Raw genomic sequence first — 72,089 nt, 5'->3', positions numbered from 1 at the left:
ATAAAATTTTAAAGATTACACGAGACCTGTCTTTAAAAATACTCCATTGTTAAAGTCAATGAAAAAAATGAAGAGGAAAAAAGAATCTAAAAATTAAGAGATCATAAAAATGTGTTTCCCAGCCCAACAGTACTTCACATTCTATCCCACTGATTACATAGAAGCTGGCATTAAGTATTTATTATTTCAATTCTGCTAATAGTCATTTGCTATAGAGAACTCATAAAGAAGTTATAAGTTGATTCAAATTGTTGGGACCCATTTAGCATGTAACACCAGTCTGCTTTCAAACTGCCTTGATTCAATACAAAGGGCATGAATATTCTTTCCAGTGTAACTCAGAATCACATCCTGAAGATCAATATTAATTATTTATCAGTGTACTTACAAAGCAATAATGGTAGTAAACGGTCTGACAACAGTGTACTGCAAAACACCCAGTTTACATCTAAATAATAAAACTCTGAAAGAGAAACAGAGAGTTCATTGTACAAGGATTTAAATACAATTCAGTTATGGAAGATTCCTATTCTCAGCAGATTCACTAAGGTAAATTTTTATTTTATGGTAATTTCAACTTCTGCATCCAGGACTTCAGATGTTACAGTATACAGTGTGTATACATGAAATACACAGAAGAGCTGGACTTTTACTGACACATTACAGGAAATACTCAATGATTCACTTATTTTAGCCATGAAAATCTTCTGGCTGGGCTAAACAAAGAGAATGTAATTTTTGCTGTGTTTGAAGATGTTTAAGAAAAACTCTGAATTTAAGTGTAAGAGACTTAAAAATGAGAATTGGTTTAATCACTGTTAAGATCACCAAAGCACTTTGCCCATTATGGCAAACTGTATAAAGAAGCTGCGATCACTGAAGCCCACCTTCCCTTCCCCTCACCCCAGACAGCTTTATAAAAATCCCCTAAGACAGAGAGATTTTATCAGTTTAAGCATTCAGAAATTAACAGTTTAGGTGCATAAGGCCTTTCACCTTCTCTTCACCTGAAGTAAAAACAACAGGCTACCCAGTCTACTCCCAATTCCACATGAGGTTTTTGGCAAATATTTTATGATAATAAAAGAAGCAGATTCCAGGAGACCTTTCTAAAATATTTTTCAAAAATAAGAAAGTTTCATTTAGCACCCCCTGAGTCAATCAATGCATGTTGTTAGTAACTAAGTCCAATTCACACGACGTTTTACAGCTTGATGGTCACACACCCACAGCTGCTTTCAGCAAAGGTTTGCAGCTGATTAAACACAAACAAACCATAAACTGACTCTGTCAAGCAGCAAAAGTTATGCTGCTAAATATGAAAACAAAATGTTTGGATCTGCCTACACAGCCTAAAGCTTGAAGATGTCATCATATACTCACTCTCCCATAGCCCACGATGGACAGCAACAGAGAGGGGGCAGGTGTCTCTGCTGGTCTTTCGCTTCTATTATTAACACGAGGTTTGGGTACCGGTTGGTTAAGTAATTTGAAAGAAAAACCATAAAGTTATAGATGACATAAGCTTCATAGCACTCTCGACATGTATCCACATATATTGCAATCTTGGGGTATTTCAAAGCTATCCACTGCAAGAAGAGAGGTACACAAGAGGTTACGTGCAAGAAAGACAAAAGGGATTCCAGTGACAACACTGGTTCAGCAAGCTCATGAGCCAGCAGGCACTGATCAAACAGGGCTAGGAGCATTGGGCTAATGGGAGAACAATGCTACGGCTACAAAGTAACATTCTGTAAAAACACACACAGAACTTCAGATTCCACCTGTAGTACACAACTCTCTCAACCAGAGTTTCAGACCAAAAAGGTTTCTTCTTTTTTTTTAGTGAAACTGTGGTTATGGATCAGCTGTCACAGGTCTCAGTTTCTGAGTATCACACTGCTGTTGCACTCTGCAAAACATATTATCCTTTGCCCCCTGAAGCAAAGAGGAATAATTTTAGCACTAAGCATAACCTGGGAAAGAATTTTTGTAATAAGCCTAACTTGGGTAAGGAAGGTACGGCACTGAATTATTTCTGAATTTTGAGTCAGCTCCTGGATCAGCCTGGTTTCGGCTTCTGCTCTTAAGATGGAAGGACCAAAAGCAGGTTCCTGTCATAACCCCTTCCACATCTGTCATAAAGGATACTCAAGGACAGGGTTAAGAAAGGTTATCAAAAGCAACCCCAAATCTCCAGAAGAAGAACATAGTATGACTAGAACTATGCTTCTGACATACTCCATAAACAGGAATGGACAGAAGTTTCTAGGACTACCAGCCTACCCTCCATGCAGCACAGTTTCTGCTGTGATACTGTTTTCCCTCACTCCCACAACAAACAGAATTTGATTGGGCTGTTAACAGTAAGAGAACACTTACACTGTCTAAACTGTAAATCGGCACCATCCACAGAATCCTGTTACAATAACAAAAGAACATTCTATGTTACTAGAAGTATTTTTAGTTGGAATTAAATCCAATATTTGTAGCATAGATAAAAAGTGAAATATTACCTTATTATTGGTTTCTGTAATTCAGGTTGAGTATAATGGACTAAGTGTTGTAGTATCCCCCAGAGAGATATTGGTATAGTCATTAGTAGAAATATCCCAGCGATAAACCATGCCTTGGTATGAATTCCAACCTTGCAAGATCAAAGTTTCAGTTTTAATACTTTCAAGTATTTCAAGTACACAAAACATTCTACAAAAACAAAGAAATGCCCAGTACTTAATTGACTGAAACCCACAACAGATTCCTTGCTTTAGGTCTGGAACTTGTCTTGATTCAGTGCTGCATTATAAAGTTTCTAAAAACCTGTGGATTTAAAGACTTTTTAGCTTTAAAATCAAGTTCCAACTAATAATCAATTAGTTTCATTTAACAAACTGAAATACATATGAATGTATATACACAAAACCACAGTGTCTGCTAAAACACAGGGCTGAAATTTTAAACCAAAGCTCTCTGAAAAATAAATAATAATCCTAAATACCAAAACCTGAGAAACATAAGAGACTCTTCTCAGTTTCTTTTGATTCTCTTCGCTAATCCCCTACTTTACATCAACATCCCATGTTTTCTGTTGCTTTCCAGTTTTGCTTCTGATCAGTTTCTCTACAAGTCTCAGACTTAATGGTATAACTTCAATATAAACACCCATTATGCTGAACATGCATTATGCATCAGAAAATTCTAACACATTCAAGACAGATCTTACTGTCATTAAGTCCTGAAAATTATACCCTGAAAAAGCCTACCTCCAGGGGCACAGACCTGTATCATATTGAGCAATACGTGTATTTTAAGGTTAAAATTTTACTTCTTGTTAGAGAAGCAATGTGATCATATGTGTGTGCAATTCACACACCACTATTATGTACCACCAGCATGAAAAAGGAGCTTCTCTACCAGTAAAGATGTTCTACTAAATTCTCCCTGATCAGACAGAAACACCTTTATGAACACCAACATTACTATTAAGTTTCAAAACCTGAGTTCTTGGATGAACTTATGGAGAGAGCCAGGCTCTTCTTGGTGGTGCCAAGCAGTAGGACAAGAGGCAGTGGGCAGAAACCATGCACAGGAAATTCCACCTGAACACGAGGAAGAACATTTTCACTGTGCAGTGACCAAGCTGCAGAACAGATTACCCAGAGAAGGTGTGGAGTCTCCCTCACTGGAAGGGGAGACTGGAACAGGTTACCCAGAGAAGGTGTGGAGCCTCCCTCACTGGAGATACTCCAGAACCATCTGGACACAATCCAGTGCCAGGTGCTCTGGGATGACCCTGCTGGAGCAGTAAGGTTGGAGCAGATGACCCACTGTGGTCCCCTCCAACCTGACCCATTCTGTCACTCTGTGACTCTTGGCTGACTGGAATTTCTTCAGAATTGTACCTGGCAATTGTTGGTGTTCAAGCACCAACTATTATGGAAACAGAAGGCAAAACAAACACTGCCCTGTTCCTTTGTTCACTAGGTTCCTTCCCTGTTCCTAGTTCACTAGGGCTTTAGCAGCAGGACAAATGTATCCAGCAGCACCACGGCACTTCTCCAGCCTCTCCATTCACAGAATGGGTCGGGTTGGAGGGGACCACAGTGGGTCATCTGGTCCAAGCTCCCTGCTCAAGCAGGGTCATCCCAGAGCACTTGGCACAGGATTGCGCCCAGGTGGCTCTTGAATATCTCTGGCAGGGAAAACTCCACACCCCCTCTGGCCAATCTGTTCCAGTGTGTGGTCACTGCACAGTAAGGAAGTTCTTCCTCATGTTCAGGTGGAACTTCCTGTGCATCAGTTTCGGCCGTTGCCCCTTGTCCTATTGCTCAGCACCACGGAGCAGAGCCTAGATCCATCCTCTTGGCACCCCCGCTTTCGATACTGTTAGACGCTGATGAGGTAACACGTTTCCCCGCTGGATCCCGCCCGGAGCCGAGCCCGCTGCCAGCGGCCCCGGCGGAGCGTCCCGGCCGTGCCCCTCACCTCCAGCTTCTGCAGCTCCCACACGCAGAGCGGCACGACCACCAGCAGCCCCACGATGTAGAGCAGCACCACGAGCGGCCGGATCCATCGCCGCCAGTTCCCGCAGGTGCACGGCATGGCCGCGGCGCCGCCGCCAGCGCTCCTCGCACCGACCTCAGCGGGCCGGCAGCCCCTGCGGGGCGCGCATCACTAGGGGGGCGGCCGCCTCAGCTCCGTATCCCGCTCAGCTGCGTATCCCGGCTGCGCGCTGTATCCCCGGCTCGGCTCGGCTCGGCTCAGCTCGGCTCGGCCCCGTCCCGCCCCGGCGCTCCCAGCCCTGCCCTGCCCCGCTCACGGCCCCGCGGCGCTTCCGCCCGGCACTGCTTCCGGCCGCCCCGCCCCGGCGGCCTCGCTGATTGGCTCCTGGCCCTGCCCATCACCGCTGCCCCGCCCACAGGGGGACACCGGGGGGAAGCGGGCGGCCGTGCCACCCTCCGCTGAGCGAGGGTTGGTGTGTTCCGGGCGCCCCCCCCCCCCCCGCGGCCGGCAGTGGGCTGTACCGCGCGGGGCGAAGCGAAGCGTTCCCGGAGCCGCTGGAGAGGAGGAGGTGCGCGTCAGGGAATGTGCGGGAATGGCAGGAATGTCGGCTAAAGCAGAGGCACTGCTCTGACTGCACTGCTCAGCACAGCCTCTGCCCTCAAACGCCTCCCCCGGGAGCAGCCCGGGGTGAGCAGTCCCCTGGAGAGCCGCGCCTCACAGTGCCAGGCGTGGACTTCGACATAGCTGAGGCATGGAAACTCCAGCGGGCACACCAGTAATGCAAAATAATGCAAAATAGGTGTTAAACTTCGACTATTTGTTGAACGTCTATTTTTGTGTTTTGGAAGTGCCGTGTAAAAGCTGCTAAATTGCCAGCTAAGCCCGTATCAGTCAGGGCCAAATACATGCCCTCCGGTGAGGAACTAAGGACCGCAGGTGATAACACTGCCAAATGTCCAAGGAACTCCAGCTCCAAATTCTTGGAAGGAGGCAAATGCAGATTTGACTTTGAGACGTCACTAAGACGTGTGCTGGAAGAAACACGATGAATGAAGAGGTACTAAGGAGCTGGATCTCCTGTTTCTGTGTAATTGACATCTGAGAGAAGGGGTCCGTTTCCCAAGTGTTGCATGGGTTGTCAGTGAACGAGCAGCACTGTGTGGCGCTAATTCCATCTCCAGAACGCACATAATCTTCCTGGTTTTCAGCAGGAAGCTGCTTGTGAAGTACTGGTAAAAACCAAACCGACAGAGTTCACTTTCACTAACTATTAAGGCTTCTAATACTAGAGAAAGACTAACAAAGCTGCTTCCCAGAACTTGGAGATAACAGCTGTACTAGCATCATTCCCTGCTGCTGGAACGACTGACATGAATTATTGTGGATGTCAATCATTATGTACATTCTCTCATGAATTTCAAATTTAAGAGAGTTATGTCGAAACACAATAAACTGGGATTGTTCCTTAGCACATGGAATCCTATTAATAATTTACTAAATTAAAATGGCAAAGAAAATAGACTATCTTATAATTGTGGTTGGAAAACTATGCAATATTTATTATTCATGGATTTTTTTTTTTATTTGTATGCCATTTGTTTCATAGGTTTCATCATTTTTTGTTCTTACTTTGTGTTATGCAAGTGCAGATGCATGGTGATAACTGGACTGTCCCTCTTGCCTGATCATAATTTCCCTGTGAGGTGTACAGTAAGGATTGAATTCAAATTCTCATAGAGTGAAAAATCACAGATTTCCCCTCACTTATGGTGATCTTACTGTCAGCTCTTTGATGTCACATCCAACAGCACACACCTGATTAGTTCGCACTCCAGGGCTTACTCACACCACCAACCTTTCCAGAGTGTTTTTATTTCATTTTATTAAAACTTAATGAGCATTAAAATCTCGGTTTAATTTCTTTTTTTCCTTTCCATCATTAGTTCTCTGTCAGAAGGCTGTCATCAGTTTGAAGAAATTGATCTTTGTTACAGAAATGCTGCCACCGCATTCTGATTACTTCCTTGTTTCTTTGTGGGTGATCATGGAAGAGAGTGACTGGGTTTTGGATCAGGAAGCATCTGTAATCAGTACTTTGGCTGGTAGCTTTAGATGCAGCTTCTTTGTTTACTTGATCACTCAGCTTTGTGCATGTTCATTAGCTGGGGACTTTTTAGCTGCCTCCATAGGTCCCTTCAAACCTCAACCATTCTGATTATGGCATTCATGGGAGTAAAATTGCTGCCACAATAATCTGGTGACATAATATGGTGGAAAATTTGCTGTTCAACACCTCTACAGCAAAACTTTTCAACTCTGACAAAGATTATAGAAACAAATGCCTCCCATACCCCATCATCTGTGAAGAAGGAAAACTATCATATGGACCATGACCAGAGGTCCCTTCCAACTAAAAACTTTTTCATTAAGCATAAAAATATATTTATTTATAGCTAATAGCATTAGCTGAAGAACACCTTTTCTCTTTTACCTGCTACATGTTTTTCTGTTGAGAAGTTAATAGATTTTTACTGAGAATTCTTTATGTTAACTGTTTTATTTACAGCAAAGATTCCTGAACTCTGGTATGTAAATTATTCTGGAAAATAATCTGGCCATAGAGAAGTAGGCAGTACTGTTGCTTGGCTTGTACCTGCTGTAACAGCCACTGTCAATGCTCATTTGGAAAATGTTTGGGGACTGCCAAAACCCCCCTCTGTTATCTCTCACCTTGCAGCTACAGCTTTAAAACGCAGTAGATGTACCCAGCTGGGGTTGCTAACAAAGTTGAGTGCTGGAGCTTCTCCCTTCTTTTATTCCCCTTCTCAGGAGAGAATATGTGAGACCTGCACATGTTCCTCAGCGTTACAGGGAATGATGGATTCGCCTGTAGGTGGGGCACAGGGACTATTTCTGGGCAGGTTTTCCTCTCAGCCAAATTAAGACGTTAGCACTGCCAGTTACACATCGAACATGAGTCACGCAGCAGAAGACCGTGAACTAAAAAATGGGAATCCTTTTAACTGAGTTCTGATTTTTGAGCCTTTGGAAAAGCCACATATTAGTAGAAGAAAATCTGTTTCTCTCATATGTTTCTCTCATTTTAAACACTTCAACCATGAAAAAAATACCAAAAATTTATCAGGCGATAAAATTGCTCTGGAACAACTGAAACTGATTCAAGAAGGGGAAAAAAAATATGTGAACCCAAGTATGGAAGGGTCACTGCTTTTCTTCCTTCATGGCATCAGGTTCTGCTGCAAAAGTGTGCTTCCTTCTGATTATTACAGACGTTCAGCAGGCAAATGATAGAATTGATTAGAATGGAATAGAATAGAATAGAATAGAATAGAATAGAATAGAATAGATTATTTCAGGTGGAAGGGACCTACAACAATCATCTCCTTGACAACTTCAGGACTGACCAAAAGTTAAAGTGTGTTATTAAAGGCCTTGTCCAGACACCTCTGAAACACTGACAGGCCTGGGACATCGAACAACTCACCAGGAATCCTGTTCCAGTGTTTCACTCCTCTCTTGGTAAAGAAATGCTTCCTGATGTCCAGTCTAAACCTGTCCTGATGCACCTTTGAACCATTCCCAGCTATCCTACCACTGGATACCAGGGAGAATAAATCAGCACCTCCTTTTCTACTTCCCCTCCTCAGGAAGCTTTAGAGAGTAAGGGGATCAGCCTCTGTATCTCCAGACTACACAATCATGGTGTTCTTAGGTGCTCCTCTTAAGATGTTCCCCCAGCCCTCCTTTCACCCAAAATTCAGCTTATGGAGCCCGTAAAGGATACAGCATTCCATCCACAGGCCTGCTTCTTTAAGAGACACATCACCTCACCTTTCCTAAGGAAGCTATGAATGTGACAATACCAGAGAATGAGAAATACGTTGAACAGTTTTGCGGCTAAGCAAAATTGTGAACTTGCCTGGAAGAAAATACCTTGAAGATTTTCCATGTGGGTATCCCATACTTCACAACCCTCCTCAAATGAAGCCATTTAAAAATCTCTAAACTGGGCTATTATAAAATGTGGCAGAGTTAAACAGCATTTTCTTTCCATTTTCTCTTGATTCTTGTCTGCCTCAACAGACACCTCTGTGATTGTGCTGCATGCTTGGCTGGCAATCCTGCACATTAAAATGCTGTAATAGATGCATTTTTGATGAGTAAATATATAGTTTTATTGATTAGCTAAGTGCTTAGTAACATGCTCATATTACTAAGCTCGTATTTCCCAGGTAAAGCTGCCCAGATGAAACTGAAGTTGTTTTTTCCTATTGGCAAATGAAAACAAAAGAACAAACTTCACTACTGTTCATTGTATGTTCTGCCTAAAATTGGTTAAAATGACACATATTCAGAAGCACCTTTTTTCTTCAAAGATGTGTGGAACCAATTGTAAAGTCTCCTGTGTTCCTGAATTATCTCAGTTTTATTAATTGGCACGTACTTCCAAATTCCTAACTTCATTCTTTGTTTTTCCATGTAGGGAAAGAGGAAAAGTGCATGCACTGAAGGATGCCACAAGAGTATTTATGCAGCTGTGACTGAAATACAGCTTAAAAGCCATGGAATAGTGTAAGTACCCACTAGGATGTGCTGTTGGCCTAAAATTGAAGCCCCGGTATTTAAGAAACTGAAATTTCAAAATTCTTAGGTGTGATGTAAACATAATCCCCATACTATTCTCATTTGGAGATTTCAGAGAAGACGTACAATTTATAGGATTTTTTAAGAAAAAGAATGTGGTGGTTGAATGATAGGCAAATTTTCTTATCATGCAACTATCCTTAGCAGGCATACTTGAAGTGAGAGTTTCCTGAAGGAGCGTCACAGCCATGACCATATTCAATTTCAATAGCTAACATTAGAACTCCTACAGCTGGACATTTCTGTTGGAAGGTGTGGTCTCTGGGATAAGATCTCCTGTATACATCACATGGGCAATATATGTAACACCTTTACATACACAAAAAAATGAAATATATTCTATAATGAATTACTTGTATTTTTGGTCTTTTTGCCTGTTGTGAATGCAAACATATATCAAACAGTGTTCAACTAATATTTGTGGATTTAAACTGATACATTGCATTACTGGATGTAAAGCAACACTTGTTTATCAAGATGTGGAGTTCTGAAAATTGATGTGATGGAAATATTTGACGCATCGTTGCTAAAGCTTGTGGTTTGTCATTTCAGTAATATGGACATGTTTTATCAGTTTTGATACTTCAGCCTGGAAATGGTTTCCTATGTAGGAATTTTCCAGCACTTGCAACTTTATAGTGGCAAACATACTCTTAAGTTGTCTGTGTAGAAAGTAGATTGATAAGATGGGCAAGTGTTGCAGTGGGGATCCTGCAACACGCATATATCAAACCAGGAGTCCCGTGGAAAGGAAATATATATGGACAGACAGATTCTTGATAGCTGTTTCAGAGAGATGTTTATTTCTCCAGCCGCATGGCCGGAGCTCTGCTGAGGAACTGTTCCAGTCACGGGACCAAGGGTCCTTCTGCCCGCGCAGGGAACACAAACCAACCAATGGGAACGAGGCTGAGCAGGGGCAGGGAAACCCCGTGCCTGTGCCCTCAGGGCCCCTCTGCCAGGGCTACACGGCAGGGGAGGGACCCCAACACCTCACCCGTTTTATTTTAATAAAAGGAGAATGAAAACAACTGGATAAACATAACAAGAACAGTTTCAAAACAAAACAAGCCACCCTCCTGAGTCTTTAAATGTCCAAACAGATTCTGTGGAACATCTTAGGGCTGACAGAAGGGAGACAGAACTCTGAGCATGCTTTGTGGGGAAACTGAGGCAGGAGAGGGTTTAACTTCTTCCCTCCCTCTTTTCATCCCCCACTCGGCATTGGAAAGGGATTTTTGGGGAAACAATTGGCAAAAGCATGGTTTTGTGAGGGAAACCATGGATGAAAAAACGGATTGGGAATACACTGGGGGTAATAGGACATAGGGTAAAAGGGAAAGGTGGGATTAGGAAAGGGAAACTGTAGGGGGGGCTTACAATAGAGATATTGTCTAACATGACTACGATTTTTTGCATATATACTGCCTTTTACAGAAACACCATCAGGCCCAGTGACCTGCGATGCTTGTAACCCTTTTCTCCCTAGTACAATATTAAATTCCACCACCTCTCCATCTCCCAAGCTTGGGATGCATTTTTCAGGGTTATTCTTTTTAATAGCAGTTCTATGCACGAATATGTCTTGCTGGTTGTCACACCTTGTTATAAAACCATAATTTTGCTTAACATTATACCATTTTACTATCCCTAAGGTCTTAGTTGCTATGATCTTTTCCTTTTTCCGAGTGGCTGCTGTTTTCTGTCTCGCTGCGTCTTTGCTCTCTCCTTCGGTCGCTCCCGTGTTGGAATTGTCGGAGCTGCTCGTGCCTGCGCGCTCTTCCCGGGGTCGCGTTCGGGGCTGCGCGGGCCGGGCCGGGCCGTGCCGCTCAGTTCTCCGTGCGTCGCCTCCTCTGGTCGCAGCTTCGCTGCCGCTGCCGGGCGCTGCACCCACGTCTCGGCCGGGCCCCCGAGCGACGACTCCCCCGCGCCCTGCTCCAGCGCGCGTCTCGGCTGGGCGCGGCTCCGTTCCACCGCCATCGCCGCCAGCCGCCGCCCGCGTGCCGCCCCTCTCGGTCGGGCGTTCCCGGGGCTCGCTCCACCACGCGCTGCACAGGACCGGGCGGGCACCGCCGGGTCCCGCCGCTCCCGCCGCGCCTCGCTCCGCTGCCGACACTGCGGCTCGTGTGGCTCCGCCCGCGCGCGGGAACTGCCTCGCTGCTGCTCGCAGAGCGCTCGGTGCACGTGGCCTGGGCCGCACGGTCCCTGCGCCAGGCTTCCCTTCGCCAGGACACAGCTGACATTGCTCAACAGTCTCGGTAACTAAATAATATTCACGAAAATATTCTTCCATCGGCATATATTTTGACTCCAGTATTAACTGTGTCCAAACGGTTTTCCAAAAGCCCTTGGTAAGAATTAAATCCCAAGAAACATAGAAAAAGTTCTTAAACAACCATGACAGGAAGTGTTTCAGTTCTTTTTGAGCTTGAATCAAGCTAAAATTCACAAATCGTTGTTCAAGAATCATTTTAAGTTTAAGATAAATGTCCATATGCGGCTCTGAGAGCCAAGAGTCTTCCCACGGTTCCTCCATAGTTTAGATATGGAATAGCAAAGCAAAACCAAGAAGAGGAATCCAAAGTTTCCAGGGTTTACTCACACAAATCAGTCGCTTAGGGATCGGAGATCGTTCTGCTCACAAATCTCCACCATTTGTTGCAGTGGGGATCCTGCAACACGCATATATCAAACCAGGAGTCCCGTGGAAAGGAAATATATATGGACAGACAGATTCTTGATAGCTGTTTCAGAGAGATGTTTATTTCTCCAGCCGCATGGCCGGAGCTCTGCCCAGGAACTGTTCCAGTCACGGGACCAAGGGTCCTTCTGCCCGCGCAGGGAACACAAACCAACCAATGGGAACGAGGCTGAGCAGGGGCAGGGAAACCCCGTGTCTGTGCCCTCAGGGCCCCTCTCCCAGGGCTACACGGCGGGGGAGGGACCCCAACAGGCAAGAGAACTTAGGGAAGGGTCTATACAAACTGTTCTGTTAAACCCAGAATGTGGTATGAAGGCCTTGGTAGCTGGCAGTCCTTTCATGCCAGCAACAGCTCCTGCAGGCACCTAGAATTCTCAAATTCCTTCAGCAACAGAGGGAGAATGTTTTTTTTCTTCTGGATTTTCCATCTTAAAAAACATAGCAGGAGTGTAAAATCTTAAAGATTCCTAAAATACTTCAATGTCAGTGTAGTACAGACAGTGCTGCCAATGGTAATGATTAAGTGATCTAATAAGCCTTTTCTTCAATTTGACTGATTGTCTACCTGATGCATCAGGCTGGCATAATATTAAATACAGTCTTTCCAGTCATTCCTTTCTAACACCAGACAAAAGCTGAGTTTTACAGTTTTGGTAATGTTTTCTCAGTTCTTTACCCATCAGTGTTGCTAATACCAGTCTACCAGAACTGAAAGGTAGTGCTGCAAAGTTTTGTGTATACTTTGAAAAATCTCCAATCTACAACATAAACCACTTTAAAAGAAAAAGGCCTTCATCAATTAAAACATGTCAACATCACAACTCTTCCTTCTGAAGAGTAAGAATTTTTTTCTCGTTTCTTCTGAGAGCCATGAACTAAGTTCTAGTCTGAGAGCCAGGAATTCTTCCATTCTCATTCTGGTACTGAGTCCGTTGTAGCCTATGGCAATTTATCACTTTTTTTTTCTGTATGTAAAATGGAGATATTTGCTCAGGGGCAATATGAAGATTAATTACTCAATATTTATAAATCGTTCTGAAAATCAGCATTATGCAGATATTATGATTATTTCTGAGCTGTGGGTTCTAATCTGGGATGAGGCCCAGAAAAGGACATAAACAACTGATGCTCAAGTCAGGTGGAATTTAGATGCCCTGGGTCAAAATTGCCATCCTAAAAATGTTTACACATCTTCCATGAAACCCTGGAGGTTCATAAGGTTGAGTGGAAGCTCAGGCATTTTTTATTATGTGGTGCGTTATATACTCCAGCAGTGCTCATTCATGCTCTCAAAGGTACTTAAGTTCTAATAGGACTGAGTAGCCTTGTAATTAACTCAGGCTAATGCCTAGTAGGTGTCCAGAAATGAGGCGTTCCTCTGCATGTCTCCCTGTAGAGTTCAATCCAGTAGGTGAGCTCTGAAAATGCTGGCCCCACAGTGGAAAAATGTTTCCCTTCAGACTGAAGCTCAGTGCTTAGTACAGACAGAAATATGGATGAGGTCCAGGTTCAATTCCCTTGTCTGTCTCAAAGGATCCAACCCCTCCTTTGGATCATGCTTTAGTCAGCAGGCAGAAGATGTTTTAGAACATAGGAATGGTTCTCTTCTCCTCTTCAATTCCACTTTCCAAAGAAAATGCTCGCTATGCGCTGTCGGCATTTAAGTCTTGCAGTTATGGCACATTGGTGAAAAAGAGGAATTATTATGAAATTTTACAGAAACACTGTATTTTTTATACAGAAAATAGAGAAATATTCAGTTCTGGAGAAGTACAAAAATAGTTGTAGGAGCTGGGACTAGAACCTAGTGCTCTTCAGTGAGTGCCTGCTCTCTGTACCACATGATGACTTTGTGGGTGCACCAAATGCAAAAAATGTCCTCCATTTACTGTATAAATACCCTAAACTCTGGATTCAATTATGCAGGCCAGGAACATGAAAATCAGATGGTGTGGAACTTGGCTGTGCAGTGCTTTGTCTTCCTCCAGATCTGTCCCAGGTTCAGTCATAGGGATCTGTCAAATATATAAGGAACAGGCTCTTCCTCCCTTTCTCTCTTGCCTTGTTTCTCTGTTTCTCTCCAGGGTTGTGGTCGGTCGGGCCTTAAAATGAGCAGACAAGAAACATAGTCTGAGCCTGACCTTTTTCTCCAGAAGTCAAAGGCAAAAGTCCTTGTGATGTTCATTAAATTAGAATTGAGCTCCAAGTATTAATGGAAGAAGATTTTTGGAAAAGTTTCCTGTATAGTACCCATTACATAAAACTCCTGCATTTCTGCTCTGATTTCTCTAAACTGCTATTCCCACCAAGTCAATGCCTGCCTCAACACTTTAAAACAACTTAATTAGAAAGCAATTTTATAGTGATTTAAACTCAAATGCTCTGAGATGTGGTCTGTTAAGTGACTGAAAAGCCGGGTAAAAAGGAAGAAAAGAAAAATAAATAGGCTTTTCTTTCAAGAATACATGCACAGTTGTGCTTTTATCCTTGCAAGGATATGTTTAGCAAACATTTGTAACAGCTTGTGTCTGTGACTAGGCATTCATCGTGGCACAAAATTGTGAAGACAAAGTTTTCACTTGTTGAGAAATGTTGGTATAAAGAAATACAAAGAGTTGGAGATGAAAATGGACTTTAATCCCTGCCAACATATAAACAGTGATGTGACTGAAAGATAGACTTCACACTAAATACATTTCTACGTGTCTACAGATAGATAGATAACTATTAGGGGGAAAAACTCAGTTTTTCAATAATCAGGAAAAACCATAAGCCCGAATATTTTTGTTCTAAACCAGCATTTTTGTTTAAGCATGATAATATTAGAAGCTTTTTTTTCTGTGCTGCAGCCTAGAAAAATCCATGAAACAGACTGAAACCCCCTGAACTGGGCCCCAAGAAAAAAAAAAAGCAGCTTTTCCATATTTTAAAGTGGCTTTTTAGGCCTCCCGAGTCTTTCTGGCACATCATTCTCAGACCCTTATGGACTGGGATGCTGCCAAACAGCTTTTTTCCCACAAAACTTTAATAAACTTTGAGTGCTGGACAGAAGAGTAGTGCAATTCCCAAAGAGAGATTTCACTACAGGATTCCAAAATGTGTACAATATAGAAGCTAGCCTCTGAATGAACCCAGCAATACTTTTCCTTGGATTTCTTACAAGAAATGCAGCTCTATGTCTGACACTGGTTTAGCATTTTGCTTTTCTCTTACCACCAATATGATTCCTAATGCTGTTTTATAAATTAGATGTCCTTACTCTAATCCAAGTATACTTTGATTTTGCCAGACATTAAGCCATACTTAAATTTACCTACAACCACATGAAAATATTTCCAACTACAAAGTACTCAGACACAGAAGAAGAAGTGTACAGGAGGTGACAAAGAGAGAACTACAGCAAAAAGATTCCCATTAGTCACCTCAGACTCCTAGTCAGTGCTACAGCTGCTATTCCAGTTGTGGGCAGGAACACTGAACCTGATTGCTTCAGTTAATTTATAGTGTTTATACATCAATACACATCGATCATTTATGCAGCAGGGGATCATTATCATGAGCTTGGTCCTGTTTCCTGCGCCAGCGTTCCCAGGTGCATGTGAGCACTCCTGTGGATTTGGCTGGAAGTTGCTTTCACATAATTCAGAAAAAAAAAATTGAGTCAAATGGTTAATTCAGCTCTGAAAGACACTCTGACAATATCTGAAAAAGACATTGACTCACCTTTTAATTTTCTGGTCCTTACCCTGCTTACTCAGGCAAAGCTTCCACTGACTTCCAAGAACACAGTTTAGCATTCTAAACCAGCAGTTATTTCCAATTCAGTGTGAGCTTTGCTAGAATAAAGAGAACATAATTACATAGGCCCAAAAGATAAATTCATGGAGGAATACCCATCATTTACCCAAGATGTACTGACTCTCACCTCTGTTTGGTGAAGGCTCGGGCACTCTACCAGGGCAGTGTTGTTGTATCCTTATACTGTCCTTACACCCTTCCCTAGGTGCCTGCTATGGATCCTCATGGGTGACAGGAAGATCTGACTCAGGATAGCTGCTTTGGTTTTTAGATCCTTTGGATCACTAGCACAAAGAGAGACTGCTCATACATGCACAAAACAGAGCTGCTCAGGAATGTGTTAATTTTACATGGAGACTTTTAAACTACTCTATTTTTATAGCATTAATTTTTTCCTGTACAATTTCTTAAACAATTATTTTTACTGTTGAAGGACCTCTCAAGAAATGGGCTTGTTCACTCCCTAAACTATGCTACCAAAACCGAATGTTTTAAATCACAGGTGTGCAGTCTAAATGCAATTATTTCACATATAATCACACTGCAGTCACATATTACATCCTTACCTTGTGACTTAATATCTCCATGTATGAATCCCAAACTGTACTTTCCTTTCTTGATGCCATATTTCAATAGCAAACACATCATTTACTTGGTGATCACAGTCACCTGGAGATCTGTTTCCATGATTCCATCCTCCCATTAGAGAGTAGCTTCTGATCATCTTCTTTAGATGTATTCTTTTCCTTTTTCACAAATTGATGCCATTTATCTTCTGTCTATATTTATCTTTTTAGGCTTTAATCTGTTCCATGATGTTATTATAAAATTAAATTGATTTACTTACCTGTTTATAGCGAATCCTTCATCTTCTAAATCCCTTTGGGTTTTTTTAAAGCAATACTTCTGAAAGGTGTCACACTGATTGTCCTAAAACATAAATTCTCTATCTATTATGGATCATGAGCAATACAGAAAGAACTGTAAAATCCCAGATTGTGAAATTCCATGCATTGCTTTGTTAATACACTTCAAGTTTGACTTGAAAGGACTTTTTCTAAGCCGTGTTTATATTAGTGACATTTCTAATGCAGCACTCCTGCAACTCCACAGATAAAAACTAATGGTTTAGGTTTGGGTTTTCTTTCTTTTTCTTGTCAGAATGCAGTTTTGGGGCAGGAAGCTAGTTCATGTTAGATTCTTCTTAAAGGATACATTTTTTAATTGGAGTCCAGAAGAGGCTTTGTGTTCTGGACGTTTGTTCCTTTCTTAAAATTCGTAACAGAAATAATGACTGCCAAAGTTACACTCGATCTAGTTCTGAATTAATTCATTTGGGTACCTGTAACCATGAATTGCAGTTGCATGTCATAATGTTTGCTGTGCTGCTGAGCAAAGTTTGAGCTCTCTAGGCTGAGCTTTTTGTCTGTGTAGCAGGATTACAAATATTGAATCTAAATAAAATTACTTTGGCTGTTATCTCTTTATATCTGTAGTTTGACAGCTCTGAAATGAATCCATTGCAAATTAGACATCAAAATCTTCTATACTATGTATATCTGAAAGTTTAAAATGTTGCTTATTCTTAGAGTAAAAGCTGCATAAAACCTTTTGCTTCCTTGATGTGAAACAGAAGCATTGATCTTTTTATTGATTATGATTCTGAAGAGGCTTTGAGAGAAAAGTTGTGGAAAATTGATGGAAAACCTTTCCTAAAAATGGAAAACTCATTTCAATACAATTTTGAATTGGTTTTCCCATGTTAATTTTTTGCTGTTTTCTATGATCACATGCCCTGAAACTGTCACATTTTGATCACTTTATCATCAGGAACTACCTGAACAATTCAAAGTATGTTCACATTGGAACTTTTGTTATAGAGCAGTAATACTTAAGGCCACTTTTAGGCCTGGATAACATTAAAATATGAAAGAGTGGAAGCAGTCGAGTTCAGCGTAAGTTAATTCATCCTGCTTATTAGTAACAATAAGTCAACAATAAGAAAGGATCTTAAAGAGAAGGACAAGATAATATAATTTTTTTCAGGGGCAAGCTGAAAGCACCAAGTGATAGAAATTGGAATTTTAAACTTCCAATTTCTTGAACTTGTACATTACACTATTTAGAGAAGGTTTCTCTTCACTTTGAATTTGCAGGGTTCTCAGGGTTCTGTAGTGTTTGGATATTGAAAAATGGTTAACACTGAAAATTTCTTGCAGGTCACTGCTCATCATCCATCTTGTAGGACTAAACATTACAAAATTGCATTTTTAGTGTTCCATAAAATTGTTATGCAGCCTATGTTGCCATGGGCTTGCAGAGCATAGTTTTGGAAAAGAAATTATTAAAGTGTTTATACAACAGGCAGTTAAGGCAGCATTTGGAATAGATTTTCAGCTCCCTGGTGAGCTCAAAGTTGTTCTTGAATTGTATTGTTTATTTGGGTTGGTCACTCCTTTCCATTTTCCATCCTGGCACCCACTGTAACAAATTGTTGCTAACACGTCTGGAACTGTTAACCAGTTCTGTGGGTAGCATGGCAAGTCAAAGTAACCTCACTTGAACTAAGACATAAGCAGTATATTAAATTAGTTAGCTGTATTCAGTTTTGAGACTCAACATGGAAAAAAGTAATCTACTATTACCAAGTGGATCTTTATAAGAAATATGTCAGGTTGGCTTAGAGAGTGCTCGTTTTCTTGTGACGTCTAATTATTTTTCATGTAATACATTTTCCATATTATTTTACTTGATTGTTTTATTTGCATACAGAGCAATGTTTATGAAATCTCATCCCTGTGGCAAAAAAACTGCAAAGTGGGAATGGCTGTACATGAGAGTTCTCATGCAGTGTTTAGTTAGTGCAAACTGTGTTTTCCCAAAGCCTAGAAAATACATCCCTAGAACAGCTAAATATGTAATCAGCTGCAGAAGATGAAATTTTCTGAAAGGAGGCAGATCCCAAAGGCCTGCATATCGAGAGAATTGTAAGGGTTTTCAGTTTGGCTTGGCAGGGTAAGCTCCCACAGAGATAGTTTTGTATATATCAAGTTCTTCAGGCATGCAGCATGCTACATCCCCTGCAGTAAGAAATATCGATCCCATGATTCCTCTGACGTAGGATCACTACATTTTTGAGACATATGTGCTCATGCTGTAATATGTCCACATTGATTTCAGTATAGGCCGGAATTGTTTCAGTAAAACTGATCTGCATAATTGCAGCAGGCGTATCAGGGATACGTAGTGTGAGGATATTCCAGCCAATGGTACTTTTCCAATACCTGCCTGAACAGTGAGGAGGACACAGCAATTAGGACATTGACATAGAATATTCCATTGATATCTGTGCAATAACTGGCTTAAGTAAGAGTCACATCTTGGAAGAAGGACAGGATTCTATCGGTATTCTACACTGTGGATTGCTCCTTGCAAGTAGACAATATTCCTTTCCTTCTATTCTGTCTCTGTTGGTGGAGTGGTGTGAGGGGAGAACCCTCTTACCTCTGACTTCTTTTATTAAACTGATTTTATGGGAAACAAAGTGTGCCAAGGCTTCTTCCCCCACCTGAGCACATGAGATGATAATTTCATAATTATTCATCCAAGCCCCACAGAATCTTTTACTTCTCTCCTGCTTAGCTGCAGTGGGCTTAATCACATTGTCACAGTTACCATTCCAATGGGCTCCCATCACACATTCTGACTGAAATCCCAGTCCTGCTGAAGTCAGTAGGTTCAGCATTTTATCCCAAGTGACTACTTGAAACTTGAGACTACTTTATTGTCTAGTTTTAACTTTGATTGAGGTCTTACACTGCTAAAGTAAATGGAAGAGAAGATCTATTTGGAGGGGGGGGTTATATTAATAAGGCACTTTGTATGGAAGAACAACCACTGTTTAAAGTTCTGCCAAGCAAATTCTTATATACAAATGATCATAAAAAGGAACTAATTCAACACTGGATTCCTTGATTTGGAGTAATCCTTGGTATTGCCAGTGTTGCAGTTCATTTGTGGTACAGAAAGCCAGAACATGCTGGATATTATGAAAAACGTTTGTCAAAGATTTTTTGGAGTGCAAGAAGGCAAACTCAGTAAGCATCTTCCTTTCTTCAAAATTATCTCTGAGTTTGAGATGTGTCTTGAAACTAATACTTTAGAGAAACATTGCAGGGAAATCAAAGAATCTTGAAATAGAGAGTTATGTCTTCCTAATGCCCAGAATTCACACGTATTTTGTGTAATGGAATATGAAGTTTTATAGCCCTTGCAGTGTTTTATTCCAGCTCATGAAATCTGGACTTTCCAATTACTCATGTAAACACTCTTACCTGAATTAGCAGAAGTGGTATGGTTTCCTCTTTATCTATTAAAAAATCAAGGTATTTCCTACTAGTAGTACTGAACTGTAGTATTCATTTGTCCCAAGACTACACTCTTAATTTTCTGTTTAAAACTTGACTGTAAAACTTTGTGACTTTTCTGGTAATGTGGTTTAATTGTGCTTCTGTATTGGAATATACTGTGTTATCTGGAGATGAATGCTTTATTAACACTATGTAGGTACTGGAAAGAAAGCTAATCCAAATGTATACTTTATTCAGAGGCAATACCAAAGAGACCACTGTACAACAATTTTAGAGGGGAAAAGACAAAAAAACTTTAGACACAGACATTTCAATAAATATGAAGTGTGACTACAGAATGACACAGTGATGTAATGATGGATTTCTAATCTTCCCCTCTGTTTAAAACATGTAGCAGGAAGTATGTTCTCTTGGATGGCTTGAAAGTGCTTGGAAGTGTTTTGGATGTTTGATTCAGTAACTTGTATTCTCAATCTTTCTACTCCCAAGGACTGACACTGAAGTAAAGGCCTTATTCTGAGATGCACCAAATCATTGATTTCAGAGCAGTTTGCACTCAGTTACTCTGAGAAATGTGGGCAGAGTGCTGCTGAAGTTCAGATTGTTTTGGGTTTTTTTGTTAGCACTTTGTAACACTTACTCTGTTGAGCTTTATTGTAATAATAAGCTACTGTAACTAACAGGACTGCAAAGGTGTGACTCAAGTGACAGCTCAGTTCAGAAGCAGTGATGTTTGTACAGGGGAAAAACTGATTCTAGATGAGATAGTAGAGGTCAATTCATTTCATCTTCCTTTGGAGAAACTAGAGATGACCTACATTTTTTTATTTAGTTCATATCTTCCTTTCCCACACTTGGACTAATGATAAGCTGTGTTTCTTTTAGAACCACATTTTAAACATGCCTGGTTTTGGTGTCTTTTTTTTTTTTTTCTATGTAACTTGAGAGCTGTTTCTGGTCTGTAAACTTTTTATGTGTCTTCTTTTACTCTGATTTTGGAGATAATTGCCATTATTTAGCCTTTGAAAGAGTGAGGAGTGTAAATTAGGAATACTTTGCTGAGCCAAGCTTTGCACCACCGATTGTGTGGAAGAAACTTTGCAAGGCAATGTTAGCATGCAGTCCCGGTGTTTCTTCTAATGAAAATGCGTGCTTTGCCTCAGGGGCATTTGAGCAGGAATCTGTTCATACAAATGCGGCAGAATTTGAATTTGTACCATGTCTTCTCCCACACTGAAACCCATAAGGCGTCACAGAATCAAATTATATCGTAACAAGATTGCAGTAAATATGTAAATGATGAAAGAGAGGCAGGAAAAAAATTAAAAAAGCAGCAAGTAATTCCACAAGCAAGGGAACTTATAAATACTGGCTTCCAAGAATTTGTGGGTTGTGGTTTGATTCTCAGATGTCTTACAAGCTGCATGCTCTGATCAAGGCTTTTTCTGCATCTGTAATGTTTATAACATCTTTCTATCAAGTGAATTTATTGAGTATGCACAAACTACATTTCAGAAATTTCCTGCATAGAGTGTGAGTAGAATTTTGTTCTTCCTGCCATCCTGCAGTTCTGGTGAAATTCTCTGTAGCTTCATAATGATGATAACTCTGTTCTGTAAAATTCATTGAAATTGGACAGGGGGTTGATAGTTGGTTTGGAAGGATGGAGAGACAGACAGGTAAACACCTGAAACTGACTGTATTAAAAGCAAAAATAAACATATTCAGATCTGAGGGTCGCATAAGTATCTTTTCTCAGAACCAAGCTAATGGTTTTGTCAGGTGAGATTTATGATGAAGTGTATAAGCAGGTTTTTTTAATGCACAGGAGCTGGCTAGGTCAGGTCTGAAGCACAGAGTTTCATATGTAAATAAATAAATACAGACACAGATATAACTGAAAACCCATGTATGCTGTCTCCTTGAAGTAAATAAGTATAAAATATACCAAAGAGGAAATATTTAGTGAGGTAGTTTGAAAAAATGCATGTTGAAAACAAGGAGAACAGCTGCATTCTAAAACTAAAGAAAACTCTGCAAAGTGTTTGAAGTTAAGATGTGAGACTGTCAATGAAATTTTACACTGAGTGGACTGACAAGAGTTGGGAATTCTGAAGTCCACAAAAAAAGATGAATGTGACAGTTAAATGGATTTTGATTACAATGAGCAACAAAACTACAAAAAGTTTATGAAGTTAATCTGAAACTTGTGGAATAGAGATCCTGTTGGCTGCAGAGAAAATCTATGTTTGGTTCAGTTGAGAGGAATGCAAACAGCAGGCATAAAACAATCTATAACATAAGAGTGGGATGGAAGGATACTTGTTATGGAAAGTTGTTCTAATGCAAAAGAGAAAGCAGCTTCTGTGTGACACCAGAATTGTGGAATACTTTTGCTGGTTCTTTTTGAAAGACAGCTTTTTCAGAATTGACAACAGATACTATACCCGGAGGAATATTTACCATTCTCAATGGGAAGAAGAGGAGAGAATTTAAAAAGTACCTTAGTAAGTTTTTCAGAAACATTTTCCCCCCTCACTGTAGCTGCCACATCACAACACCCTTTGTCCTTACAATTGATTTGTGAGTGGGAGCAGCAGCCACCAGTAAAAATACAAAAAAGCAAACGTGCCAAAAAAGAGTATGAGACCTCCCAGGACCTAACTTGTCACTGTTATTTAGACTCTCTCTGTCCTTCCACAGGCTGGAGAAATGGCATGAGGATCACCAATTCATTTTGGCAGGCTCTGATCCCTAAGTAAGCTCACAAAAATAATTCTAAAGGATTCTAAAAAGTACCTCTCACTTCTGTTAGATAATTTACCCTCTTCTTTTCATTAGTTAAAATGTTTTGTATTTTTTAATGCTGCTAAGGTCAGTCAGCATTATGAGGAGTAGGAGGATAGTTTTTCCATCTAAGCTGAAGTGGTTTAAAGGATGCTTTGTGTGTGCAGGTTCATGTATGTCTGCCACATAACAGCCAGCTCTTGGGTTGAAAGCAATAGATGTTGGAAATGTCAGTGCTGGAAGGAAAACTTTCAAATTTTCATGATTCATGGTTTGCATCAGTGCTTGTAAAGCATAAAAGTGACCTATTTCACAGTCTGAAACTTTTGCAGATAGATGGCACATTTTTGGTAGAAGTTAAGAACCCTAAACTGACCTAGATTGTCTCTATTGCTCACTGTCTTTTGTAGACAGGTAGAAATATTGTCTCTGAGCAATCACATTACTGGTTTGCAGGTGTATGACATTTTTTGGTTCATCTAACTGCCAGATAAATAACAGAAAAGAGGAATGCACACAAAGCTTTCTCCCGTCTTGAAATAAAGAAGGAGCAATTTTCAAATCCATTATAAATCCATTCCTCATGTCTGTTTTTTGTTTGCCTTTACCATCTCCTCAATGCGTTCTGTGAAAGCAGCAGGGAAGGTTTCAGGATGTAAAGAGACTCAGTAACTCAATCTTCTCGAAGGAGAGCATTGTCACTCATTTACTGTGATTTCTGATACAGTTTGAGGGTGAAATGTTTTAAGTAAAATTCAGCCAAGTCTCATTCCTTACCATGCTCTTAGGCACTACCACAGAGCACTGTCAGAAGACTGTATTTAGGTTTATAACATATGAACATAAATTTATATGTACTTATACACGCATATATGTCACAGAGACAAAAGCACACAAAAAATACGCAAATCAATTTAAAGAACCTTTTTTAAAATATACTTCACAAGATCTGTGTGAATGTAAACATTGGTGAAACTTGTGCAGCAGAAGTCACTGTAGGCACTAGCATTTTGACCTCTTAAATAAAACTATGCAGGATTACATCTTTCACTGAAAATGAAACGGATGTTTAAAAATTTGTGGAATTTTGATTACTGCTTCTTAGCCTAGCACAAAAGATGCTATAAATTGCCTAACAGATTTGTGCATGAGACATATTATATATGACACCACATTATTGAGTTCCACTATTTAATGAAAGACTACCTATTAAAAATTTTTTTAGGTAAACAGGGAATCTCTTGGATGTAGCCTTAATGGATGGAAATAATAAGGAAATCATCAGTTTACATATATGCAAGCAATAGTTTATATATATGTTGTTAATAGCATTTGTATGGTTAACAGTGTTGATAACCTACTGAACCCCATTAAAATCTTTGAATGTTGTGTAAGACAGAGAGCTCTGTAAGGAATAAGGCACAAAATATCCTTCTGCACATCCAGCTGTTACGGACTTCCACATTTCTATGCTCACTCTGACTATAACCTCATGTTCACAATGTGAAAATAAGAGTTGTGCATAGCTGCTCTGACAATAACCATATTCTCAGAATGCTGTGGATGGCTTTAATAATGTTTCACTATGTTCCACTCACCCTCATTTCACCTTAGATTTAATGCAACTACAGACTAAATAGATGAAAAGGTTCATATAGTTCAAGAATTAACATGTCAGGTTAATAAAAACACATTGTAAGGTGCCCATCTGTGAGCATCTTCCATTCTTTTCGCTGATACAGTTTATGTTTATTTTGTACAGAACATTAGAATAAATAACACAGTATAGTACTGTATTATTAATACCTCTTTTTTTGGTATTAATCTGTGCTTAAGTGCCAACTGTTGATGCTTTTTAAATGGTCTCTTCCTATACCTGAATACTGAAGTGCTACAAATGTGAACTGCCCAGCTAATGTCCCGATCCATTGTAACTAAGTAAGTAAAATGCTGGTGTGGACTAAAACATTTTCCAACATAAACCTGAAAAACAGCAACAACAACAACATGCAAAACAAACTGGTATGTGGACTATATCCACCAGAGAAATAGAACTTAAAAGACAAATGGGGAGAGAGAAAATATAGTCACAGATATCTTCTCAAAAGTTCCAGAGTGATTAATTCTCGGTGACAATCAGGCAAAAAGATTGCATTGTACCAGTCACAGACACTGGACAGTTCCTGCCTGCTTCAGAAGAGCAAAACCACCTGTGTAGTTCAAGCCAGTTTTTTGGTGTCATAATCACATCAATATCCTTTTCAGAGGCAGAATTACCATCCAGTGGATTTCAGTTCACAGAACATCACAGTTACACTCACTCCACCTACTCAGTCACCTCTAGAATTAGGTACAATGTGTGCACACGTCTGAATTCGTTATGGAAGAGTCACTGGGCTTCCTGTTGTCATAGCTTGGTAGTGACTTTTCCTCTTTCATTCTGAAATGGTGTGAGAGTCTTTAATTTTCAGTTTATGCTGTCTTTATGGCTGCTTCGATCTGTATTGTGATTGTTTAGTTCTTGATTTTTCCACTGAATGCTTGTTCCATTCATGGGCACCGAAGTCACCAGACTCTTAGACTGGGAGCAGCAACAGCAAAGACATGACTGGAAATAAATAAAAAATAATAAATAAATAAATAAATAAAAAGTTAACACAAATCTCTCAGTTCTGTGCAGACTGCCAGCCATATTTTTCATTCAGAAATGACAGATAATTCTAGCTGAATAGAGTGGTAGCTATACTCAGGGAAATTTTTATCCTAGGACATAAATGGTTGTTGTGATTGAGCACCACAAATGCAGCAAATTAGGCCCAGCCTGTGCCTCTTATTGAAGAAAAACTTTCACAGTATGAAAAGGGAAAATTGTTTGACTAAGGTAAATAGATTGAGAACTGACAAAATTCAATACATGTTGTTAGGTGCTCGGTTGATTGTTTTTTCACCCTCTTTATCACTGTTCACAAACTTAGGGATCAGCATGCTGCTTAGCATGGAAGAGAAAAGAAGAAAAATTCCCCAGCCTGTGACTTAGCTCTCTTCTCAAATCTTAGAAGAAGACAAAACTTTTTTGAAAAAGGTTCAGTGAACATACTGAGGTGTAACATTTTGCACAGTTAGGAATAGAAGCTGACTTCTTATTTACCATGTGAAAATGCTCCCTTAAAATAGTTAGTAAATCTGAGCAGGCTACAGACAAACGGGTATTCCCTAGTCTAATAATTCTTTACATTTTTTTCAGTAGCTTGTATTCTGCCTATTATCAGACTTAAAGTTTAGTGGTACAGTCCTGTTAGCTTTTGTTTTTCATTGTGGATAAAGCTATTTCAGTCTTCCCTTTCTATTTCATTACTTTCCTTACTCATTTTTTCTTCCCATGTTGCCTTTAATAGGTGGACAGGAACTTGCAGAGGCACATTGTCACAAGGAAATTATTTTAGCATTTAAATATGTTTGTATGTGTAGGAACTGGAAAATGCAGGTAGAAGCCATAATGCATATTTAATTGCCAAAGTCAACTCAGGCGCCTGATTTGGTATTCAAGCCTGAAAATTTTCGTCATTAATGAGATTGTTTAATGCAGGCAGCTTGGTGTCATCAAGAGTGGAAAATGGTTATCAACCAAATTCTATTTCATGTGCATGTCACATGCAGATAAATAGTATTTACAAGAGCATGTCTATCTCAGTTTACACATACGAGGACTGTGTCAAACTTATTTATTGGTTTAGTATTTCAGATAAAGTGGATAGTTTCACTTTCAGCTTGGTATGTGTGCTATGTGAGCTGCTAGCTGCTAAACCAGACAATTTATAATCTTTCATTCCTTTGCATGCCTCTTCTCCCAGCTGTTAAAAATAGATAAGAGCCAAGTGGTTCAATACAGTTAGTTAACTGGACATAAAATCTTATCAGGAGAAGCTTACCTGGAAACAGTTTTTAAACTTCTTGCTCACAAAATATAGAGCTATGGGGTTTATACAAGAGTTCATGGTTGCCAGGTTGATGCTGATGTAATCCAAGGGCAGCAAGAAACTAGGTAAGAGGAAGAAAAACATTTAAGCAGTTCATATGCTACAGAAGCATTCATGTTCCTTGTGGTTACAGCCTCTTCCGTAACACAAACTAATTCTCTCTCACCTAGCTCCCTCAATGTAATCTTGTACCATGCCATGTCTATAATAATCTGTCTCACAGATGTTCAAAAAATCCAGAGCAAAGTGATTGAAGTGGTGACAGACAACATTTATTGAGAATATGCTACCCCATTAAAACTGAAACTGCTGAAAATGGATGCAGCTTAAAATTAATAAACACCACAGTTGCATTGCACAGTGACATTCCTCATATAAATTCTAAGCATGCAGCATTATATTTTTTCAGTACAAACTATTGGCATAGAAAATGAAGTACCTGAGCAGCTCACATCTGCTGGGGTCTTTTTCATTGTATACCATTTTCTTCAAAATCCGGCTCAGATGGAGAGGGAACCAGCAAAGAGCAAAAATCACGACTAAACAGAAAACTGTCTTGGCAACTTCTCGGCGCTAGAAAAAGGAGATAAGAGTATATACTGAGTGCCTAATTCATGCTAGCAGGTGACTGTACTTAGTAATGTTGGCAGCAAAGTCAGTAATATAGATAAATTATGAAAGGATTCCTAAAGTGAAGCTTCCAGGCTACCCAATGTACTACTCTTTTTTATGGGGTTTGTCACGTTCTTGATCCTGGCCATCCTCAACAGAACCTACTCATCACTGAGTCTGGAGCAGCTGGAGCACACAGGTCATTGCTAGAATATTGTAGGATTCTCTTTGATATATTGTTATATAGAGAGATACTGCACAGTGTATTGATTTTGCTATGTGATCCTTACTATGAAATCCTGATGTTCTCAAATAAATAGCTCCTCTACAAACATTTTAGAAATGTCGGTATTACAGCTTAATCTTGTAATACTCAGGAAATAATTTCAATTTAATGGGTCTTTTATGTGGCTCTAGAGAGTTACAGATGTTTTAGTGGATTTTTGACAATGCATACCAGCAGTGTTTGGTAGGCATGGGTTTGATAAAGAGAAGCATATGAAGGGATAAGGATACCACTGTAATGTAACAGTGACAAGCACTTCAAAGTTCTGTCAGTAAAGAACTTGAAGTCAGATGAGTGATTACAGTCTTGTTAGGCTTTGAATATGACTATTATAGTTTCCTCTTTTTTATAATAGCAACTTTTTTCAAAATATGAAAAGAATTGTGAATTCGACGTTAATGTGGACAAGGAGATAGGGAATTCAGAAGGAAGGAAGGAAGGAAGGAAGGAAGGAAGGAAGGAAGGAAGGAAGGAAGGAAGGAACGAAGGGAGATAGTTAAAAAGGCAAGCATTTGTAAATTGTAAAGTCATCCTGCAGCAGCCAGTCTGAGAAGCTTGGTGGTCACTGCACTTCAGGATGGGAAAGGGTGGATTCCTCCATCTCCTAGTACATACCATTCTAGTTCTAATGGGTGGAGTAGCTTGTGTGTGGCCCTAGGACACACTGTGTTGCACTCCCAGGATCTGATGAGGGGAAAAAGTGGAGAATATGCACAACGGGAGGATTCTCCAGTCGACCCTGATCTGGAATGAACCAGCAGAGGAGAAATCTCTGACAGAACTGACTCTGATGCAGAGAGGACTGCTTTAGGGATTCACATCTGTGAATATGGAAGTTAAGAGAGTGGAATTTGAAGGGCTGATGTTAACACAGGGGAAAAGCTCCAGATTGTTTTTAAAATTTCAGTTAAGCGTTGAACATCAGACAGAGCTGCCAAACCAGCAAAGTGAGACCTGACGGTTCTGTGAGCGACTTTGTTCTGTGATCATTTGTTTGTTCTGTTCTCCTGTTGCTCTTTTCAAAGCAGCTACAGCAGTGGTACTGCAACAGTGCAATAACACTGAGAAACAAAATCCACTCTTTTCTAAACTAGGTTATTCTACAATTGCATTTTATATGAAACTACAGTTATATATCAAAGAGCGCCAAAAGGAGGGAGGATCCATGGAGTCATATCTTTATACAGAAAAAGAAACATTTTTTTGGCAAATCTTTGTAGTTTAATTTCAAAGCACTTAGCCAGTAGAGATTTGAGGTTAAAGAGCAGGAGAGCACAACTGTCAAACATAAGAAAGAAAAGGGTTCACTTCCTGAGCACAGTCTTCAATGCCTCCTTATACTATGATTTAGTCTTTTGTTCCAGGTTTAAATGAATGCCTTAACATCATAAATAACCCACATCCTCACTTTCTACTTCTGTAGCTTACTGTATTTAAGTACACTTTGAAATATTTCTCATGTAACCCACAGGGAGAAGAACAATATTTTCACACATTGGTGTTTCTAATATATTTACCTGCTTCAGGTGTTCACTGAGAGCAATTCTCAAGTTGCTGTTCCTTCTGTTCAACATTTCACAAGTCATTAGCGTATAAAAGATGGCAGTACATGCCAGTGGCATGCAGAAATAGAAACCAAACAGCCACCAATCCTTTGCATCTTTGTAAAACTGTAGATAAGGGAAAGAAAAGAGCAGATATGTTCTTATGATTCGATGCAAAATACCACAGAAAGATCTTGGATAAGCATGATGGTACACTGGTATCTGTCTGTTTGCTTATTGTTGGTCTCTTTTTGACTAACATCAAAATAGGGATTGTGGCAGTGTAAACATTTACTTCACCTTACAGATAGCCTGCCTGTATGTACCTTTGTTGCAATCTGCCTTGGGTTGGAATTAATTTTTTTTGGTAGTACTTTCTGAAAATTTATACTCATTCATGAAAACTGGAATACAGTTGCATGAAAAAGACATGCCAAAATGTAGACAGTGTCAGTCTGAGATAACAAATCTTACTAAAAGCCTGTCTCAGGAAATGCCATTTACCTCTACAGCTTCTGTCCTGATTCCAAAAAAGGAAAATTCAAAATGTCTTGTAAGTTTAATCACCTTTTGTTATCAGTGAAAAGGTTGGCAGTTGGTTTGCTTATGCACTGGGCAGATAGGAGCCACTTCATAAGTGTTTGTCTGATATGTGCAAAGCTTAGGGATGGCTTCCAGTGGTACAGTTACTTTTAACCCTTTGACTGCCATTCACACCATTTGCTTTTTGTGACAGGATGCTGAGATATTGATAAAATAGCAGTACTTTGCTCTGTGTAATTTGAAGTATTAGCTGTGATGTAAGCAGTGCTGTAAGCATTTATGTATTGTGGGAAATACTACATTTGACCAAATATTTAAAATTGTTCTTCTCTGTAGAGGATCGTGTTTTCAGACTTCAGAAAATACTGTATCTTGTTTTTTAATTTTTATGCTCAGCCAAAAGTATGCACTGAAATATGGCATTTTAAATACTTCCTGTGTCTAGGTTATTAGTATAAAAGGGATGTGTCACTCTTTCCCCCAGCTTGTTTGTTCCTAGCAGATGTGCTCTTGTAACATCACAGTTCCCACACCAAATGTCAAAATTCTTATGCCTGAGGATTTTATGAATCCTCTTTGAAAAAGTCAAACTTTTGACATCATATTTACATTTAAAACCAAACAGCTCTAAACTTTCGAAAGATGAAAAAAAGTTGATACAATTCATATAGTGATGTTTAATAATGTTACTTTAAAAATCTACTTCAGTTACATTAGAAAGTTGATTTACTAAGAAAAAAGTTTTGGTTTTTTCCCTCTGCCCCAATACAGCTGCATATAGAATTTTCTAGTTTAGATTATGCTGCTGATTTCTAGGCCACAATCCCACCTCACTCTGGGACACTGTGTTGTGTTGATTAACTTGTTTCCTCCTCCTCATTAGCCTTCTCCCTGAGGAGGGGCTACAGTCTCCTGCATAGTTGCACTTTCCTTGGGGGCAGAATTTCCCCGCTGGGAGCAGAGCTTTTGCCAGCAGAAAACCGGAAAACAATATGCCTCGTATTTGAGGAGTTTGTACTGAGGGCAAATGTAATTGCTGCTCCTTCTGCAGAGAAAAGGATTACAAATACATGGAGACAATTATCTTTTGCATGGCAAATTCCTCCAAGTCAGGCTAGAATCATGTTGGCTGGACAGTTCAAAATGTGTACTGCTGAATCCATGCCATGTTTACAAGGAATAACTTTGTGTCCTATCAGTGTTCCAGCTTTCATGAGCATTGCCTGTTGGTCAAGAAAACACACGAAAGGTCTGTGTCACAGCCCTGACCAATGCATCACTTCTGGAGGAGGACCTGGCCTCGCGGAGTTATAAAACCTACTCAAAAATGTCTGTAAATGATTAATTGAGGAATCTGAGTTTCACAAAGCTTACATCAAAGACAAAAATGGGTTGATTGAAGAGAAGTAGACATTCTTTTGTTTTTCTTGAAAGCGCACATGGAACTGGTTTTCTACAGGAAATGTGCATTTTAAACAAATTTCCTAGTGCACTCGGCCTCTTGGGAATCATGGTCTAGCATGAATCTTTTAAATCTTTCAAAGATAGTTTTAAACATGAATAAAGCTTCTATTAAAAACAGAAGTTAATAATAAATCCTTCCTGAAGTTTAGAAATTGTTTATTGTGGTGTTTGTGGTAGTAAATACTATAGCTAAGGTTAAAATGGTCTTTCCACTTTAATCTCATGTTTGTACATGCTTGCAACACATTGAAATGCAAAGCTCTCCATTTTGACTGACACATCCAACATTTACTCTCAGCTTGGACATAATTGCTGGTTTGTTTCCTTAAAAATCAGACTGCTGTGGGACTGGGGAGATTGGCACTTTTGAATTATACTGAGCAAGTAAGAGATACTAAGGAAATGCTAGGAAAACAAACCAAGCTATTCTACTTGGCACATTAAGAACAGAACAATAATCATTAAAGTTAGCATGCCTGTGGAAGACCTGAACTATAGTGTTTTTGAGAAGAGGGAAGAGAAGACTATTCTTTTTCTTAGGGAGAGAGGAAGTGAAGAGTGTCCAGGCAATTTGTGGAGAAAAACAGCCATTAGAGAAGGGAAATTTGCTGCAGTGTGTAATTCATAAATCACAGTCTTCTAACTACAGTATGTACAGTCATATAGACTGTGGAGTTTAGAAATAAAAATATAATAAGCTCTGGGAAATTCCACTCCATCTTTACCTGCATTAATTCTTTCCATTAGGGAATTCCTTTTGTCTTCTCTTTCAATAATCTCTTGCTCTTTCTACCATCCCTACAGTCTGTGTAACCATACCAAAGTCAGGGACATTGCTCTGAAAAACTAAGCATGCACACCTTTTATTTTCTAAAATTCCTAGCTCCACTTTACCCTATCCTTCCCAATTCTAGGCCAAGGCATGCTCTGGTCCAATAAAAGCAGAAGCGCCAGACATTCAAAAAAGAGAAACTTACTCTATTATGAAAAAATCTAGTCCAGAAAAAAATGCTGAGCTTTGTCAAGACTTATGATCTGGTGCTATCTGCCTTCTCTGCAACAAATCAGAATATTACTCTTCCTTTTTCATTACTGGATGAATGGTCCCTGGCCTTCACAAATTAAAAAATTAAGGCATTTCCTCATTGTAAGGCCAGGTGGAAAACCACTATGCCCCTATGCAGTAATTTATTGATTCTGTAGTGACTTCTCACCTGAGCTGCTTTGCAGAAGCTGATGTGGGTATTGGCACCTCTTAATCTGCTGGAGCACAGAGGGTGAGGGGTAGGAAATGTGCCAAAGCAGCCTCGTGTGTCTCAGGCACTCCTCTTGCTCTTGAGCTGCTGTATCTAATGACAGCTAACACTGCACGAGCACCTAGCTGGAGGTGTGTGTCTGTCAGCTTTGTAGTCATGATTTCTTGTAAACTACAGGATTATTTTTTATTTGACTTTAATGCATGTAGCATGGCCCCACCCTTTTCTTTGTGTGCCAAGAGAGCTCACTACTGCATGGAAAAGGATGACTAATCATGGTAAAACGTGTTTTGACATTTACAAGCTCCAAGGTGTTGCACCTTGAAACACAAAACCTTTCAAGGCTCTGGCTACCCTGATACATCTCTTGTTTGTACTTTAAGCAGGCCTGAATTGCAGATGTCTGTAGTAAGACTCCTCAGTAGCAAAGAAATGAAAATGCTGTAAAGCCCCATTTAATCTCTCTGGCTGAAAGCAGAGACAAGTCACTGTGAACATAAGATCCTCTTTGCACCAATACACATCAGAATACATTTTGCAGTTTAATGCATGAATAAATCCTATTTTCATCCAGTATCTTAATTGTCTAACCCATATACTGTGGGTTCCAAAAAGAGGAGACAGGATGTTACTTACCAACATGAAATCGTTTGTAGGTTTGAGCATGCAGGTAACATAACTTGCATCCTTGTATCTGAAAGGTACCACAGCAAAGCCAATTGCTTCTGGGATGGCCAGTATGAAGGACAGAAGCCAGATGGAGAAAATTTCAATAGCAGTGATCATCGGGATTCCAATTCCCTGAACACGGCTCCAGGACGCAACTGCTCTGTACCTGAAAGAGACAGGCATTCGTTTCCAGCCCTCAGTTTCCTTCTTAGAAGGTCACGGTTCAATGTCATATGGCAAGTAAGATCCTAAAGCTGACATCTGAGACTCGTATTACTTGTTTTTTCTGCCTATTCCAAGGCCTCTGCCTGCTGTCAAGTCACCTAGGACATAACAGGGCACATCAAGGGGTGGAGAGCAGAGAGCCGGCTGCTCCTGTTCTGCTTGGGTGTGGGATTGTGTGGAATTCTGCTAGGTGGACTGCACTAATGATTTCTAATTAAAGTAGGCAAGGTTTGTGAGGACAGACTGTATCTTTCACTAGATAACTGATATAACAGAGGAAAAAAAGCTTACAGGCACACAACCATTCTAACAGATACAAAGCATCCATCTCAGCAGTGCTATCCAAAGTGAAGCTATCAGCTTCCAGGCAATGAAAGACTGGGAAAATACTCTCGATGAAGTGAAAATGCATTTGTTCTGTTTACACTGTTCAATGAACTGTGAGGTTCTTTCTACTCTACTTGTCTCTCAGTTTTCAAGGAGCTTGTAGAAATTTATTAGCTTTGAGACCTCAATCTTTCCATCAGCTCTGGTCAGAAGGTTGTAAAATTATTCAGAGAAGACTGATAGGCATAGAATACAGAGTGCAATCCAGTCCATAAATTAAAATTTCAGTAGCAGATGTAACTGTTGTCCTGCAATAACTGCAGTAAACGACTTAGCATTTCCAACAATTTAGTAAAGACAGAATCAATGGAAAGAACCAATATTATTTTTTGATCTTGTAATAATCTGAAATTCATGCTGGAGAGCTCTTTGTCATTAATGATGTAACAGCTTCTGAACTGCTTATTTTACTTCCCTAAAATAATAGGACCTTCCCATTTGGAATTACAGTGCTACAGGTATACATCATGGCATCCACTGATGAAATAGTCTTCTTTAGTTGAGCAGAAAAAAAGTCAAGAAAGTTCATCTGCTTTAAAAAATGTCAGATTAAGAAGTGAAATACTGGATTTTGAATATTTGAGATGGAAGGAATAAAGAGCTTCTGACGGGAAAAACATTTGTTGAGGGCTACAGGACCTAGGCTACAGAGATCAGGAAAATTTAGTTATTAAAAGGTTTCTCAGTCGTCCTTTAATGAATACAATAATATAGGATTCACACACAAAGTATTTCTTCTGATTTCTTGTATCACACCCTGTTTTTAGTTTGGAAGTGTGCTTATTAACTGGATGGAAGACTTGGGAGTTCCATCCCCTGTAGCCTCAGTGTTAGAGGAAGGACAATGCCTGAGTGCAAATCCAGGCTTAAGCCCCTCACAAAAACTTCAGCAAGCATTGTTACCCAATATCACTGGAAGGTGTCAGAGCCTGGTGTGCCATCATTCCTGCAGAAACCAGACTGGAAACCTTTGCCTTGATATCTACAGCAGTGTCATGCACAGCAGAGTCACAGCTGTACTACAGACAGGCTCTCAGGGCATCATTTCTACAGAAATGTGTGTATAAATACTTCGAGCATAATAAAGTAAACTACAACTTGGACTTGCAAATTAAAAATAAAAATGTCTTCTAAAAGCATCCTTATCTTCAAAAAATGTGAAAAAGGAGGGAGGCAATGGTTTGCTCATGGGGAGAAGGTCTCTGAGATCAGAATTCTGAGACCATCAAAACAAATAAAACTATTCTGAGAGAATTAAGAAAGAAATATCCAGTATCATATCTTCTCACAAATATTCATATTAAAATCTAAAATTAATTTTAAATGATTTGTCACCCTGTCATATTTCATTTTGCCAAATATCAAATTTTGGCTTTCATCACAAAGTTGAATATTCATAGAAACTTAACCTTTCACGCAAATGGTCACGTATTTGTGAACTTTGGAAATTTAACAATCAGTGCAAAGTTTACTTTCTACAGACTGGCAATTTTACAGTCATTTCTGTCAGCTGCACAGGTTCCTAACCCCTCCTAGACTGACTGATGCTCTTAGCAAACAGGTGCTTGTACACTGTATATATTTTTCAAGTAGCAAATGTAAAGCTTGTTTCGTGTTACATCTGTAACTATATAAGTGACAACCAATGTGTTGCAAATTGTGAATCCAATTATTTCCTTTGTTGCATTTTTGTACCTGTTCTTTTGAGTTACATCTGTTTTGCACATGAGAGGATCACTATGCACAGCAGTAAGGATTTGGGTCCTGTATGTATTTTACTGATTTTTTTTCCAGTTTACAGTTCAGATAACTCTCAAATAAGGAATTATTGGCTGAATAATTTTATGAATATTTTCAGCTAAAACATAGGAAGTTCAGTAATTGGATCAGAATTTGCTGAATGCCTATTAACCTGCAATTACTTGGTCTCTTTACTCACTGCTGTAAGAGTGGTTTGAAAAACAGTGGTAGTAATAATAATTTTAGTAGTAATAATTTTTCAAGTGGGTGTTCTGTGAGTTATGTAATATAGAGGATCTTTGTCTAGCCACAAAACTCCCAAAATTAAGAGTGAGAAAGTACTGAAGGGTTTATTTCCCTCATACTTGGAAAACACAGGATGTCTGCCAGGGAGCTGACATAAAATACATACATAATACATGGCATTTAATTCCTCACTCTAAAATATGTTGAGATTTGTCTAACTTTCCTTTTTTTCAGTTTATTTCCCTCTTGTCTCCAATCTTGTCTAAACTATTCACTTTTTTTTCCAGGTCACTTCCTGTTCTCTGTTTAATGGTGTGGCTCCTCTTCTCTCTCCCCTTTTCCTTATTGACTGCTCATGTATGTGCTGGCAACTTGTATACATACATACGATGAACTATTTTGCACTCTTACCTAGTTATAACATGTTTAAAGCATTTATTTCAGAAGGACATCTTGTCTGGATCTGAGAACATCAGTAGGTGCTTTTGTTTTCCTATTCCTTTTAGCTGCATTGGAAAATTAGATGTTCAAATGGCCCCATAATATAACATGTTTCTGTTGTGCAAGTATCATCAGCCCTTTGTAAGAGTGAAAAGCAATGCAGGAAACATAAGAGACAAGATCAAGCACATAAGCACACTGTCAAGATGAGTGCCAGTATAGTTTCTAACTGTTCCTGCTGTTGATGATACCGAACTGTTCTGCTTTGTTAATAGAGACCACAGCTGTTCTTCATTTTATGCAAATGTCTTAATACAATGAAGCTCTTAGGGTTTTATTTTAGTGGCAAAATCTCAACTTGTCTCATAAACTTACTGGAAGTTGGTCCACATAAAAATATCTACCTTAGAATTAGTGTTCTATGCATTATGCTATGCAGAGGGGGCAAGAAGAGGGTGTGTACACATGAAATGAGATCCATATCTTCACTTTTCTTCTTCAACCCTTTTCTTAATCAATATCATTATGGCCAAGACGTAAGCGAGAGTAAAAACTCAGGCAGGGCAATATCTTTCCTCTTAGTCACACTCAGGGACTGTTTTGCAAAAGAGTCACACTATCGTCACCATCGTGACCTAGAGTTTAAAAATGCCTGAGGGGCATCTGAGGCAAATGTGAGCTTCCTCGGAAGGGTGAATGGCTGGGTTTCTGTCAGCCTCTTAAAACCCTCTCCACATGTGAGTGGCCATTGTTCTCCTTGGGCACGCACAGTTAAACCTTAGTACACTGTCAGGGCAAGTCACTCGAGGGCAGTAGTAATGAGGGGAGTTTCACAATAGAATGTAGTTAGCACAGGGAACCATCCTGATAGCAAAAAAAAAAAAAAAAAATCCTGCTCTAAATTAAGGCTGTAGTCTGCAACAGGGACAGAGAGTCTACAGTGACCAAAACTATGGGTAAAGTTTCTGGGTTCACTGTAACAATTGACTCCCTCTTTTTCTGTGTCATAGAATGCAATATATAGACACCCAAAATAGTCATAAACAAGATAGTTTTCAGGAGCTTTTTTAAGCAAGAGTTAACTCGCCTATAGACCAGAAACAGTCCAGCTGTGACAGCACACTATTTCATATTTACTCATTTTCCATTCTAAAAAGCAACCATTAGCTGATGTGGAATTTTGTATTAATGTGAAAATGCAGCTTCCAGTGCCCAGCCTGGAGCTTTCATGGTGATTGAACCTAGATTCGGTTCTTGTTAGCCAATATCAGAATCTGGCTCTATACATCAGTTTTCTAACACTCATCCTCTGCAGCCACTTACTAGAGTAGCACCAGATGATGAAGAGTATGTCCTCAGCAAAGTGTCCAAGCTAGGGGAGGAAATTAAATAGTCTGAGTCTGATCCCATACAAGATTTTATACTCAAATGGAAACAACATTTGGTTGTTGTGAGGATTAGCAAATCAGTCCTTGTAAAAATGTGCATGCATCTGCAAAAAGGTAGCTTCAGCTGAGTTACTTCCAATTTATAAAAATGTATATAACAGTGGAACTTCATCTAGTGAAACTGCAGTTGTCAGGAGTTATCTAACAAACTGTCTGTTTCATGTGCTTGATCTATGATTTATTCCTTAGAGTAGTTCATGGGATTTTATTTAGTGGTGGGCAGATATTGTTTGAGAAATGGAATTCTTTTTGTAGTTCTCAGACTCAAAACATGGAAGTAGAACAGTTGCCTGTATTACATTTTTTTGTTTGTTTCTGGCATTGGCTAATGAGGTAAGGAACTAATGCAGTAAGAAGCTGTATTTCAGGTATGGATACTACTAAGTGACTTATCCACTGCAAAGCTTGTACATTAGCTTCTTCAGTAAAGCCAAACCAAGATTAATTTTAAAGCTTCTTTGCATCCCTGTACTAATACACATAGTGCATTTTATTTAGTAGTATTTTCTGTATATCAGAGGTACTCATATTTTGGAGTAGAACACGATCAAGTAACTCAAGACATAAAACCAACTTTTACAGAATTCAAGTGTTCATCTGCTATTGCATTTTATGTATGAAGGAAAAATAGCAGAGGCATTAATTTTCAAACTATCAAAGCAAGTTTCCAACTTCCAGTGTTTTTCAGTAAAGCTCTGTTAGTTTTAAAAGTTATCAAAATAAAACCTTGTTTATTGTCCATAGGCAGTGAGTTAAAAAACGAATTTTTAAGGCTAAAGATTACGATCTTGTTCAAATACAAAACAAACACGAGTTCGTATGAAAGAAGGAAGTTTGAATACTAAGTCAAATCCCAATAAATTTTTGTCTGGTAAAGGAAGTTGAAATAATGCTTTACTAGAGCTTTTAAATACCTTTAAAAAATATGTAAAGTTCGTTAGTCCAAGGACTTAATATTATACTTTGAGCCACAAATGTGGTGCTTGGTGATAGCCAGAATATAAAAGAACAGAATTTAATTATATCTATATTGTAATCTGCCTGTTAAGAAGACCATGCTGAGTGCTCACAGATTTAGGAAAACTGCACGTGCAAGAACAATGTCAAAAGACTAAAACATACTATACCTGTCCACACTAAGGGCACACAGGTTAAGGACTGTGATTCCCACTGATGCCTTCTGGATGAAGGGAAGGAATTTGCAAAGAAACTGTCCAAATTCTGTATTTCCAAAAGGCCAGTTCTGAGCAAGGAGCTAAAGAGAAGATACAAAATAATCAGAATATTTAAACAGTAACCCAACAAGTACATCACAATGTCTTAGACACAGCCACTGTAACCTTGAATTCTCCATACCTAAAGTGTATGCTTAACATTACGTGAATCTGGGAAGTAACTGCTACCATGGAAGCACAGAAGTTGAAAGTTTGCACTTAAATGTTGACCATGTGCTGTTGCAATAGTAATTTGCATTGTTAAGAGGTTTTTTTTTTAATTACTGTGAATCTGACAGCAGTACTGAATAATGAAAATCTAACTCAAGCCTGTCATAAATGGTTGCCATTGCCATGTCCCAGAACCAGGCAGTCAAAACATAACTCAGGGTTCACAATGAAATACCTCAGAGCCAAGTTCTGATGTGGCACGCAAGTAGATTCTTGTCATCGTAAATGTACCATTGTGTAACTCATGGCAATATTCAGTGCCAGACTCTGAGGAGTGTGAAGAAAACACTGTGCATACATAATTTGTTCCATATTACATTTTAAAGGACAAGCATGCAAACGTGGGCTGTGCTTCAAGGCAGCAGAAAGGCATCCATTGGAAAGATGTGAGTGACTGAGGTTTTGAGTAGCATTTCCAAGGAGGCATTTCCATAACAAATATTAGTACAGTGATTCATGTGCACAGTTGTGAAGAATTAGCATATAAATAGTAATATTTCTAGCTATACTGTTAAAGCTTTGTCTTTGAACTGAGCTTTGATAGCAAGTACACATACAAAATGCAGGACACAAAATTATTCAGAATACTCAAATCTACAACTGGCTGCAGAGTCACAGATCTCCCTTTACTTGGGCTGACAGTAAAATGATAGATTATATTCAATGTAAGTAAGTGTAAAAAATGAAAAATTACTGAGTCCATACAAAGTACTGAGCCCTAACTTAGCTATTTTAACTCAAGTAAGGGATATTTCAGCCATCATGAACAGTTCTGTTGAAAAACAAAGTCACTAAACCTTCTCACTCTTGCACTACCATTTTGTTCATCTTCTTCTCTAAGTCTGCTGCTGAGACTTTCTCAGAGGTAGGATGTTCATGTTTTGAGAGGTAGCCTTGCAACCACAAGGACTAGAAATATTCTTCAGTAGAAGCTTAGGTCCTGGAACACACTTAACTGGTAAAAGTGGGTGTATTCTAGCTGTCGAATTAGAAAAACAAATTCTGGTTGTATCTCACGACTGCAGTATTCAAAGTAAACATTTTATTTCTATTTAAATTAGTGTTAAAATGAAGCATGCTAGTAATCACTACCTTTAGCAATACAAGTATGAACTGTGGGAAGTTCAAATTCACATCTGTCTTTATCTCAATTAAGGTAGGTGTTGCCTTTCTGGTTTTTCATAGCATGAGTTTTTCAGAGAACTTTGCTGTAGATTATGGACATTTATCACAAAATTCTAGATGAGTAGGAATTCATCATCTCCTCATAGTCCTGCTGGGGATTTTTTGCACCCCCTCTGTTTTATAGCCACTCATCACAATGCTGAATTACTTGTGATTTTGTCCCCCACATGATACCTCAAAAATGCTGAAAGCAGCTACACACTCCACATTGCCTGTGTCTCTCTAGGACTATATTAATATTGTCATTTGATTACTTGTATTTTAGGACAGATTTTAGCAACTCACAGCTTTCAGCCAGCTGGGTGTTAAAATTATGGGTCTAACTTATGTGTGCAAGTACCTTTGCTATGGTGTCCCAGTTTAGGGCAGTCACATTTGATGAAGGCAAATCCCCCTTTTGCCAGAAGGCTAGGGATTGGATTGCTTGGATTGGTGATTTAACTCTAGCCAGTACCTTCAGTAGCAAAGGTGATAAGTTTGTATCTGCAAGCTCTTGATTAACTCCTCTGATTTTATCTGTATTTATAGACTGAATGAAATACATTGAAATTCTCCAGCAGAATTGTTTTCCAGATAGGTTTGCAGTAGTGTAACAAATGTTTGCAGAACATCTTTCTACCTTTTGCCTAGAACTCTCATATGAGGTTTTAATTTTTATCAGAAAAAAAGTGTTGAAAAAAGAAGGGATGATCAGAATCCATAGTAATTCAACCATGTGTGGTCACATGGAATTTCAGCTCCGAACTCTTGGCTGGGTTTGGGTAAAATCAGAGTTGTTCTCAGGCTGGGAAGGCTAAATTATAAATGGCACTGCCACGGAAAAGCAGCTCTAGCAGGCTTCTGTCAATCCCCTGTGCCAACTAGAGCCCCAAAACCCATTTATCATTACAGATCACACTTTAAAAGGCAACTGAAAGCCACCTATTCATTTCAGGGCCCTGACTGTGGCTGTAGCTACACCCAGCAACAGAAACGAACGAGCACTTTGTAGTGGCTGTGAAACTCTGTTACTACAAGGCAAATATTAGCTTCAAAAAGAAAAGTGTTGTACTTGAAAAAGGTTCACTAACTCATTATGCCTCACGAGGAAGCTTTATCATGCTTCCAGCATGTACGCTTCAACCTCACACCCCAGGAAGCTCTCCTTTTTTGAGATTAAAAGTATTTTATTCCTTTTGTTTCTTACACTTTCCAATAATTGAAGTAATATGAGTACCAAATCATTAGACATTCTTTTCAAGTGAGTTTTAATCAGAATCCCTGGGACCAGAATTAAGGTTTTTTGATTTCAAGATTCACTTTGCAATCATTTCTGTGGGTGTACTCCATTATCACTCCACATCAGCCATGCATTCATTACTTCCCCTTGGATCAGGTGCCATGTTTTCTCTTCTGTAGATATTTTTAGTCAGCAAATCTCATCCTGTCTTTGTTTTTAGTAATTTTTGCATCAAAACAAGTCCATTTCCCTCTGTTCTGCCCTAGCATGGTATGGAAATTTCAGAGGGAAATAACACATTTATTTTGTATTAAAAAATGAGCCCAGGAGTTTAATTTAATTAATCGTGATTTACTTACGTGCAATACAAGAACTGGAACTACTGGCTTTGCTCTTTGAGTGCTTTTGCATATTTTAATGTCCAAACAAAATGATTATAAAATTCTAGCAAATTGCACTTTCTCTCAAGGCTCTAGGATAGAAGAAATCAGACTGATTACTCCTACTTGTGTTCCAGTGCTCCATGAGCTGTTGAAGTGGATTGTGCTTTTGCAAACCCACTTACAAAACCTCTGAGGTTTCAAAATAAGACATGTGGCAAAAGTAACACAGTTTTCCCCTTGTTCTGTTTGCAACTTGGGAGTATTTCATACTGTGGCGCAATTCCTGAGAAAAGAGTGTAGTCAACATGTACTTTTGCACTGAAATCAGAAATCAAGATTGGTCTTTAAAAACTCCGCAAAGTGACCAGACAACCACAGCTTCCTTGAGCATCCTCCCTTCTGTGCTGCTTTATATGGCCTCTCTGCCCTGAGCTGCAGCTGGAGACAAACAAGACATCAGCACTGAGAACATTCCTTTGCAGTGATTTTTAAATGTCACTTCGTTGATTTTATTCTGCTGCTGCTGCTATTTTCTAACCCCCCTCAGTATGGTAGCTGATGTACAAAACATCAAGTCCCACTGTGCATCCCAGGCAATTTATATATAGTCTGGAAGAGAGACTGTTGTAACCCTACCACATGAGTGTTTGCCAGAGTATGCTCATGTGTACCCACAGTGTTTATCTCGTGCCAGGCTGATACTGTGTGTTTGCAGGCAGATGATGGCCCTGGAGCTCAGCCCAGAAGAGATGGACTTGGTTGGGCGCTGGATATGAACTGGCTCTGAGCTGCTCTATTAAAACTCCTTTGGCTCATCGAGTGCATGTCAGGAGGTCCCCTCTCTCTGCCATGTGGCATTGAGGATGGAAGAAAAAGCTTCATACCTGCCCTTTCCTGCTCTGATGTCATTCTAGTGCTCTGGAGACTTCTCTTCCTATATCCACTTGGGACCATTGTTGGACACTCAAGGTCTGCTTCCCAGAAACTGAACTATGTTCCATACACATAGTGCTTGCCCCTCATGCTGCCCTCATACAGGATACTCTCCTGGGTTTCATGTTCCATGATACTCCTGGAACAACTCTGGCACAACCCTGGAAGTCAGCTTCATCCCTGGAAGTTCCATCGTCAGGAACAATAGAAATACTTCCTTTGTTCTGTGACTTAAGTTACACTTGTGCAGTAATGGCAGAAGGGACCAAGCCAGCAGATTTCATCCGTATAGATAAGATCCAGTTGTACAAGTGACCATCATCTCCTAACAGGGGAGCAGGAGTTACAAAACCAGTGTAGTCTGGGATGATTTTCTTTCCTTGCCACATGGCCCAGAATGAAAGACAAGGGAAATTCTTCTGGTTTTGTTAGAGCAGCACATCTGTTTTTGCTGGGGTTTTTATATACATACATATATATATATATATATATATATATATATATATATATTTTTTTTTTTTTTTTTTTTTTTTTTTTTTTTTTTTTAAGGCTAGCTTCCTCTAGAAGATACTGAGCTGTCTTGATAAAGCTCTGTCTTAAGTTGTGTTCTACAATTATATATGCCCTTGTCTGCTTCAAGGCATGGGCCAGACATGTACCTGGTGATTTGGGTGGAATCCAGGTGATATCTGTCTGAGCACAGAAGTGTCTAAATTCTATACCACCGAGTTGAGTGCATTAAGTGACAAAAGATGATGATTCTGACTGAAGTGTCTCACCTACCTCTGATCTGTAAGACTGCTTAGTTAGAAATAAGGATGTATTGAGTCCTCTGCAGTGTTTTTTGGTTGTGGTGACTCAAACAGGACCCTTCTGTCCCCATGAAGTGTCACAGGATAAGAATTCACCTTTCCCTTCTTCCTGCAACCCATATATCCAGGAGAGATTTGCATTACTGGACAAAGCTCATCCATTTCTTGCTTCACAACTCAGCTGTGCTCCACCACTTAGCAAGAAAGAGGGAAAGCTGTAAGGGTGGAGATGGAACACAGCCTGTCTCTAAATATTCCTTCCCACTGCTGACGTGAAAAACCTCAGATTTTGAAAGGAATGGTGACTAGAGGAAAGCAAAGAGTAGAGGAAAACAAAGAATGAGGGTAGCCTTTATAATGCAGGGCATAAGACCAGTACATTATGGTGAGATGATAGTTCAAGCTTCTGCCAGCTTTGGGATCATTTGTTTATTTCCTTACACTTAGGTTCACAACCCTGGCATGGTAGAGAAAACACGCTATATCTCTTCAGCTTTTCTTTGCAGGAAATACATTCCTGATTTTGCTACAACCAAGAACTGTCTTTTTTCCACTTTGGGTGGGTAAAAAAAGACTGACTGGTTTTCTTCCTAGAAGGAAGAAAGGTTGTGTGGGAATGCATGAGAACCATCAAAGGCATTTTTTTCTCTGAATTGCCCTACCAAAGCCTTTTCTGCTATTTTGCTCATCTTAGCCCAGCTGAGTAAAGGTGAAGGTAGCAGAGGGTCTCATGCCATTCACTGAATGTTTTTCTCCTGCTTAGGCAGCTGTGGAAGAGAATGTATGGTTTTTACACAAGGGAAAATAAATTCTACTTCAAGAGATCCTGAAAAGTAAGGAAACAAATGCCCTGGTTTTGCAGCAGAACATTCTGTCTCAACTAACTGGAAAAACATCCTACGTTTTAGGTTCTTGTTAAAATGCTTATATTTATTACAAAAATCTGCTTAGCAGTAAGGCATTCCTAAAGACTCTAGGCATCTCCCCTGTGGTATTTTTGCTGTTTACAAAGCAGGATTACTTTCCGTGGTGTTGGATATCTTCCCATCCTTCTAGGTAAACTGTTTCTCAAGCTGGGCTGCCCTTCTTCAGGGAAATGAGCTGCAAGGTGTGCTTATGTGCATGGTGATTTGCTGAAAGGAATTTTTTTCAATCCCTCGGCATAATATTGCCTTTGTTATTCTTCCAGCTGTGTTTTCTTTTGTGTGTTGCTAAAAAGAGTGACAGGATTTCTAAGAAGTTACTGCAGAACTGGTAAACCCTGGATATGCGCAATCAAAACAATTCCTGGTTATCTGTAGAGTTCAGATGGTTGAGAAATAAAGACAGCAAACATACTAAAATATTCTCTCAAGCCTAGAATCTCTAAGTACTGTATACTGTTTAAAATCCACAGAGCAGAGAGGCAGGCATGAGATGAGGAGCTGAAGATGAGGGAGGAGCTGTGCATTGGTAAGAACATACGTCCCACCCCCAAAACACAGCCATGAGTTAAAGGCAGAGTGCATCTTGAACTAAGACCTAGAATATAAAATCTCTTCCTTGACTGCTGCCCTGGTGTGCACATTAAACACACTGTACTAGGAAGCTACAGTTTGTAAATAGAACAGATTCCTGATGGATTTCTTTTCCCTGCTCCATTTTGGGAAGCTTCTGCCTTCAGGACTCAGTGATCAATTCCTGTGCTACCTCTGGATTTCCGCTATGTTTGGTCACTACATAGAGACATACACCCAAATAATAGGTCCTGCTTGAAGCAGGTTCTATGGATTTCTGCATCACACTGGGCTGCCCATTCATTGCTTCTTTGAAACCCTGATAAGAATTCAATGAAAGCCAGAATGCAGTTGTTGAGGCCTCAGAATTTCCTACTTATGTTGGTACTTCATTGAGAAATACGTACTATACATATGAAAAATTCTGCTTTTAAAGAAAGGTTTCTTTTCTGAGTGCCCTTAACTTTTTGTGTGCTCTTGGCTTGGCTTTATACTTCTTTGTCACAAAACTATAACTGCTACAGATGCCACTTGCTCTATCAGCTACAAGATCAGTGCCAATGTGGTTGATTATCATTCCTGTGTAGCTATAATATTAATCCTGTTGGTGAAGGTGTTCAGATATGCCAAATAATTTTTGATTCAGAAGGGATTGCTCTGACACTTATGCACATGCTCTGATGTTAGAAAATGTCCATGACTAGAAATGCCTTAGCTGAGTCTTCCTTTACTGAAGACAAAACGGATGAACATGTTTGCTTGCTGTTAGCTACTTTCCATATTTAGATTTTTAATGTTCTAGGTGGACTACTCAGATTTAGATGCTGTTGCAACTAAAGTAAGAATGAATACCAATTAACTAACCAAAAATCCCCCTGTTTCACTCAAGGAAACATCTTGAGCTGTCTGAGCAGTGAACACTTGCTTTTTTCCTGGGTAGATGTCTTCCACTTTGTACTAGTAAAATAATTAGGAAAATGTTATTAAAGAAACAGGTGAAAAGCTGCCTAATTTGCTTCATCTACTTTATAAACTAATGGTTTAAGGAGTTAAGCATACTCTGATCTAAGGCAATGTAGTTTATGTCAGTCTTATGTAGGCCAGTTCCCAAGAAATTTATATGTTCTTCTCTAAAGTGCATGAAACTGGAAGCAGAGACAGCTTGGGACTTCCCAGTAACAGTTAAAACTGAATTTTGCCATTGTAAAGGTGAGAGCCTTGGTCTAGAGTGCTCCAAGCTCCACAAGCTCAGGAAAGAGCAGTGGACAGCAATGTCTGTGGTTGAGTACCTGTTGTTGTTCCTGTTGCTCTGCTAAACTTTAGCCATGAGAGCAGCAGCGGGAACAGCCATGAGGGTTTGCCAGAGCTCAGAGCAGCCAAGGCAGCAGTGGTGCTATGAATATTCTGCTGCTGCCTTTGCACAGCCTTAGGAAACAGTGTAGTGCCTTTATGGAAAGCAGCCCTCTAAAGAAGTTTTCTTGCATTGCATCTGAATGTATTTGCTAAAAAATGCACATGGTGGTGATGAGTAATGCAGGTGATCAGCAGCTTTCAGTAAGGTGCTAATACCACCTGATACAAGAAGAGGAACCTGTCTCTTCTTCAGTACCTTAACCCTACCTCTACAGCAGCATAAAATATAAAACTTTTATTTTCTGGTCTTCTTTCCTCTGCAGAGAAATAATTCTTACTGATTCTTACGGGGCTTTATGCTTTGACATCTTGAATGGCTGAGATGGGTGTATTTTGGGAAAAGAGGAAACTATTTGGGTGCTAGTGGTATAAAAATGTGATTGAAAATTAAATTGTCCCAGTTTGGTCTATTAAGGTTGGATTTATAACTGTCACCCTTCCTGTAAAACTCAATTTATTAAGATTTTTAATACTGATTTGATACTTCAAGTGGATATATTGTGGTAATTAAATGTAATGGAGCTTTAATACATGCAGAATATCTTCAAAGGACAGTGAATATTATACACATCTCAATCCACTTAACAATAAGGGGAACCCACTATATAATTACAGTAACTGGAGAAAGTAATGGGTGAGGTTTTGAGCCTACTGTACCACAAGGAAAGGTTAAAAATGTCAAACATCTGTGACCACATCTTTAGTTGACATAAATTACATAATTACTTATTTTCCAGCATCATATCTTTGTTAATTGTGTAAATGCATAATAGAATGAAGAAGTAAATTCTTCTGGGATCTTCCACTGCCAGTTACTATAATTTTATAGCTGTGTCTTTCTAAGGATTTGTAAAATGGATTTGAGTATCAGTAGCATTATGTACTTCTCTTTTGAAAGTAGTTTTAAAATAGTTAAGGCTACATTATGTTTCAGGAAGGTGGTTATAACTATTTCTAATACTCAGTTTTAATTACTCAGTATTACACATTTTGTTCTATACAATGTGGCCATCTTAACACTGTACTGTTTGTTATTTTAATATGCAGCTGAATTCTTGTTTACTCTAATTCTGTCTTCAGACCTGTTTTGTCCTAAAAATGAAGATCTGACCAAAAAGGTATTAAGTGTTTGACACCACTTGTTATAGAGGATACTAATATATGTTCAACATGAGGCTGACTCTGAAACTAAAAGAATCTTTTAAAATAAAGTTCAGAAGTGTACAAATTACTTTAAAACAAAAATAAAAACACTTCAATTGTTTTTCCTTAAAAGCCTATCACTTCCATTATCCAATCGTGATATTTCCAGTGGCCACCCTTCGTACTGTTACTCAACAAGAGGAGCTGAAAGATGACGCCGATTTTAGGATCCCTAGTGGTACAAATAGGAATGGCATTTATTTAGCAAACTTTAAACCCAACTCCTAATGTAAGCATTACTGAATGGTTCATATGAAAAATGCTCTATAAATAGTAATTGCATTTCTTATCAGAAGTACTAGGGCTCCCTTAAAAATGTTATAAATGCTTCACAATACATGCAGCTAACCTTAGACAAAAAGGTGTTTGTATATGGTAATTTATAAGTAATTTATTTTGAAAGTTAAATCACTGAAAAATAGCTAAAAGTTAGAATTAAGCTTTAAAGGTGATTTTAATTCTGCCTTCTTATATGTGGAAATTGGCAGACATTGATGTCAAGGGGCTGCAGTTTTGTTCATAGCATTTATTTATCCAACACTTCTCTGCAGCACAGAAATAATTTCTCATATAGGCTAAGGAAATTCCATTTGTACAGAGCTAATCAGAAGCATATTTCAGCTCATCATATAAGATAGAGCAAGACAAGTGAGCCTATGGAATTCCAGAGAAGCAACAGAAAATTAATAGACAAAAATGTATTGCAAAATAATAAAGAGAATATAAAAAATATTGTTTGTTTCTTTCAACTAAGCTTCTAAAGAATTTTCAGAAGACCATCAAAAGGCAATTCTGAAAGGCAAAATTAATTCCAAATTTTCATTCCTCTTTGTGAAAAGCAGCAGAGCCCTTGAAAGGTTAGAAAAAATTGTGTAATAAAAATGCTTGTTTTTTCTAAAACTTGGCTCTGAAAAGAACTCATGCCATTTTTCCTTAAAATTTACTATCAGACATACCATGAGAAGTGAGAATGCTGGCTTAGCAATTATCCATAAAGACACAAGGGTAATTTACCAGGGAGGACACTAATATATCATGGGAGGTGCAGTCATAGAATCACAGAATGGTTTGGGTTGAAAGGGACCTTAAAGATCATCCAGTTCCAACCCCCAGCCATGGACAGGGACACCTTCCACTGGACCAGGCTGCTCGGAGCCCCATCCAGCCTGGCCTTGTGCAGGCTCTGAGTCCAGCTAAGAACCCCAGTCCTATGTCCCATTAGGCATTTACCCAGCTATGGAAGACAGGTGAATCCCAAATCAGGCAGAAGCTGATCTTTCTCACCAACTCGTTAATCCAAAATACAGATATCTTATCAACAAGTTGCCAGCTTAATTTTCCAGGTGGAGTATTGAAAAGTGTGAACTAGAATTTCCATTAAATCACATCCATAATTATTTACAGTCATCCTAGTGTCAAATTCATATTATATTAAAACCAGATAAAGTTAAAAGACTTATCTGTAATTTTTACAACTGGAAGATCAGAACCAGGTGCTGCATTTCACCATAGAAAATATGCCTCTGTACAAATGTAATCTATGCACACAGAGATAATTTAAATCCATTAATTAATTCAAACTTTATGATCTTGTCCGATGAACACCTGTATTATTAAGCAGTTATGATGCCAATGTTATATAAATGCAAAATGCATCTTTTAAAATCACTGTTTCTTTTATTTTAAAATCCAAATTGAAACCACAGGGCACTAGTTAATATAAAACCATGCATTAAAATGTTTCATTTAAAACACATGTAAATAAAAGTCTTTGGAATCTTTAAGGGCTGAAATAGTGAAGAACATTTGTTCTTAATTATATGACTTAAACTTTTATTTACTAACAGAAACACTTCATGTTTCTGCTGAGAAAAGAAAGAAGTGAAATATCCTATCAGCTATGCACCTGTGTACCATCCATAAAGAGTGAGATACAAGATTACAAAATTATTTGATTATTTTCTCAGATAAGTTAATATCAATGAAATATATTTTAAAAAAGCTCAGTTCTGCTCATTCAATCGTGTTCTGGCTTGAATTATATTAGTAAATATAAATTGCATTAGAAAAAGCATTGCTTTATGGCTTTGTTCAAATAAAACACCAGGACAGGATAACTTTATACCAGATAAAAGAGTTGATGATGAGCCTTTTCACACTTTGACAAAACCAGATGAAATTTAATATTTCAGAAATGGTCTGTGATATAATTGGAATAATTTTGAGACTCTGCTATTAATGAATATTAAATGAAAACCTTAAGGCTCATCTTAACTGACATAAAGTCTCCCTGCAAAGCCATAATACGAAGCCTGCGTATCACAGGGAGTATTTTCTGTACAAATATGAAGTAAGGATTGGATAATATAAAAATAGCAACTAGTCCATCAAGGAGGAGAACAGTTTATAAAAAGTTCTTCCCTCATAAATTCTTTTGCTAGCTATAGCAGCTATGAGAAATGAAGAGCTCCTGTGAAATGAAATGCCCAAGGCCACACTTTGGTTAAGAGCTATGAGCTACATCATCTTTAATGGGAGATACACTTTTTCTTGATGGAGGTGAGACCTGAGAGCAAGGTTTTTGTTGCAGAACAGAAAGGAGTTGTATTGTTTCCTTAAGTGCACTATTCATTGACAAAAACCCACTAAATAGAGGAGGAAGCACAGAGGAGAGCCAGCGAACCCCTAAGGAACCGCAGTTAGAATGGATCATGGTATCCTACCTTGTACACGATGATGGGGATATCAATGACAATATAGATAAGGTCTCCCAGTGCCAGGCTGGCTATCAGTGCATTCGGGCCATTCCTCATACACTTGTTCTGGTAAATGATCCTGAGCAGAGTCGCATTCCCAACCATCCCGACGATGAAAATAGCACAGGATACCACGGTGTTAATGTACTTAAAAGTTTCAGCAATCTTAGTCTGCTGGGAGCATTTGACAGTTTGGTTGGACACCGGGGGCTGCGTGGTGGTGAGGAGAATGCTGGATTCCATCCCTGAGAAGGTGGAAAGGGGGTTTCCCGAGTCACTCCGATTGGCAACGTCTCTGTCAGAGCTGTCACTGAGGACAAATCCAGGGACCAGAAGCAGTAAGGAAACCCTTAAACACAAGGCTTCCATCCTGAAGTCCCCAACGAGCAAATTCAGTGAGACAAGGGTTTGGGTTTTTTCTTCAGTATTTCAGTGCAGAAGAGATACTTCTCACTTCTTCACCTGCAGAGAGAAACTGTAAGCAAAAAAAGAAAAAAAAAAAGAAGCACATAATCAGTACAACAGGTAGTCTAACACGTCCTGTTTCTCACTTAGAAGCACATATATATAAACACCTGTTTATACTCACTGTGCTGCTCTGAAATCTACATTACCCCCATTACCTGTCTGACAAAAGACAAACACAAAAAAATCCTTACGTAAGTGATAGTTTATGCAAATAAGATCCCACAAAACCCTTTTAGCTTGAGACAGAATTTGTATAGGGATGGAAAAAATAAGGTGGATGAAATTCTGTTTTAAAATAGAGTCTTGCAGGAAAAGTCGGCCTGCCTTGGAGACTGCTGAATGGTATTGTAGCTAAAATAAGAAGTTATTCTTTTCTCTTCAACAAAGAAAGGTAACAGCACTGCATTAAAAACTACATGTAATAAATTCATCAAATTTCTGAGTATTTTTGGTATATTGCAACAATTAGTCTTTGTATTATTTTTCTCTGACTTACTACCTGGATTTCAAATTAAGACTGAAAAGACATCTATTTCAAATCAAAATCTGGATCAGATCCAAAATTCCTAAATATTAGGAGGAAGATTTTATAGTCCTAGGGTAGACCTCTGGCCAGGAAAAACCTTCAAACTTTGTGATTTGGTCCTAAGTGTAATTGCAACTCATGCTGAGTACTTATCCACAGTGAAGTTAATAATAAAAATTTAAGCTCTTTTAAAGATAAAACACATTTGACTTAGTGTTCTAAGCAACAGCTCATGACATTTCCAGGTAGGGAAGAAAGCATCATAGAATCCTGGCCCAGTAAGTGGGAGTGCCTGTGTGTAACCTGCGTTGTAGGTGCTAAACCCCCAGTGAAACCAGGGATGCCACTTAAGTCCATTTTCTTGAAGCCTCGGTTTAGTTTAAGATTCTTTATTTTAACATGGCTTATATCTGCAAAACAAGGCAAAGTGCTGCAGTGTTGACAAAAGAAGAGTAGAAAATAAAGTATTTATAACTTCCTGATTTCCAGGGACTCGCCTGAAGTATTTGGGAGGATCCTTTTAAATAAATTAATCCTAATTTCATTCCCTATGGGGCTATTAAATCAGAGTTTATAGCAAGACATTTACCAGAGAAGGAAGGAGAAAATTTACTGATAGTACTTCTGGAGCAGGCACAGTATAAATATTTATTACTATTGCAGGCTTCTGTTGTGTGTGGTCTGTGGAAGTGTGTGTGTACCTCTAAACAGCAGCAGATGCGATGCTAACCGGAGTATTTCTGTCTGGCATGCAGAGTGCTGTCCCTCACAGACCAGGGATCCACCTTTCAATCCTTTTATTGCTGTATTTGAGATCAGGAACTGACCAACTGGCAGTTCCCATGGGCTTTATTTCAAAGTTTGATGTACTAAATAATAAATCCTTCTTTAATTAAATTAAATGCTGGTTATGATGGTATCTCAGGGCACTTAGCAGCAGCATGGTGTAAGTGTTTTCACTAGAGGTTACTAAATGATACCAGAAACAACAGAGATGTTTGATGTAATTCTTTTCAGGCAAGGATTAATACTTGTATTATTTCCTGACTATGGTTCCGCAATTTACAAATGGGAGAAGTGTATCACTATTAAATGGCTTTCCCAAGTAAATGTGATGGAGCTATGAACAGAACCCACAGCCCTATCTTTTAGTCGTTAGATTAGTTTCCTCCTTACTTGGTGACTTTTTACGTGAAAATGTGATGTATGTGTCATATAAACACGGTAGTAGCACGGCAGTCACACCACCAGCATGCAGAGCTAGGAACAGCATTGCCAATTACCATCTCTTCTCTCTCCCGGAAGAAACTTCCCCCTAAGAAGCAAAACTAGAAAGTTATTAATAGACTAACTTCTAAGGGTACTTTTAAAATAGATTCCTGACAGCCCTTCATTCCTCTGTGCATACTTTAAAAGTATTTATCTTGTTACAGAATACAACGTGCAACCTGCCTCGTGAGAGTAACACACTGGCATCCCTGATAACTTTCTGTGATAAGGTAATCTAGGATTGTCCTTCTTCACACTCAGCCTGGGTACATGGAGGGTGTGAGGGTGCTCTGTTAATGTGGGAGCCACCCGCCTGTGCTGTGCCTGTGCTCCTGCAGTGCTGCAGAAGCAGCCGCGGATGCAGGGAACTAAATTCCTGACTTGCCTGGAGTATCAAGTCAGAAAAATTCCCATGCCGAGGTTCGCAAGAAGAGACCGTACTAGTGGAAATGAAATTGTTCCAAGTATTAAAGACGAGCTACGACGTTAACAGGGCTTGATCAGTGTAAGGCAGCCGAGATGCGAACCGGAGCAAATGAAGCGGAGCAGGGCAGGAAGGCACTGAAGGGGACAACGCCGGCAATGGGGATTCTCTGGGCTGTTCCCGGCGTGCGCTGCCGGGGAAGCCGTCTGCTGCTCCTTCTCCAAGGCGAGAGGAAGCACGCTCCTTGCACCACCAGCAAAGGATCAATTCCCACGTGCATTGGCAAACCAGTGCTGCCTGCCCTGCAGCCCACAGAGAGCCTCTGGCTCTGTTAAACTTTATGCAGTAACAGTTCCCACAAGCTGCCTTGTGCCCGTCTCTTGTTCTCCTCCCTTTCTCTCTCTCACACACTCACACCCGCACACAGAGGTGCACCACCGCCACCGAATCCCTCTCCGGGGCGTTCTCAGCGGTGCGGAAGGTGCCCGCGGCTCGGGCCGGGCTATTCCCGAGGTGGCATCGGGATGGGTGTCCCGCAGCATCCCGCGCACTTCCCCCGCCGCGCCTCCCCGCCCGGCTCACCCTCATGCTTGGGGCTGCTGCCGCCGCCGCCGCCTCGGAGAATTTCCTCTGAGTGGCTTTTCCTGGGATAGTCTTACCAGATCCTCCTGCCTGCGTCTGACTGGGTGGAATTGAAAATCTCCACCTCCGCTAAATCAGTGAACGAAAGAGACAGACTGAAGAAGTCGGAGCGTCCCCTCTCCTCTGCCCCCTCCCCCAATTAAAACAAACCTCCAGCCCGAACTGAGCCCCTGCCAATGTTAAACACAAAGGCTGCCTCCCGGGCACAGGGGAACACGGAGCTCTTTAACTCTTTCCTCGCTGAAACTGAGCACAGCTGCTTTGCTGGACTGATCTAAACCCACTGCTGCAGCTGCCTGCTGACGGCACGCAGGATTCTCAGGAAGGGTCTGTATCTGATCCCACCAGACGGCAGAGGGGCCATGAGCAAAACGGGGAAATCTGATTAAATAAACCGCTCTTGCTTTGCATTTGCCCTAGGGTGGGCCAGGATCAGAATCTCTGAGACAATCAGTAAAACTCTATGTGTGAGAGTTTCAAACATGCTGGATCAGTAAATGGAAACTGCTCCTGAGTTAAAGTCTCTTTGATCCATCCAGGACACACCTTGCTGATGCATCTTAGTTGCATTTACAAGGATAATAAGAGTGTGGCATTTTCTGTCATTCCCGTGTTTTCTATTACTGTTCTTCTGTCAAGACAGAGGTGCAAAAAAATTTGTGCAGAAAAAGTGAGAAGTTCATTTATACTTAATGGTATTTTCTCATAGTGAGAAAAAATGCAAGTATGTCAGAGGGAGCAGCTTGTACTGGAAAAGGTTTCAAAATCCCTTCATGCTAGCAAGTTTATGAAACTTTGAGTCCTTTGTTGAATCATTTCAGGTTTCTCATTTCCTGGCAAGTTTTCATCTGGTTGTACCACAGAAATTAGTTTCTGAACATATATGGGCTTCTTTTGAATAAAAAAGGGCAATTTTCCTAAATAAGATGCAAAAATATGTCGTCGTGAAACTGCAAAAGCAGAGCGAAAAGAATAATAGAAAATGTGATGCTAGTGGCCTGCAGAATTAAAATATCTGGCACTAAATTGTGTAAGAAAATGTTTTGAACTTGATCAGTTTTGCATAGTTAAAAGTGTGCTTCTGTAGTATGTTTGAAATCATCTGATAAATATTGAACAGGAAAAACCAGCATCTGGATCGACTGGATTAGCAGTACTTTATTACTTCTGGAAAGTCATCTCAGTTAATTGAAGTGTCAAAACACAGGATCTTTGAAGGAACATACATGTTCAGGCTGAGAATCAAAGGGAGTCTACTGTTTGCAAATCAGGTAGAAATTTAATTCAAAATCTCAGGTTGCCGTGAAGTTGAATAAATGTTGATAAGCCACTAAATTACCCATATACTACTACAAAAATTCTTTACAGTCTGTTAATTGATGCTTAGTGTTAATGATTTGCTTTGTCAAGAATCGTCTACATGGTAACTTGTTGGAAAAGCTGTTGAAGAGTTGGAAAGGCTATCATTAAAAACCATGTGCACTTTCTGGAGTGCTTTATTGAATGCAATTCTTGAATTTCCTCTGTGTTCTATAAACATCGTTTAAACTAAGATAAATTCAAAAATTGTATTTAATTGTTCCTGCTTTTATGGTGTTCAGGAAAGTAACATGGAAAAGAAAGTTTTCATGTATGAATTATGCAAAAACTGCAGTTGGAAGTGCAGCTGACCTCAGCTACTGAGGAAAGTGATAAAATACAGTTCTTTACACCAAGAAGTTTTCAGCTGTTAGAGACACTTTCACCATCATTGTAGGACTGCTATCCTGTGCGTGGAAGAATTCTTGACTGAGGACTCTGTGTACCAGTTTCAGCACAGTGAAAGTGCTTCCTCTGACCTCTTCTGTTTTGTGTCTTCAACAAACTACTTAGCTTGTCTTGCATAACTTCAGAATTCAGAGTATGGGCAACATATCAATCTCATTAGAAAAAAATATACTGCATTTGCAGCTGGAGTGAAGAAGACTATCAGCATTTTGTAAAGCTATTAATTTCCATGAAGCCTTCAGGTATTAGAAAGGAATACTTTCATTTTATTGGATTGAAATGGATGTTGAGCAAATATATTACCTGTAAAGCCACTTACCTCCTCAGATTTGGTATGAAATAGGAACATATGTTCATCAGGTCACAGAGTCCTAAATTGCATTACTGGGATTCAAAAGACCAAAATCAAAACCAGACATTGTCCATAATTGGCATTTCCATAAGTAGTCAGTTGGTGTGCTTATAATCTGTAGCATTTTCAGAAAATCGAAAGTTATTCATCGCAAAGAATGTCTATTCTTTATTTAGATATTCAGAATTACTCTGAATATCTAATTACTCTGCATTCTTTCACTAGATCTCTGATACAGTTTTTATGAAATAATACAAACAATAGAAAATAGGAGCTACTTGGATAATTTGGAAAAATGAACCTAGATACTGCTGGTTACAATACTGGATAACAGTTTCACTTTGAATTCAGTATCTAGATCTAGTGAACAAGAACTCAGCAAATCCAAAACTTCTCATAGAAACATGCTGATTTCAAAAATACTTATTGGGCAGGTTTTTCAAGTTTTGCTACTCCAGTTCAGTCAGAAGTTGCACCTCATTGAACTAAAGAAGAATCATCCAAACCGTCAAGAGTATTTCTGTCTTGAGTAGATGATCTGTTCTTCAACAACAGATGCACCAATGCAGCTTCTTTAGAAGAATTCAGTTAAAAAGAGCACTCTCCAGAAAATGTAAATTCATAGAAACTCAGGGCTCATTAATTCCAGTGATCATTGAACCAGTTATTTACTTCTGTTACGTAACATTTCTGTTTCCCAGCAGCTGCTTTATTTAAATTGTATCTCTAATAATGCCATATCTATAACTCTATTTATGTGCCTAGCACAAATAAATCCACTCTCTGGCAAGGCTATCTTGCTCCTCCCTCCTTCCTTGCCCTCTCCTTTCCTCCCTCCACCTTCCTCATTTCTCTGTCTCTCTCATGTTTCCTTCATGCTAATAGAAAATTTTGGCAATTAACAATGTGAATTTCTAATTCAAAGAGAATTATAGTGAGAATGCTGTTGTATTAGTTTAATTCCATAACTGGAAAGGTGCTTGTATTAGAACATTAGAACCACTGAAATATTCCTGCCCTTGGGCTATAGGAACCTGAAGCTGTGAAAGAATCAAAAGGGATAAAGGATTGAATTTTAAAGGACAAAATTGACCATGGAGCCAAACAATTAATACAGGAACAACTGCATGAGATACTGACCCCAAAAGGGAATATTAGTCAGGAACTGTGGATTGGGTGTATCTAAATTTTACAGAATCTTGATGGAAAAGTTTGAGTAAGAAGTGAGCTTCCTGGGCCTTTAGTGTGCAGATTGGAGAAATAATAGTATGTGTTGTTAATTCCCTTCAATTACTGAGCATTTCAGATTCCTCTGGGGAGCATTTACCTACTGTGTTAAATACAATAGACTAAGAGCATTTCAGAAAAGATTTACTGGGAGAGGTAATGTTGTTGGTCTTCATTTCCATAGACGAAGCCCTAATTTTTAAGCTCTGGATTTTATCAATCTACTTGGTGGGAGGCAGTAAAGAGGAGAGAACCAGACTCTTCTCCCTCATTCTCAGTGATGGAAGAGGAAGCAAAGGCACAAGAAATGTCTTCTTGAAATACTAGAAATTAAATTTAAATATAGGAAAAATCACTTTCAGTGTAAGAATCATCAAAGAGTGACACCGGGTGCCCATAGAGGTTGGAGAATCTCCATCCTTGAAGATATTCAAACCCCAGCTGGACACAGTCCTGAGTGACCTGCTTTAGGTGGCTGGGCTCTGAGCAGGGGCATGGACTAGATGATTTCTAAGGGTCTCTTCCATTCTCAAAAGTCTGCAAAGCTGGGATTCTGTGATTCAGATGAAACTTCCATTATGTCAAGAATATTTTGACTTGAGCTCTACAATTATGGAGTTCAAAATTCTTCAAGTTATGTTGTTTATATTGGGAAATGATGTGGTATTGAATTGAGCAGGAACGTCACACACACACGAAAGAGGACTTGTAAGTTAAAGTCCTTTGGCAAGTTGGATATTGTCCAAAAGGAAAATGTCTCATGTTTAGTGAAATATTTAGCAAAGAGTGTACTTTTTAAATATCAGCTCTATACAGAAATTATGTTCTTCTTCTCTTTTGAGGCCAAGACAGCAAAATGAGTCACTGTAGGGAGCATTTGGGGATCTTCAGCTGTTCTCATTCTTCATCCCTATTGTTTCAGGCTACCCTGAAACTGGCTGTGAGCTAAGGGAGTTCAAGGAACCTGCTCCAAAAAGACCAGTCTTCAATGGTGACAGATAAAAATATTTCTACATAAACCCCTAAATATGCAGTAAAATGAAGAACAATAAAATAGCAATATGTCACAGAAGATGCCTGTTACATAATCATGAAATGAGTGAAATTATGCAGTGAGCAATTAAAAGCATACAAAAGAAAAAAAACCAGGAGGAAGGAAAAACAGATATAAAGATAAATCAAAATTTGATTTAAAGAATGTCAAGAAGAAGAGAATGTCTTAGATTAGAAAATCTTCCATATCTTACAAAAGTGTCAATTTGCATTTGCAGATGGGAGCCTGTATAGAACACAAGTTCTGTGATAGAGGAATGCTGTTCTGCTGCCAGATGCATCTTTTATTATCTTAAGCACTAATAAACTTGTCTAGATAAGATAGTGAGATATTAGAATACCATTTTATCTTAATCTAAATAAGGTTAAAATTATTTCTATTGGCTACTCTGCAGTGAAGCTGTTTTTCATGGAAAACCCTGACTCATCTCATTTCTTTCTAATGTTTCTACATTATCTAATTTTTGTTAGTGTAACTAAAGCTAAGTTGAAATAAGCTGCTTGTACATTTACTTTGATACAGTAAAGTCCCATTCTTATATCATTCCACATTAAATGGTTAGCATAAACTATTCCATGTATTATCTTACTGCAAGCCACATATATAGGCCTATTTACAAACTTATCATTAAGTGATAGATTAATTACAAACTTCTGTGTGTTTTTATAGACAGATAGAAGGAATTCTCTGCAATGCAATTTTGAGATACATGTTTCTACAAAAAGTTCCATCATTATTTTCTGCTATCTAGAAAATATTGTTTATTGGAAACCAAAGCACACATTTAGGTAACTAACACGGCATTGAGACAGTGTGAATAGAAAAATCTAGCTGTGTCATACTTGAGAGAAAAGGAGCTGACAGTTCTTTAGATTTTGGTGATAAAAGCTCTCAATCCTTTAGAAAGGGATCCTTCTATTTTTATGTTCTTGTATGAGAGTGTTCCGTGTGTTTGTTTTAACAGTACAGCTGGCTCCATCTCAAGTTTGGAAAGGCTGCATTAGGATATGATTGTGTTCCTGGCCATAGGATTGGTATGATGCTGTCTCGTGTCATCATGGCCTTGCTGTGACCTGGATTTCCATTGCAACGACTTTTCCCTATTATGTGGAGGAAGTGTTTTTATGTATTTGGCTGTGTTAATGCAGTTCAGTGATACTAAGTTTCGGAATTGTCAAGGAATCTGAATTTGTCTTGAGGATTCAGAGCATTGGGAGGCAATTAACCTTGGCTCCCTTCATTCCTCTTCCATCCCAGCTTCTTCATAGAGAGCCTTATCTCTTTTGCTGTGTTCTGTCTAATGAGAACCCCTCATATCTCCACATGTGCCTGGTAGTCCTCAGACACCGACATCACTGTTCATCAGCTGTCTTCCTTTTCCTGATCTTTGTCCCACTGTGATTTCTCCAGCAGCTGGGAGTGTGCCCATTTCTTCATACACGGAACAGTAAATGGTTGAATTTTGCTGTTTTGCCCTTAGTGCCAGTCACAGTGCTGGGGCCTGGTGGGGTGAGGACAGACAGACAAGCCAAGTGGGAGGACTTGGCATCCCCCTTGGCTGCTGGCCATCCCTTGCTGCTCCCTGACAGACAGAGGGTGTGCTGGGAAGAAAAGAGGGAATGATTTTATGTGTCTTAGTCCAAGTATCCCAGACGAAGGATCCAACTCAGTTCTGCTATCTTTGGACAAAAATATTTCTTTCTCTGGTAACAGCAATTTTATATTGCCTTATAAAATAACTTGAAACTGAGCTGATTTCCATGTGTCACACCACTCTGAATGAACCTGTGTCTTCTCAAATAAAGGGAAATTGTGTAAAAATAAATTAATAATGCTGTTAAAATATGCCAGCATATAATCCTACATGTGTATTGTTAATTTCATTTTTATTCTTGTCACAGTCAGTACTTATAGATTGTTCAGAATATGAAATGAAAAGGATCAAGAGATATTGTTGCCAGTCTCCCTTTCCTGGCTGATATTCCACTACAGTTATAAGGACTTTCATTTTATGATATTGGATTTTTGTCAGAAATAACATACAGAAGCAAGTATACAATAAGTCCTTTGTGTCAGGCTTTAACACAAGACTATTCTGTTTGTACAGATTAAAAGAATAAAATTTGAGACTGATTAAATTCCTGGGCACAGTGAGGTAAAAAATGATATTAGTTTTCTATGATAATTCTTATGAATATAGCCAAAAGCAAACTATTGTCAATAATTAAATAAGATAATGTACTTTAGATATCAAGCAACAGTAAGCTCAGGTTTTGTATTTTTAACTACCAACTACCCTAGTCAAAAATTTTCATCTCCTCTTAATTTAATGTGCTATTCAATTAAACTATTTAGGAAGGAGGTTAAAAATTACAACCAATAAATGCATGCAAATAGAAGTTTATGTACTCTTTGAACTAGCAAGTTTATAATTTGCATCATACCTTCCTGGGGAAGAACATCTGGAAAAACGCTTTCCATTTACTTTTGGATGTAAAACTCATCTTTTCTAACCCATGAATAAATGGTGTATGTGCAAACTTAACTCGGTCAGTTCTAATGTGGGAATGTAATGTTCTCTTTTGTCCCATGAAACCTCTGTAGTTATTTAGAATATTGAATTATGAATATACTAAACCCCAGGAATATCATTGTGGCACAGGTGCTGACAGCATACATGTCAAGCATATGGTCATGTGTTTTTTACTGCAGATCCACTAAAGTAAAAGATATTGGACTCTTGCACCACTGTTGGATCAGATTCTCAGCTGGCATAAAGGAGTGTAAACCTCTTGTTGGAACTGGAAATACATTTATTAGTATTTTCAGGGAATGATTATAGGGGGTGTAATTCCTTCCAAATCACATTAGTGGACGTTGAAGGGACCATGCCATCATGTGCATGTCTCTCAAAATGTACCTGAAACAGGACAGCTGCTGCAATTTTCTGCAAAAGCTGATCCTATTTCTTAAGAATTTTGATTCATTTGGATATTTTTTTAGTACTTCCTGACTTCTTAATGATTTTTAATTCACTAGTGGCATTAATAATCTAGATAGGCAAGTTTTCAATAAGTGTTGAAAAAAAGTTGAAAATCAAATTTGGATTCTTAAATGTTCTGTAATTTGAAACATTAGCCTGAGAATAAAAATATTTAAAGAAATCTGCATCCAAACAGGCTTTAAGCTGAAATAAAACTATTTTGTACTGACATTCTGAATGGGCCCTACAGCTTGAGTGAGGGAATTTTTAAAAATAATTAAAAATAATATATGTGTGAAGTTACCTTAATCCCATAAAGTTTATAAGCAAAGATATTTTTAAAATGTAAACAAATTATTTATACATCCATATGAAAATGAAATGAGTGGGCAAAGCTTGATTCTTGTAAATAAAATAGTTTAGCTGTTTGGCATATAGTCATAGCGAAATATCTGGATCAAAGCATCAGCAACTGCCTGTGGTTGATTCATAACATACAAGTAGCTATCTCCTTTTCTTTCCATTTCCAGTAGGTGATATTTACATCTCACCTATACTATCACTTTTGAAGTGATGGCCAAGAACAACAGAATTATGATCAAGAATTATGAACAATATAGGACAGAAATGCCTTTTGGATTTAGGACTAAAATACAGTAACAGTCTAGCAAAGTGCAAGAGCTTTACTTAGAACCTTTACTTTAGACTGAACTTTATTTGCATCAAGACCTGTGTGCTGACTCCTGGAAAAATAGGGAAAGCCATACCAAAAGCCTCAATATTATTTTCTGTAATTTTATAATGCTTTCTTGGAATTTTGCAATATACTGAAATACTTGAGGGATTTGCTTGTGAAAAACTCATGCTGAGATATTTTGGTCTCTGTAACCTTTTTTGATTCAGGTTGAAAAACAAATCTATGAAAACTGTCCCACCTCTGAGGAATGTTTGTTAGCTCCACTAACTGCACCTTTATTCCTAGATAAATGCCCTCAGATTAAAGAAATTTACCCCCCTTTGCCATTCTTTGAATATACATGCCTGTAGATATATATCAGATACAGAACACTAGATCTCATGTGTTGTCAAAGTTCACATATGCAAAAAAGTCTTTCAAGTTATGCAGAAGTAGGAACAAAAACTGTATGATTTTTGCTGCTAGCATTTGGCGAGACTAAAGGGAAATGAAACAAACAGATGTCCTAGAAGCTGTCAAGACCTAATAAGTCTGGTATTAATAGACATGTCTGGGCCAAGCACTCTCTAGAGATAGTTACAATAATTGTTGCCTCTAGATAGTCTTATGCCTCATCTCTTCAATTTTCTAAAGGGTTCACATTTTCAATTGTTGTGTTTTTAATTTTTTTTTAATTAATCATTACTTATTATAATGCTGTCTGTAGGTTTAAGTTCCCACCCCTAATGAGGTGTCTCAACATGAAACAAAGTTTAAGGGTTTTCTTGGTGGTGAGTAGGAACTGATAGTTTAAATCCTTCTGCCCCAGAGGGCTGCTATGACTTCCTATATTAAGAAATTCTAGTTTGAACAGATATGTTTGGCAATTTCTGTCAGGGGCAGGCTATCTCCTTGTATAAGTTTGTCCCATGGTAGTACCCCTTGCTTCCATTGTTACCTGATGGTTCTGTCAACTATAATGGACAGAGCATCTCCCCAGCTCAGGGAGGTGGATCAATAACACTTTCACAGTCTCCTCTTCGCTTAGGACTTTGGATGTGCAATGATACTAATTAAATCTTTTCTTTTCTTTTCTTTTCTTCTGGTAGAGTACAGCAATTTTTAGTCTCTTATTTAACCACTCTCAAACCACTTACGTGAAAACACATTGGCCTAGTGAGGGACTTCAGTTTCTTATCACAGCACTCCTTCATGGAATGCATGCTCAGAACTGCTGTAAATGCAGGTAAATAGAGGGAGTGACACAGAGCATTTTTGTGTTCTATTATTTTCCCTGGCTGAGCTTAGCACCACTTGCCTTGCTGAACAAGTGATGGCGTCACTCATTCACCATCTTAGGAAGGATCTTCAAAGAAAGCCACTCTCTCTTGTGCTTTCTTATTCTTTAATTTGCTTGTGCATTCTTATGTTTATCATATTTTCCTTACTTCACTTGATTATGTCCCTTATCATGACCTACAGTATTCTACAGGCTAGACACCGTATTTCAAGATTTATACTGAAGCACGTGTCACTCTACCCTGTTTGTTTGCTGAGGCACTGCTGCAAAAGGTACCATAGCACTTTATTATTGTCTGCTTTGATTAAGCTCTGATTCTTAGAGGTCATGCAGTTCTGAAAAAATATTTGGTTACCATATTTGTTACAGCTATTCCTTGGGACTTATTGACAGTATCTTGTTTAGTCACCTGTTTCTAGAGCACTTATTGTTAAGGTTTTTATGCTTCATTGTTTCAAAAACGTAGTTCTCGAGATTAACTTTGAGTTATGGAGAGCTGAGATAGATCCAAACCTCTAATGAAAACCACTGTTCTGTTTGGAAGGCAATGCATTGCATTTGGAAGGCAATTGCATTTATCTGAAGGGCTGGGGATTCATTGCCTTTTGCTTTATTTATGCATACATAGTAAACCTCAGAGAAATATTCATGGACTGTGTTGATCCTGGAAAGCATTCAAAAGACTGAATTGTCAGTTTAACTAGATCTTTCATTAAACTTATCTAATCCTCTCCTCCCTGTACTCAACAACATCCAAGGAAATAAAACTATCAATATTTTTAAAAAATACACTCTTTGTATGTAACATTGCTGTAGATGCATGTGAAATTCTCTGTTGCAGTCCTGTGGGTTTTTTAAAGAAGTAGAGAATTTTAAGGTTTTTTTGATTTCAAAATGATTTAGTCAAATGTTTTCAACCACTTAATGAAAACAAGCTGGCACTAAGCTTTTAAAATGGCTGGCACTAGGAAAAAAAAAATCTTTTCACAGAAATGAGAACATTTCTGTGAGTCTGTGGTATTCTTTTGGGGTTTCAGTAGGAGGAACCAATATACAGAATCTACTCTCTGATTGCTTTGAAGTAAAATAGCTCCTCTCTCCCAGTTCAAAGTAGGCCACAAACAGGCATCTTCTGAATGTACTTACCTAAATTTCAGGTGGTGCTACCCATCATTACTTATCATCAATCAGAAGCTGAACAGACCCCTCTCCTAAAGCTCTCTTATGGGAAGAGAGGTTATATGTATTTCTAATTCTCCTCATGCCAACTCCACATGATGATAATCCCTGCTTGCACTTAGGCATTAAATCACCACAGCTGAGTTTGTCTGAAACAAATAAAGAGAACCTTGGCCAGGCTGTGTGTGTTGGGGAATAGGTAATGCAGTGTAAAGTGGGTGTTTGTTTGTGGCTCTGATTCTGGAGGTTGTTATAAGACTCAGGAAAATTTCCAATAATTTTTCTGTCACAACTGCAGAATACTTCTTGGGTAGAGCTAATTAGTTAGTGTGGGCTGGCAGTTGCTTAAGCTTTGTAGAGAGGAGGAAAAATTGAGACAAGCTGCTGTTTTAGTTGAGTGCTTTCAGCTTTCTGTTTTGTACAGTTTGACTTTTCCCTTATATTTTTATTTACTAGCTTGTGAGTATTGTTCTGTCAGGCCTGAATCGGTTGTGCTTTGCTGATGACTACATGAGTATCCTGACAGTTCTCACCTTGGCCACTTTTATGTTGAGATCAATTGCTTGAAAAAGTTCTTCAACTGGAGAAGACCAACTTCTAAGCAGGGAGAAGCTTTAACTTTATTTCTTGTTTCTTGTTATTTGTTATTTTATTATACTACTATGTTTATTTATGCTTATATTTATTTAATTCCTTCAGTAGGCTTTCTGAATAGATGCTGAAGTAGAGCCATAGATATATGCCTGATTTTCAGCTGTTAAGTCAGTCTATAAAATACTGTATTTATTTTATTTATGATTGTGGTGTATGTGACTCTTTGGTGGGAGGCAAGTTTCATTCAAAGTGTATTTCTTGAAAGGAACATAGTAGTTGCTCAGCCACAATCTATGATTAGAAAGCTATCCAAAAAACATGAAAAAAATTACCTCAACTCCAAATCACACAGAGAGTTTGTAAAAACAACTTCACAAGTTGCTGGTTTAACATCTTCCTAGAATAAAATGTCTAAATGATTTGAGTAACTACTGGTGAGCAAAGAGAGAATCTTCCACTCTTTGCATATGTATTTTACAAAGGAAAACCTATTTTGAATCAGATTGGAAAGATTTTTCTCTTTCCACTAATCTGTGCCAGAAGCCAATTATAGAACACATCCCAGTAATGGCAATAAATAATAGTTGTAAGAGGAGAATGCATGCTACAATTTGTTGTTGCCAAATAGGACCCTTTAATAAGAAGCCTGGGTATTCTCTTTAAAGTGACATTTCAAAGTTTTTTTTCCCATTTACAACTAAAGAATGGGTACACTTCCAGCATCTTGGTGCTTTTGAAAGTTAACTAAAGAAAGCCTATTTTCTTTATACTTCAACAGCTTCTTCCTCCTCTGAATAAAATATCTGAAGCATATAAGAAATGAGATCCTGGCCACTTGGAAAACTCTTTTTGTCTCTCAGTGAAGCTGGAATTTCACCCCAAGTGACTTGGATATTATGTTATTCTAAATTGCATTGTGGAGGAGGTTACCTTGCCATTTTATACAATTTTTCTGTTTCAGACTTTAAAATAAATTCCAACTGTCATCTTACTTGAAGCCCTGAGGAGATTATTCTCTTCAGCTTCTCTACCTCATGACAGAGGTCTGAGAGCCAATATGGAATTCTGACTTTTTCATACTGAAAACCAGAAGGCCCCAGAAGTGTTCATGCTCCTTGACTGTACACCAAAGATTTTATACAGAAAGACTGCTTGTGGAGAATTAAAAATGTTTTCTGCAACAAAAAAACCAGCTAGTCCAACAGTCATGATTCCTAGAGAGAGTGCCTATTTCACTGACATTACATTAGAAGCTTTAAGGTTTCTCACCACTGATTACAAACCTCTTGCAGAGTAGGGATGGGGCACATTAGGAGTTTTTATTTGTGCATTTCCAGTGTTGATTACTCTCCTTCCATTTATTTGCTGCCAGTTCATTTATAGTCTGGAAATATTGTGCTTGTTTTCTGATGGCAATCACCCACAGCATTCAAGATTTTGGGGGTTGACACTAACTCTATAGACATAACAAGCTCCATGTTGGAAGGGATATTTAGTGAAGTCACAGCTGTCAGAGTGATGACTTTAGAGACCTGTGGTCAGTAGGACTTAAAATATCAGCAATTTTTATGGAGCTTTGTAGTGTTTTAATTCTAAACCCCTTTCCCTTTTCTATGGCTGGCATAGAATATACTGTGGGTACAGAACTGGTTGCCTTAGTCTAGGACAGATGTAAATCATGTCAATGTTACAAATGATATATTTTTTTATTACCAGGCAAGTAAATTGTAACACTTCTGAAAGTGCACATGATAAAATATTGCGCAGAACACAGATATAAGAGAAAATATAGTAGACGTCACAAGAAAGAGGGTGAAAAGCTTGGGATATGTCTTACCAAGAAAAATTGTTTGAGTTTCCAGAGCTACGAGAAGGATAGTGTGTTTTTTTACTATAAACCCAGTCCAATTTCCTTTCAGTAGAGCGACATCCTGTAGAGGGTATCCAGTAATATAGTTCATAAAGAAGTATGGCTGGAGTAAGTAAAGCTGGTAAATAATAAATGATAGCTTGTAATCTATAGAACAAGTTTATATTTGAATGTTTATAGGGCATGGGAAAAATGTAACCCCCATACAGATGAACAGGGTTTTTTATCCCTGTACCTGGGTTATTGGCTTCCAGCCATCATGTATTTTCCTTTGCTTCCTGTCCCTTCCTCGTTATGAGGAAGGAAGCAGGTGATGTAATTAAATTGTAAATGTATATTTCACAAGATGTATGTATAATGACTATATCACTGCACATATCCCATGTGCGTGAAGTTTCTGTAACTGGATTAAGAAAAAAAAGGGAATTTTTTTATATGCCCTAAAACCAGTATCATATAAAGTCAGTTTGAATCCATGATGAAAAAGTTTTCAGTGGTCTAGATTCATATCTCAGATTGGTCCAGGATGTAGTGGCATTGCCCTAAATGAAGAGATAAGATTTTACTCCGTGTTTTGTCAGAAAAATTGGTAGTAAAGACCTCAAGTCACAAACTCTGCCTTGAAGATCACATTCATACCAGGAAACCCTCTTTTTTTACCCTGATGATTTACCATAGATTTTGCTTAATTTGATTGCCTAATGTTCCAGGTATTTTCACTATTCTCTTAACATTGACATTAATAGTCTCGCTGTAGATTTTCACAGGAATGACAGAGAGAATTCTTGCAGATCTCTTTCATTTTGAGAAGCATCTGTGCTTCTGAGAAAGCCATAGAATCATCCCATGATTCTATGATGCTTCTCGAAAATGTATTGCCTAATTTTGAGATGAACAAAACTGGTCCAGAAGCCTCAGGGAGACCAGGCTTTCTTGGAATTCTTCTGTCACTTATGATCTGTCTTCAATGGAAATGCCATTCAGAAAATCTTTCCCACAGCATTTTGGTGCTGCAAGACTTGGCTTTGTCTAAAGAAGCTTCTTGAATGTTCAAAAACATGACTTACCAAATCTCAGACTGAGCTGATGTTGACAGTCAGTGAAATTGGTTTCATTTACATTCACAGAAATACTTTTTAAATGTGTTTTCTTGAGGAGAACACTTCTGAATCTAAAGCATAGGCCTTGTTCTACCTGTAAATTAGAGGGTTTCAGTAGTTCCCTGTTTATCTAATGTGTGTAGTTTGTGTTCTTGCATTTCAACAATTTTTTGATTTCTTAGCAGGTGCCAGATTCTCCACATAGAATCTTGCCTTCCTCTGAAGAGTTCTTAGATTTTTTTTTGTAAACCAAGACAGCCAGAAAGGACCCAAAAAAAAAAAAAAAAAAAGCTAACAGTATTTAGTCAACATTTGAGTACAAACCATCAATATGAAAATTACAGACTTGCAGTATAGCTGGAGTTGGATGGAGCTTTAAAGATCAGCACAGAAAATGCAGTGTTTAGATGCAGTGGCAGGTAGAAGTATTTCCCAAGGATACAGGGAAGTTCTACAAAGCTCTGGTGAAATCCTGTGTGTTCTGTTTGAGAATGCATGTTCCTGCAGTGCATATTACATTTATCTGCTTGCCTCTCTGTTTAAAGGTTATCTGTTTTCTCCTTCTGAGATGATATCTATGATGATATACCTATGATGATATAATGTCCTGATTTGCATGATCAGGGAGTGTTTTCACAACATTTAATTGTTGGCAATGAACACACAGAGGTGTCTGTACTCATCCCACCTAATTGATGCACCTAAGCTAGAAGGGTCATCTGTCTAGAATCTTTCCTAATCACTGGGGAGAGAGGTCTTTCATCTGCTGTAAAGGCAAACTCCAAATCCCTCCTAACATAGGCACCTACATGTGATGATTTAAATACCCTCCTTTCTGCCTTCAGCCATCTTTATTAACATATTCCTGCTTTGTATAAGTATTTATTTGTTCAGTGTCCAACTTGGTGTGAGAAGACTTTGCTAGGTGTGTCTACTAACTCATAAAGAGCGCTAATCCTTGCTCCAAAAGACTTGTAGCCTTTAAGGAAATGGGAAGAGAGATACAAAATGATACACACATGATGTTACCTCCTTAGAGGTAATGTCAGATTTAAAAGTGCCTAAATCTTGCCATGGTTAGGGAGATGACCTTTGAAGTTTTTGTCACTGTGCTGATGAAATTAGGCATGTGCAGCTGTTAATAAATTATGTGCATAGATGGATGTTTGCCAGGCTTTAACTTAGGAGAGACACAGCAAGTATGAATGTGTGTCTGTGGCTAAAGAGTGGAAACTGAAATTAATTGAAGCAGAGCAGTACAGCTCCAAATGCAACCCATAGGTCAGATTCTGGTTGCAATCCATGGGTGCAGACTGTGTGAGTAGCACTAGTTCTGGATTTACAGTGATATCAAATAGATTTTAATTGAAGCTGACATTAATTAGGTCAGAATTTCAAAAATGGTCAGTTAAAATTGACCTCTAAAGTTAATATTGGGCATCTTGATTAAATTACCTAATATCAGCTGGGATTAACTTCTCAGAATTACATTGAGGGTGAAAATTATCTATGCACAACCTTTCTAAAACTTAGGCCATAGTATCAAGACTTTTAGACTGGCTTGGAGAGCATACGAGAAAAATCACCGTGAAACTTGGCCTTAAGGATCAGAGGAAAATATGACTATGCTGAACAATAGCATGGACTGTCAGTACATTTGGTTTATTAAAATGCACAAGGGTTTCTGTAATAGTTCTACAAAAGTAACGTTTTATTTAATTTCTTTGACTCTGTATTAGTACAGCAGGTAGTAGAATGAGGCTTTTTCAATAATAAAAGCTCAAGGGTATTACAGTAATACAGTTGCCTACATCAGGTGCCATTAAGACATCATTTATCTCCATGTCCTGTAGATCATAAGCACAGGTATGTATGGAACATATGTTTTGTAGAGGCTTGGCATGTGTTGTGGAATTAGTTACGGTGTGTTACACACATCCCATGTGTGCATTTCTGGAATTCCCACTTCCTATATCCTCTTCTCCAGACTGTGTTGATTTTGGTTTGTGGCTTTGCGTGGTTTGAAACGCATCACATTGCTCACTTTCATTTGTATAGCAGAAGTTCCACCTTTTAAAATTGCCTGTGTGTATTGATAACATTATCTGACAATTCTAATTCTGTAACTGCAAGGCAAACACTCTGTATGTCGAGCATGCAGAGCTATATAAATGTGTTTACTACAAGTGGGAAGAATTTAATTCTTCCTCTGTGGTTTGGGTGGCATTTCTTGTTTGGCTTTGGTATCCAGGATTGTTCTAGCTTTCGGTTTTTTCTTACCATTCTTACTCTGATCAGGCTACACCAAAACCCACTGGGAAATGTGTGCATTTTTGTGAATACTTCACAAATACCTTTGGTTACAAAGAAATGGGGCACTGGGGAGCAAAAGATGTCAAGGTTGAGTCAGCTTTGGCTAGATATCCAGATGCTTTTGTCCTGGAAATTGAGCAAGAACAGTTGCCTTATGAATTTTTATTACCTCTCTGTGTCAGCCAGATCAAAAGTACTATAAGAGTAACCTCTCTCACGATCTTTGTCTCAATTTTTTTCCCCCTCTTGTTTCGACTTCATCTTTTGTATATTCCTTAAAGGGGACAGTTCAGAGTGAACAATATAGTATTTTGAAATATGTATGATATATGATTTTGGCTGTAATTTTCAAGGAGAGTCTGAAGTAGTTTTCCCGTTTATGAAATTCTTCTGTCACAATGTGGGCTTGAGGCAAAACTCGGTTCAGGTATCTGGATTCCAGTGGGATGTAAACATCTCACCTGTTTGTCTTTCTGAAAGCTGAACTCAGTGGTGATCTAGAGGCAGGAGCAAGATATGGGACATGTTGAAGAAGGACAGCTTGAAACAGCAGCTTTAGGTAGTGAGACTGGGAATAAAGCAGAGAAGGGACATAGAGACATTCTTGAAGGGTTTATAAAGTTGGGTCTTTGCTTTTAAGGCAGTTGGATGCCAATGAACACCTTTGTTGTGAAGGATGGAGCTGGAGAACACTAGGGAAATTAAAGAGGAATAACTTTTATGAAACTTCAAATTAGAAAGCTAATTGTTCTACTGAGGCTATGGAGAGAACAACTTTTAACAATATTCTTGTAAAAATTGGTTATCTCTTAAATTCTTGAAACAATGCATCTTTGAAATAGTTGAAGCTTTCTAACTGGTATTTTTCCAATGAATAAAATTCCTTTAGTACACTGATGTCAGCTATGTTGCCACTTCTTCTGCCTCTTTATATTCATGCTGCCTGGAGGAAGGACAAGGTCGTTCATAACTGCTTTCAGTTCAGAAAGTGTTCACTGAATTCTCAATTCATAAAGGACTGATGCTGGAATTGTCAGCTACTAGTCTCCATTCATCCTGGTGGTTAAGAGCTTGAGTGTCCAGTCAAAGTTTGGTTTTTTTAAACTTCCTGTTACTCATAGTAACTTTGGATCTGCATTTTTGATTACAAAACATGAATTATGTTTCCCAACATTTAGATGAGGCTTATCGTCTTGTATTACAGTAACTGTAAACAGATGTTATATAAAATTGCTGTTAGGCAATAATTTAAAAGAATTATTGAGAAGTGTCTGAATCTGTAAAACAAAAGTCTTGTGGTTAAGTCATGTTCTGTAACTGACATCCTGGTTCTCCAGTCCTACATCTTTTTCTCTCCCCTACTCATTCTTTAAAAGGAATTTCACATTGACTATCCATTTAGGAACAGTAACTCATTTCTCTTTTGGGAAAAGTAGAACAGGGTGAATGAGTAATTAGGTTCTTGGAAATATACGCTAGCCTTAAAATGACCGGTTTTTCAAGGAAAAAACACCTGCATTTTACTGGGCTGATTGCTGCTAGTTTCCAAACATTACTACTCCTACTTTTATAGTTTTATTATTTTGCTAGCACGAACATCTTCATACCTACTGGGATATTCCTAAGAATGGAATTCTGTCATCTCCTTTTCTGATGGATGCCTGGCAAAGGCTTTTGAGAATCAGTGACTCGTGAGGCTTAGCTGACCTATTCTCGATGTTTTCATAGCAAGCAGTGTCCAGAATTGGGCCCAGGTTTTGCAGTTTTGGAGGCTCTTACATTGTAAGCAAGGCATTGGAGTGAAAAGACTTTATTTCTTTTCTTGGTAACTAGATTCA

General features: G+C 38.8%; 2 protein-coding genes across 2 annotated transcripts in view; both read right to left on the bottom strand.

The window, feature by feature from the left end:
- Positions 1-4,779, bottom strand: part of TMEM184C (transmembrane protein 184C) — a 9,937-nt gene extending 5,158 nt beyond the window's left edge. The window contains exons 1-5 of the mRNA XM_048303657.1: positions 4,486-4,779; positions 2,517-2,647; positions 2,383-2,419; positions 1,384-1,589; positions 389-463 (exon numbers count right to left, since the gene is read on the bottom strand). Of these exons, the coding sequence (XP_048159614.1) occupies positions 389-463; positions 1,384-1,589; positions 2,383-2,419; positions 2,517-2,647; positions 4,486-4,602 (566 nt within the window). The 5' untranslated portion in view covers positions 4,603-4,779. The remainder of the gene's footprint in view (positions 1-388; positions 464-1,383; positions 1,590-2,382; positions 2,420-2,516; positions 2,648-4,485) is intronic.
- An 18,724-nt stretch (positions 4,780-23,503) lies between these two features.
- Positions 23,504-53,985, bottom strand: EDNRA (endothelin receptor type A). Its single transcript, XM_048304270.1, has 8 exons — positions 53,777-53,985; positions 50,475-50,982; positions 38,790-38,917; positions 33,143-33,341; positions 29,217-29,369; positions 27,241-27,374; positions 26,754-26,862; positions 23,504-25,432 (listed from the first exon to the last, which is right to left on the bottom strand). The coding sequence occupies exons 2-8, from the start codon at positions 50,874-50,876 to the stop codon at positions 25,292-25,294; spliced, it is 1,266 nt and encodes a 421-aa protein (XP_048160227.1). The 5' UTR covers positions 50,877-50,982; positions 53,777-53,985; the 3' UTR covers positions 23,504-25,291.
- Positions 53,986-72,089: the final 18,104 nt, after the last annotated feature.

The sequence above is a fragment of the Corvus hawaiiensis genome, chromosome 5 (genome assembly GCF_020740725.1).
Source record: "Corvus hawaiiensis isolate bCorHaw1 chromosome 5, bCorHaw1.pri.cur, whole genome shotgun sequence".
NCBI classification, from domain to species: domain Eukaryota; kingdom Metazoa; phylum Chordata; class Aves; order Passeriformes; family Corvidae; genus Corvus; species Corvus hawaiiensis.
The sequence above is the reverse complement of the archived record's forward strand: the minus strand, read 5'-3'. Positions and strand labels throughout refer to the sequence as shown.

What these genes read in the sequence shown, in the direction of transcription:
- EDNRA (XM_048304270.1), bottom strand. Translation starts at nt 50,876, where the DNA reads ATGGAAGCCTTGTGTTTAAGGGTTTCCTTACTGCTTCTGGTCCCTGGA. An exon ending in TCCCCATCATCGTGTACAAG is followed by an intron (nt 38,918 to 50,474) that starts GTAGGATACCAT and finishes TCTTCTCTTTAG; the next exon opens with CTCCTTGCTCAGAACTGGCC. An exon ending in AGTTTAAAAACTGTTTCCAG is followed by an intron (nt 25,433 to 26,753) that starts GTAAGCTTCTCC and finishes ATTTATTTCCAG; the next exon opens with TCATGTCTTTGCTGTTGCTG.